Genomic DNA, 64,762 nt, shown 5'->3' on the forward strand with positions numbered 1-64,762 from the left:
AGTCAGGATTGGAACTCGAGACCATCTGACTGCAGAGCCCTTGACCCCACACACAACCCAGCAAGAGCTTCTGGAAGCGTCTCGAAGTGGTCTCGTAGATCTCAGGTCTCAGGACCAGAGCAATCTCTCCCCTGGCTCCCTCTGCCTGCTGCCTTCCTTCACAGCCCCTGTTTGGTGGACATATTTGCCTCTCCCACCAGAAGTCAAGGATTGTGTCTCAAGTTTTTGGTAAAGAAATAGAATTACAGAATTACACTTGTTTGTATTATTATTATTGTTGGAGTATAACTGATGTATAATATTATGTTACAGGTGTACAATATAGTGTTTCACAGAATTTCACTTCTTAAACAATTCTTGCCAATAAACACCACCTGAGTTTCCTTGGAAAACACTGCGGACTCATCCTCAGCCAACTTGGGAGGAAGTTATCAAGGCTTTGACAGCATCTCATAGGCACCCAGTTTGGGCAAAGCAACAGCCCCACACCAAACACTTTCTAGAAGTAATTTGAAACAGAATGAGGAAACCCGGTCTGTCACTCACCTGCTGTTGTGACTTTGGGCAACTCATCTCTTCTTCTGGGGCCTCGGTTTCCCTGTTTGTGAACAGAGATGGGTTGGGATTCCCATAAGATCTCTTCCCTCTTTCTCTAACTATTGACTGAGGGCCCACTGTGTATCAGGGAGAGAGTGCTGGGCTGCAGGCATCTGGCCTTAAACCAGTCTGGTGCAAGAGATGGTCGGATTTTACTGGCCGGAGTTTCTGACACTTGCCAGCCCTCAAACCGCCTGGGTTAACGTTTCTGTGATTGTCTAGACCCCAACCTCCTCCCTCCAGTCACTCTTTAAAGACACACACACACACACCCGCTGCAGCTCACACCTAGCCTGGTGTATTTGTAAGGCCCCTTCTCCCCTTCTGCTCTAGGAGACGTGGCCTGGTGGACCGAGCACCCGGGGTCGGCGGCCAAAACTGGAATCCCAAGAAGGACCCAGGCCCGGGAGAGGCGCGAAGCCACCACAGTGAGGCGCCGCCACGCCAGTGTCCCGAGCCTGGCGCCCCCAAGGCGGCCCCAGAGCCCGGGGACCAAGGGGGCAACTCGGCCCCTCCCCGGGATCACCTGCGCGGGGCGGGGCGAGGTCGAGGGCGGGATCCCCGGCGGGTTGAGCCTGGGCGTCCGCGGTGGCGCCGGCGGGAGGCCGAGCAGGGGGCGGCCGGCGCGCGGGGCTTCTCAGAGCAGGTAGGAGGCTCGGGACACCGGGGATGCCGGGTCTGCGGGGACCACAGGAGGCCCGGCTCAGGCGCGGCGGCTCGCTGTCCACCTGCCGGCCGCGCTCGGAAGAGGCGAGCCCAGGGAGCGGGGGTATGGGGTGCCAGTCACGTCCTCACCTCCGCTGGAGGAAGTGCCTGGGGTCTGAGCGCGAGGGCGGTGGGCAGCGGTCGAGGGTAGTGGGAGGGAGATCGACCATCTCCCGCGGACTCAGGAGATGGGGATGGGGGCATGCGTACTGGTGGCCGGAGGGCAAAGCAAGCTCGACCCAGTGCGCAGAAGCGCCCTGAGCGCCAGCCTGCATTTCGGGGTTGATATTACAGGCATCCAGCTGGCAGGTCGCTTCCTCCTCCCACCGTCATCAAGCCTCCGGCAGGGGGGCCAAGACTTCCCGAAAGCCAGCTAGGTGGTAGAAAGGATTGTGAATCGCTCAGAACTTCTGTTGTCTTCATCTGTGAAATGGGTGTCTTGTTGGGTCGGCTAGTTCGGAGGACCCTTCTGGAGGAAGATCTGCCCTTTAAAGAGATGGAAACCCACAGCAGGAGGAGGAACCCAGGTTTCTAGCTCAGATCAGCAAACTCAGCTGCTCCCAGGTGACTCACTGGACTAGCTGCTCCAGAGGAAAAAAGCAGGGACTCTCCAGTTCTGTGGTCTGGGTACCCTGGCAGGGGAAGGACAAGGGTGTGTCAAATACTAGCGCTGCCTTAGAGGGACCAAGGGAGCCCTGTAGTTTGGGAGAAGGAGCCAGAGTGTTCCTTAGAGGAGATGGGACTGAGTGGGGCTGGGAAAGAAAGCATAGTGCTTAAGAGCTGGTGCTTTGGAATTAACCTGGTCATTGGAATCCCTGCCTTGCTCCTTAGGCAGCTGATAACTTGATCTTGGGCAGGATCCTGCATTTCTCTACTGTTCCATTTGATGTGCTCCTTAAACGAAGCCATTTCTTTTGACAGTGTGTCAGATAGTCCATGTAAAGTGCTTAGTACAAGGTCTGTATATAATAGGCACTCAATAAATATAAGCTGGTAATTTCCACCAGACTGAAGCTTCTTGGAGACAGGGGCCATGTCTATATGGTTCACCACCATAGGATGCCTGGCAAATAGCAGGTCTCACTATGTATTTATTGAATGAATGAATGTTGAATGAGTATGTAGTATAACACTTGGCATGTGGTAAGTAGTCAACAAATAGTGAATTTAGAGATGGCCAGATGCTAACAGATGGATATGCACATAGAAGACAGTGGTCTGAGTGGCTGGAGCGGTATAAACATGAGCCCAGTGGGGAGGGTGTAGCTCAACAGTACTTAGCTAATGCTTAGCGTGCATGAGGTCTTGGGTTCAATCCCTAGTACCTCCGCTAAAAGAGAAAAAAAAAAACCCATAAGCCCAGAGTAGCAGATTCAGGGTACCCCCTCTTATGGAGGGAGGGGAGTAATGTGATAAACTCAGGCAGAGCACAGAGGTGGGGGAGGGCACACAAAATTCTAGAGTCCATAGTCTTAGCAGCCACGTGGGAGTAGATGAAGGAGCTGGAACTCTAGGTAGGTCAAGTAGCTTTCCCAAGTGTCCACCCCAAGTTACAGGGGTGAGGGGAGGGGAGGGCTGGGGGGCCAAGAGACAGCAAAGGACTGTGGGTGCCTGATGGGAATGGAAGATGAAAAGGGAAAGGGGTTCCCATGGTCCCTTTGTCTGGGAAGGACATTCTTCACCTTGTCCTGCTGTCCCCTGGCTGCTAGTGAGGTAGCTGAAGGAGGCAGGGCAGTGCCAGGTGGGCCAGCTCCTGGGAGTGTGGTGAGCCAGGCACATAGTGCATGTGCTGGGTCTCTGGGGGAATCTGCTGTCATCATTTCAAATCAACAGCTTACTTTCATGGTGGGTTCCCGCACCTCTTATAGCCCAGTGCACTGTGGCCCCTCCTGCCTCAGGTGGGGAGGGAGCTGCTCCTTGAGGTGGAGTCGCTCTTAGCAAAGTTAGGGGCCTCCAGCTTGTCTCACCTCCTGGCAGGCAGTTTCATGGGATTCCCATCTCCCTGAGGTGACAAGGACTATGTGAGAAGCAAAGAACAGAAGGGGAGGTGAGAGATTTAGAGGAACACATCAAGAGGAGATGGGAGGCACTGTACCCCTCAAAAGAGCCAAGTTCAAAGCTTCCCCTCGTAACACTTTCCATAATTGCTCATAATTATTTAATATCTGTGTTTTCCATGGACTGTAAACTTTATGAGAAAAGGGAGCAAGCCTGCCTCCTTCCTAGCTGTATCCCCACCCATGACAGTGTCTGGCATGTAGTGGGTGTTCAGTGAATGTCTGTGGAATGCACGAACCCAGGCTGAGGACTGGGGCTCTTGGCTTTGAGAGAGGAGAGCTTTGGTGCCCCTTGGAGAGCATCTCCTGACAGAACTGATGTAAGCACCATGGGTTCTTTTCCCCTGTCCTGTCCCCACCCCACAACTTGAAGGGTGTGACCCTTCTCCCCCATCACATGTATGTGCCTCTGCCCTCTCTCCCACCACCATCAATGTCTTTTCTTGGGAAAAAAAATCCACTTCTAGTAGACATTTGCTGTGCTGCCCTTGATAATCAGACCCCAGGGGATCCCTGGGGCTCCGAGAAGAAGAAAACAATGTCCAAGCTGATCCCCATCCAGTTGCTCCTGGGATGCAGGGTCACAGAGTGTAGGAGCTACAGGGACCCTTAAAGGTAATAGAAGGCTCCCTCCATTTAAAGGTGAGGAGACTGGGGTCCAGAGAGGATGCAATACACTCAGTCAGTGGAGAGTTAGGGGGGACCTAAAGTCTCCTAATCCAAGTGCTTTGTCACTGCAGAGGGCTGTGAAATTCTCTGGGAATTGTAAATGCTGCAACACTTTCCTTTACTTCCAATCTTCTGATTAAATGGAATGGAAGGTTAAAAAAAAAAGAAAGGGAAAGTGGATTTTAAGTTGCCCAATAAACCTTTTTAATTAAAAAAAAAAATCCTTCATACGGGATGAAAATAAAGAACCAGTTGGGGGGGGGGAGTACAGCTCAGTGGTGGAGGGCATGCCTAGCATGCACGAGGTCCTGGGTTCAATTCCCAGTACTTCCGTTAAAACAAACAAACAAACAAACCTAATTACCCTCCAAGATTTTTTTTAAAAAAGAAAATAAAGATCCCAAATTATATAAGTATTCAATTTACTTTTTAAAAGATATATGTTTGATATTGGAGAAAAAAGAATCTGAAACTGGGATCTCTCTAACCTGGCCAGCAGTGCCTGTGCTAAGATGCACCCTGCGCACTGCTGGACGAGGGCTCAGAAAGCAGCTCAGAAGCAGCGGCGCATTCGTTTCTCCTGGACAGCTTCCAGGTGCCAAGCATGCTGCCCCTATCAGCTTCCCCATCTCCATCCGTCCTGCCTCCTGATGCAGTCGTTGGCATCTGGGCGGCTGGCATCCCACTCTTTGCTTTGGGATCTGGCGGGGTGGATCCCTCTTGGTCTTCTCTCAAACGAATTCCTTATCAGAACCATAGATCCTAGGTGGGCAGGAGGAGGCAGGAAGAGAGGAAGGGGTCTGAGCCAAGGCAAGAGCCTGCCAGCGAGTCTCTGCGGATTCCTGAGCTGGGCTGGGTGTAGGTAAAGCTGAGCTGGTAGGGCCAGAGTGTGGAGCGGGACTGGAACCTCTCATGTGGTTTGAAACTCCCAGGGGTGGTGGCTGCAGTTTGGCCTAAGGAAGGAAAGGAGGGTATGCCAATCTCTAAGACAGAGGGGCCTGTTGAGAGGGGCCTCCTGCCCTGGCCGGCACTCCTGAGCTGTTGGGGCCCTCAATGGGGCTGCCAGATCCTCTGGGATTTGCTGGGTGGCTTGAGGAGGTGGAGGGGGTGGTGTGGGAAGCACCTGGCATCTCAGGGTTCCGTGCAGACCCTGGACAGCCTTGCTCAGCCCAGGGCAGCCTTGGGCAGGAGTGCCAGCAGTGAGGATGGGGCCAAGGGCGGGGACCCAGTCCTCTGCTTTTGAGCTGTGAGATCTAGTTCAAGCCACCTCACCTCTCTGAGCCTCAGTTTCCTCATTTATTTAAGAGGACACTATCCACAGCACTCACTTCATAAATACTAGTTTCCCTTCCTCGACGGAGAAACTTGTCTCTTGGGACCTGCTGAGCTAACTTTTGTGAAAAAGAAGCTTCAGGATTTTAAAATTCACTCATCATTCATTCATTCACTCACTCATTCCACACTTTCAAGGCTGACACCGGCCTGCAGTGGAGATTCAGAGACAGCTCTTTCTACTGCTGTTGGTGTGGTTTCTTGCAAACCCCCTGCACACGTGGCCTGGCTTGAAGCTTCCATCTGTTCCTCCACCTGGGGTTATCTCTTTCAGTCTGTTGTGCAATAAAAAGCAATTGTGTAACTTGTTCCCCCACTGCTGTCCCTAATCCCATAACCCTCCTCCAGGTCTGCTAAAGGTTTATTTAGCCTGCAGGTCTCAGAGGAAACCAAACGGTTAACTCCTGTTTGCTGAGAGCTTGCTAGTGCCCACACAGCGCTAAATGCTCCACATGCCTCAGTCCCTGAACACCCACGGCAGCCCAGGAAGTGAGTAGTGATGTTCCCTTGTTCCCTGCTAAGGTTCAGAGACCACTTCCTGGCTGTCACAGAGGTTTGGACTTCCTGGCCCTGGGCAATTTTGCCTTCCCAGGCCCCTTCCTCCACAAAAATGTTAATGGTTATGTTAATGATGACATTGGCATATTAGAACATGTTCCTCAACCTAAAAGTTCCTGTTTTCTTCTGATTTTGAAAGAAATGAGGACAGTTTTGTGAGCCCCTGGAAGTACTGTGGGCCATGAGCACCCTGTCTCCTGGGCCCGGAGGAGACAGAGGCCCTGCAGCTGAGGAGAAACAGGCTGAGATTCCAGCCCACACGAAAGTCCTAGCCTCCTTCCTGTGCTGCTGTTCAGTCATAAACAAACAAACAAACAAACAAAAAGCAAGCAAGAAACTGCAGGAAAGGGACTAGTTACCTGAAAACTTGACGCCTGTGGTGGTATTAATAGTTCTGTGTGGAAAATGTAACTTGGTTTGTTTATCCACCTCCCCGACAACTCCCACTCCGTGCCTTGCTACTTTTTGACCAGATTTTTTCTAAGAGCCAAGCCCACTCTATTCCCTTTTGTGAAAATTCTAGATGTCCCACCTTGGCCTTCTCTCCAGTCTCAGGTCTTAAGGGTAACTGGTTTGCCCTGAGAACTAAGGGGGATTCATTCATCTTCTAGAAGCAGCTCCAAGTCCCTATCTCATCCCCAGTGATAATGTCGTTGGTCATAGTAATAATAACAACAGTAATTAGTATTTCTGAGAGCTCTTAGTGTGCTGGGCATTTGCTAATCACTTGACATGCACTGTCTCCTGAAAGCCTCAGTAACCCTATGGATAGATACTTTTATCATCCCCATTTTGCAGACGGAGAAACTGAGGCTTAGAAAGACTGAGCTGCCTGAGAGGCGGTGCCAGGATAGGGACCTCAGTAGGGAACTAACCTGAGTCTGTTAGTGTGTTGTCAGAGCATGACCTCCGTGAGGCCAAGGACTGTTTCCCACTGACTCCCTGGTGCCCAGCACAAGGCCTTGGTACAGACACACTTTGGGTGTGGAATGAATGAATGCTGGACTGACTTCTTCACTGTCTGCTCTCTAGAGACACTAACTTGCTTCGGGTCCCTGCTCCTTGTCTGGGGAGTGTTACTGACTCCTGCTTCTGTAGTGCAGAAATTGGCAGCTGCCGCCCAGGGAGCCTGGGGCAGCTCAAAGCCCCTCGAGAGTGAGGAATCAATCAAAACTGGCATTCACTCGCCCATCAATGCCCCTCCAACCCCAGTCCCCCAACCCGGCCTGTGGCATCCCCCTGGAGGAGTCTACCTCCTGCCCAGGCTGCCCCTCCCCAGAACTCAAAGGGGAAGCATGACAGACACGCAGGCAGAGTGCCAGCCAGAAAGGGGTGGCCAAGGGAGTCTGTGTGGCTCTCAGCCCCTGGGCTCATCTTTTCCTCTCCTAATGCCTTGCGGCCTTTCCCAGGGCATTTTACGGGACTGAGAGTAAGTACTTCCAGGGGAACTTGAATTCACCCACCAAAATAATTAGACACCTGAGAAGCACAATTACTCTAAAAGAAAGACAATAAATCAAACTGCATACACCTTATTTACGATTGAAGCAGGTGGACCAAGATTCTAAAGTAAAGCATGATAATTATACTGAAAAAGATAAGGGAAGAAATTCATAAAATAATGCAAGAACAGGAAGTCATAGGAGAGAACCAAGTCAGAAGATTAGCTATGAAAGATAAAATATTTAAAATAAAGGAGGACACGTGGTAGATGGCATAAATATCAGGATGGATACAGTTGAATGAACAACTAAGCAGTGAAGAGGAAAATCAAACTGAGAACTGTCCCGAGAGGAAGCAGGAAAAGATAAAGAGATAACAAACGACAATGAAGGCTAAGAGAGATGGAGAGTCGAAGTCAGTGTGCCGAAAGGAGAGAAAAAGGAAAGAGAATTGGGAAACAGTGAAGAAGTAATGGAGATTAAATGTTCCAGGTTAAAGGAAAATGAATGAATTCAGATCGAAAGGACTCATGGAGTAGCCAACAGTAGAACTGAAGAAAAATCCATACACAGATATTGTGGTAAAATTGAGAATATGGAAGACAAAGAGGAAGAGCAGAGAGAAATAACGTCCCTTACAAAGGGGCAAGAATCAAACTGACATTATACGTCTTGATAACAACCCCTCCTTTTTTCTGGTGGGGGGAGGTAATTAGGTTTATTTATTTATTTATTCTTAGAGGAGGTACTGGGGATTGAACCCAGGACCTCATGCATGCTAAGCATGTGCTCTACCACTTGAGCTATGCCCTCCCCACAGCAATCCTTCATAAAGGAAGTCAAAGAGTAATGTTATTAAGAATTGAAAGGAAAGAATCCTTTCCATCCAGAATTTTAAAGCCAGCCAAACTGTCATTCAAATGTGAGGTCATACTGAAAATATTCTTGGGCAAATAAAGCCTCAGAAGATGGAATACACAAAGACCCACATTGAAAATACTTGTGGAGGAAATACTTAAATAATAAAAGAAACAAATGCAGGAGATGCTGCAAGAGCTATGGGAAGTCAGGGTGTTTAAGTCAGGGGTCAGTGCAAGAAACAGAAGCGGAACTCGGCATTTTAGGCAGGAAGGGATTTTATGCACCTAATTCCTTTAAAACATTGGAAAGGCTGGAGACTCATAAGACACTGCACAACTGGCCAGACTGGAGGGCTATGGCACCTGCCATAATCAGGAAAGGGAAGAAACCACAGAGCTGCCCAGAACTGTTGAATTTAAGGGCACATGACCATGGCCATGTGATCCAGGGATCCAGAAGCTAGTACGCTGTAACTACCCAGATTCTGGAACTCAGTCTGGCTACAAATCTGGTTACAACACTTGCTCATCTTTCTAACAGAAGACCAGCCTTGGGCCCAGACACTTTGGGAGGTAACGCTGTCTAGCTAGACTGTAATGACTTTGATCTGTTTTGTTGAATTCATTTTGTTACCTTCTATTGATGGCAAGTGACATTGGCTTCCTCTTTTCAGACATGATAGAACATTTCTGTTTAGAATACACTTTTAAATGTCTTAAAGGAAAATTAGGTCCTGCAAAGCCATTGTGATTGGTGCCAACAATTATGATAAGTAGTCCAAGGTGGTAGAGGTGACCTGGGGAAGAGGTGCAGTTGCATCTCATGACAGAGGAAGGTTTAGATTGGTGTAGAGTTGAGAAGAGAGCACTGGACCCAATCTGCTGATTATTGGTCCCTGTGTAACCAGTGGCTCCAAGGCTTAGTGGCTGCAACAATTTACTGTTTTCTCTTGTGGCTCTATAGTTTGACTGGACTCAGTGGGGAGGTCCTCACTTGGGGCCTCTCATGTGGTTTCTGTCGGATATTCACATCTGAAGGCTCCATTGGCCTGGGTGTCCACAGTGGCTCCCTCATGTGGCTGCCTGGGGCTGTCAACCAGCACATCTAATTGTGGCCTCTGCACGTGCCTTGGGCTTCTCACTGTGTGTCAGCTGGGTTCCAAGAGGGAGGTTCCCAGGAGCAAGCATTCTGAGAGGCAAGAAGCAGAAGCTGCCACTTAAGGGCTATATCCAGACCTGCCAGTGTCACTTCCACCGTGTTCTAGTGGCCCCAGTAGTCACAGGGTCCGCCTCCATTCAAGCGACTAGAGAAACAGACTCTACCTCTTGAGAGGGGAGCATCCAGATCGCTTTGCAGAAGAGCTCGTGGAATGGGAGATATTGTGCGGGGTTTAGGAGACAGGAAGTCACTCATTCCCCGCCTAGGGTGAGGGAGAAAGGGAGGAGAGAAGTGCTGGTAGACAAAACTGGAAAAGGTTCATGGCAGACCTTGGTTGATGAGACAGAGAACAGAGCTTTCTTCTGTAGCCGGCCAGAAGTGATTGATGGTATTGGAATCATGGAGAGACACCGTGCAGAAAGGTCTCAGCAACTCTGTAATTCTAATTCCTGCTTCAACAAGAGGGTCCCCCAGGAAGAAGACTGGTAGCTTCTATTCCTTTTCAGTAGTATATCCCAGCACCATGATAGAGTGAGAAAACAAAACAAAACAGAAAAACACTGACCCAAATCCACAAGCATTTGTTAGACAATTATTGTATGGCTGGTGCATGGCCAGGCCAGGCACTGTGAAAGGAAGTCTACGATTTATAAGCCACTGGACTATCCTGGAAATTCCAGTATTTCTGCATTCATTCTATAGCGTCTAGATCTCCTCATGGATCCAAAATTCTTTGCTAGGACAAGTGTCCTGGTTTTTGACCAAAAAATTATGGTGCAGGTCCAAGTGCAAGCAACAGAAGAGCCCAGAGGAGGGGTGGCTTGCCCCTGGAGTCTGCGTGGAGCTTAGCAAGGGGCTCTGATGGCCATCAGCAGAGTTCAGGGAGCCAGAGCCCAGGGACTGAAGTGCATGTTCAAAGCCAGCCCATCCCAGGGCATCTGCTGAAGCCCATCTGTTCCATGCAGCCTGTATGTGAGCATGGGTTCATTCCCCAAGGAGCTCCGAGAATAGAAGGGAAGACAGAGCTGTCTACTAATTACAACACTCTCATGTGATGAGTGCTGTAACCAGAGTACCTAGGAAATGCTGTGAAGTCTCAGAAGAGACTGGCCTACTTGAGATGGGTGGGTGGGGGAGCTTTGGGCAGGTCTCGGAGAAGGAAACCAGCACTTATTAAATAGTGCCCAGTATGCATCAGGCACTCACTCCACTAGGGATCTGACCTGCATTGCCAAGTGACTTATGCATGCAAAACCCCTACAAGTGCCTGGTTTATACAGTAAGGCTAAGTAATTACCGCTTCTTATTAACAGTTAGTATCCCATTTGATTGTTGCAGCCAGGAAAGAGAGAGACAGGAATCCCAAAGCCCAGTTTACAGATGAGGAAACAGGCTCAGAGAGGTTAAGTCACAAGTCCAAGGACACTCAAGCCAGAATTCAAGTCCATGTCTAACTCTAAAACGCACACCCCTCTCTGCTCTACCACACTGCCATTCCATGGGAAGGCAGGGACATTCCAGGAGAGGGACAAACCCTGTCAAGAAAGGGGGTGGACTCAGTAGGCCCATAGAGCCAAGGTTCAGAGTGTGTGGATGCCAAGATGGGCTGGAGAGGAGGGAGGAGAGAGGTGTGAAGGGCTTTGAATGCCAGGCCAGGATACAGGGAGCACGCTTTGTTCTATCCGCTGGGAGAACTGACCCAGGGTTCCCCGATGCCCCAGCTCACACTGTAATCTCACCTCCCAGGTCACTGTGGTGAAAACTTGTCACTTGCTGTCCATATCCTTCAAGTCAGGGCTGGGCCTGAGACACGGGTCTCCTGACTCCCAGCCTGGAGCTCACTCCTCACCCAGCTTCCTCCTTTCGGGCGGTACTGTTGACTCAGAACCTGAGCCTGGGCAGAGAGCACAGGAATATTTATTTATGTCACTGCCAACCCTGACTGCTGAAGGCCCCCCAGGGATACCTCACCAAGAAGTTCAGTTATATAACCCCAAGCTGACAGGGCCAGAAGGAGAAATGTTTTGTTTTGTTTTGTTTTTGTTTGTATTGTTTGGGGGGGTAATTAGGTTTATTTTTAAATTTATTTTTAATGGAGGTACTGGGGATTGAACTAAGGACCTCATGCATGCTAAGCACACACTCTACCACTGAGCTATACCCTCCCCCTGATAATTATTCTTTTTTCCTCAGTCTTGGACACACTTTGAAACTGTGTAGCTTGACATTTGCCTCTCTTCTTCCTCATTTTATCGACCTGGGGTCTCCAGGGATCTTGGTGGTTATAGGTCAGTCGTTGATTTTAGCCTTGAGTCTGGTGAGGCTGAGGGTTTGGGGAGTTCTTCCTAGAGGCCAGGGAATGGGGAGAAAAGAATAATCTCAAAGAGCTGCTTTATGCCAAACACCCTCCCAGAGGCTTTATATTCACAACCTCATTTTACCCAAACAGCAACCCTATGAAGGAGGTCCCTTTTATTACCTCCATTCTACAAAGAGTGAAGGCACAGAGAGGTTAAGTAACTTCCCAAAGTGCACACAGCAGAGCCAGGTCAGGAGCTCTGACGCTCCTAGTTTTCAGACATCTCATGTGAAATTCATGACATAGGAATTCTGGAGAGAGCAAGGCGTGCTAGCATCTCCCTGGAGAAGAAGTTTCTCCATAGCTGAATCCCCAAACATCTCTCACATCTAATCTCCATTCTGGCCTTCCCTAGACACTCAGCTTCTCTGTGCTGGAACCCTCACTGTCCCATCCCTTTCACCAAATCTTACACTTCCTTTCCCGAATGTGTTCATCCTCACCCCCACCTCCCAGTCTTCACACCCACTGTTCTTCCCAGCTAGAATGTCACTCCTTTTTCACCTTACAAAACCCCAGCAAAATATTATTATTATTATTATTATTATTATTATTATTATTATTATTATTATTATTAATTATTATTTTATAATAACAACAACAGAGCAGAAGCTGTGGAATAGAGTCATTAAAAGAATGAATTCTGGAGTGTTCTGCCTGGTTCCAACTAGGTTCATCACTTTTACTGGCTGTGTGACCTCAGGCTAGTTAGTTAACCTCTCTGGACTTCAGTTTCTTCACCTGTAAGCTGGAAATAATGATACCCAGCTTACCAGTAAGATAGAGATAAGCTTATGGGGTGAAATGAGTTATAAAAATAAAAGTCAAAATGATACAAATAAAAATTTATTTGTAAAGTTTTTAGGAACGTGCTTGGCACATAGTAATTGCTCATTAGGTGCTTATTCTTATCATCAAGTCTTCAAAATGTAGTGCAGACTCTGAAGTCGGAGTCCTTGGGTTCACATCCCACCTCAGTTTGTGACTTAGATAAGTTACTTAACCTCTGTGGGCCTCAGCTTCCTCTAGAAAAAATTTAAACAATAATATGCTTAGGGTGAATGAGACCATCAAAAAGATGCAAAGTACTTAGAGGGCTTGGCACTAAGAAACAGGTAAATATGAGCTATTATTGTATTACTGGGATTCAGACCCAGATCACCCTGATCCCAAAGCCCAAGGGTTTAATGACCACAGGGTACCACTCAAATTTTGGCTTTCTGGGCAGCCTGCCCTCTCCCCCAGCCCCCTGCCCAGCACCCTCTCCCACTCTGAGCTCCAAAGCACTCACAACCTGTCTTGTGTCTTAGTGTCACAGCTGCACTACTGGCGGCCACATGTGGTGGGAAAACACACCCCCAGTGACCCATGCTTGGTCCCTGCTCGATGCTGTGGTTCACCCAGCAGGGCCCCACTGCTCATTCACTTAGTGGGTATTGAGTTCATTCAATTACTATGTGTTCATACCTGCAGTGTGCCAAGCAGTATTCAAGGCACTAGGGATTCAAATGGTGAATAAAAACCGACACATCCCCAGCACTGATAGAGCTCAGAGTCTAATATGGGACACAACCATTTATCAAGTGGAAGATACAAGCTGCATCCAGTGGTGAGAGAGGAACACAGTGCTGAGAGGGTTAAAGCATCAGAAGTGTCAGTAGGTGAGGAAAGAGTGCTCTGGCACATGCAAAGTCCCTGTGGCAACAATGGGACAGAATGACAGGGCTGAGCTCAGACAACAAGGAGACTACAGGGATCTACAGGATCCAGATCTTGTACCGGAGACTTGTTGGCCATAGTAAGTTCTAGTTTTTAAAGATCCTGTGGCTGTATCATGGAGAAGGGTTGCAGAGGTCCAGAGCAGAGTCAGTCGTGGCCTGTTGGGAAGCCATGGCAGCATCCAGGTGAGAGAAGACCTGCCTGGACCTGGGCAAGGATGGGGATGATGAAGGAGATAATGAGACAGTTTGTAAGAAATGAAGATAAATCTGAAAGGGCTTGATGATAGAGGTGACTTTAGGTTTCTGACTTCAGAGGATACATGGATGGTGGTGACATCTGTGATGGGGAAGCTGGTGAAGTACTGGGGCACAACAAAGCACCACCTGGGCCCTCAAGAGGCGGGTAGTCCAGCTGGGAAAGTGGACATGCAGTAACAATGACGATGGTAATAATAATAGCTGATTAAGCGCAGGATTTGAACCCAGTAGTAGTCCAGCGCCAGAGCCGCCGATGTAACACCTGCACCATACAGCCAATGTGCCATCAACTTCATTTTCTAAGTGCCTAATAGGTGCCAAGAACTGTGCTAGGCACTGGGATGTCAGCTTTGAGGGAGAAAGCCAAGTGTCCTGCTCTCACAGGGGAAAGAGATGGGTCACATACAAGACAGTTGCAGCTGGCGGTTGTTTTTTTGAAGAAGGTTAAAGAGAGTAAATGAGACAGTTCCTGGGATTGGGGGAAAGAGATAACCTTAGACAGAGACAGAGTGGTGACGTTTAAACTGACACAGTAATAGAATTGCATAATCACACAGTTAATAGTTCAGAGCCCCAGGAGGTAGTAGGGGGTGGGAGTGAACAAACTTTTTGAGGTGGCTTTTTTTTTTTTTTTTAATCATTGAAACATTTGACATACATTCTAGAAGTGTTTGAAGGTTTGGGTTTTGAAGTATAAGTAGGAGTTCACCAGGCAGACAGAGTTAGGAAGTCATTATAGACAGAAGCATGAATATGAGCAAAGGCAAGCATGCTAGCGAATGTGTGTGTGTAGAACACAAGCTCTTTGATATCTCTAAAGTACAGTTCATAAGCTCCATGTTAGCTGAAATGCCAGGCCTATGCTGTTTCCTTTTTGTCTCCAGTGTTTAGCAGCACCATCTCTAGCACATAGCATATGATTAATGAATATTTACTGAATGAACAAATGCATGAACTAGTGTTGGTAGGAGAGGCAGTAAAGAGAGAAGGACAGAATAAACCAGTATTTTTCGATATAATATGAGCCACGTATGTACTTTTAAATGTTCTAGTAGCCACATTAAAAAAGTAAGAAGAAACATATTAAACTTTATAATATATTTTATTTAATCTAATATTATCAAACATCTAATCAGTATTAAAAATATTACTGAGCTATTTTACACTATTTTATTTTGTGCTAAATCTTTGAGGCCCCGCAGGTATTTTACATGTATAACGCATCTCAATTCAGACCACATTTCAAGGATTCCACAGCCACATGTGGCCAGTGGCTACCATATTGGCAAGCACAGGCCTAAAAGCCACTGGGCAGTAAAAAGATGGATTTTATTTGTCTTAGCTGATGAGAGGCCACTGAAGGTCCAGGCTGAGGTGAGCAAGGTCAGATTTGTTGCTAGAAAGCTGTCTGTGGTGGCTGTGCAGTCAATGGGTTTTGAGAGTGGAAAGGCCCTTTCCATCCTCTGGGGTGGAGAAGTCACACTAAGGACATACCCGACTCTGTCTGGCTGTGGTGTGATTGGGGTGGAGAGAAGTGCCTCGTCCCCAGCTAGGAATCTCCCTCCTTTGGCGAATGTCAGAGCCTGAGGCCCCCAGCCTGCCATCAGCCACATCCTCCTCTGTGTCTCTGAGCTTCTCTTTCCCGGGGCAGTCAGTGCTCCCTGTATAGTGTGACATCTGCTCTGGTTTGTGGGTAAACAGGCATGGCTGTGGGCAGTTCCGTGAGCAAATGAAGTACCTATTAGCGAGCAAATGAAGTACCTATTAGTGTGTTTAGCAGCAGCCCCGCCTGGCCGAGCTCAAGACACATCAGCCTATGGCGGCAAATGCTGGCTCCCAGCCCCAGTGCAGCCCACCACCCCCAGGAGTACCCAGGGGCCCTGGTGCGCTCAGCCCCTGGCACACACCCCTCACACTGCCTTCCTGCTCACTTCTGTATTTCCTTGGACCCCAGCCTCACCCTTGCCTTGCGTGTTCTGCACACCCTAAAAGTCGCTTCCATATCCCCTCTGACTCTTCAAGGAGGCAGGGTGGTATGCTGGGAGGCCCTTGGTTTGGGAAGCAGACCACTGGGTCCCCACCCTGCTCTGGTAGCTCTGTGACTTTGGGGCATTGCTCAGCCTCTCTGAGCCTCTGTTTCCTCAGGTGTAAAGCAGAATGAATGTGATGAGGGTTAAATGAGATAATGAATGTGAAGTCCCAAGCACAGTGTTAGGCACAGAGGAGGTCCCAACAGGAGCAGTGGTGACTGTGAGTGGTAAGTGCTCGCCTCCCCCACCCCAGCTCCTTGAGAGCCAGGCCCAGCTCACACCCCCTGGGTTCTCCCAGTCTCCACAACTGCCATGCTCCTGCAGCCCGTCAGCCTCTGGTGACAGGGTTCACATGGCATTGACACTAAAGGTTTGGCAAAAACGGGACCTGTGGGCTCAGCTCTGTGGTATGGGAAGCATCAATGATCCAGGGAGAGTCTTCATAGAGGACACTGGAAGCCCTTCCCTGGGCAGGTCAGCACTGAGGACCCTGAACCCATACCAGGCTGACTTCCCCACTAGGTACGGCAGACACAAGGCCCATAATACTTTAAGCCCCTCCCTCAATGTTTTAATTGCTTTTAAAATAAGGAGGGAAAAACCCAACTTTTAGGGTAGAAGAAAATATTTCCATTTTTTTTCTCACATCAGAAAAAATAAAATGTTTAGAGCCCATGCAAGTTTATTATGGTGGGAACGGCCCACAAAAGCCACGCTGCGGCCCTGACCAACTCTTCAATCGTCAGACGCGTTTATTGGGCAAGGTACTTCCCATGGGTTCTTATTCCTTCCTTATGATTCTGTGTGGCCGCTCACACATCTTTCTTTCCCTGAGATGAGGAAGCTGAAGCTAGTGGATGGTAAAGAAGTTGCCTACAACTTAACAGAAGTGACAGAAGTGGGATTTGAACCCTGGTCTACCTGAGTCCAAACGCTTTTTTTCTCCACATCATGAGTATTTGCAAGTTTACCGTTTGATTTGATTTGGTCCTCGCAGCTTCAGGGTGGAATAATCAGCCCCATTTTAGAGCTGAGGAAATTGAGGCTGGAGGGGAAGGGAGTACCTGCCTCGCAGTCAAAGAGAGTGGGGAAATGGCCCCTCCTCTGGAACCCCCCCTCCTGCCCCCTCCCCTGTCTAAAACCTTTCCTGTTGGCCCCACCGACACTGTCTCCACCCTCTGCCCTCCCTGTGGTCACTCTCGGTCTGGTCCGGCTACCCTGCACACGTGGCTCCCCTGCCTTTCTTCCTGCCCCCCTTCCTTTGTTGGGTGTCCTGGCCCATAGAGGGGCTGCTCAGGTCTGCACAGCGTCTACATCCCCCCTCCTAACCAAGCTGGGGGCTGGCGCTGCCATCTAGGAGGGAGGGAGAAAAGAGAGAGCAAAGGTGTCGATGAAACCGTGGGCCCCCAGACAAACGCCCCTCTGTATCTCAGGGCCTGTTGTGACTGGCTGCAGGCCAGCTCTCACCGCGGGCAGCGTGAATGGCTGGGATTGTTTCCCCACCTCCTGTCCTGTCTGCAGTCCAGCGCCTGCCAGGCCCGGGCTTGGGCAGGAAAGGGGAGGGGTGTTCCTCCTGGAATGGAAGGTGTGGGAGGCAGGCCAGCCTTGGGGAGGGTGAGGGGCCATGTCCTGAATCAAACTGGGAGGCAGGAGAGTCACAAGATGGAAGGAGCCTGAGAGGGAGGGAGGTCACCAGGTCCCAGCTGTGCACTTTGCAGGAGAGCAAACTGAAGTTCAGACAGATCTAGTGACTTGCCCAAGGTCACACAGCAAGTGAGTAACAGAGGTAAGACTTGAACCCTGGACTCCTAACTTCCGGCCCAGGGTTCTTGTCCCCACATCAGGCCTCACTGTTGGGGTTTTGGTGGTGACCCTGTTAAACAGGTGAGGTAATGAGCACCATAGCCCAGGACGCTGGGACTCAAAAAGAGAGCGTCGCATGATAAGGTTACGCAGCGCTAGGCTTCCCCGAAATCTATAGTAGAGCGCAGATACTCCAGCCGAGGTTACATCCTTAACTCGTCATTACAAACACTTTGAGGTTAGCCAAGCCCTTGGAAAAGGTGGAGGGAGAGGCAGAGAATCAAAAGCAAGACGACTGAAAGGTAGCATTAGGGGTAAACTCAGATTAGTGAGTTTTTAAAGAGGGCACTGGACTTAGTTCTTAAAAATAGTAATAATAAAGGGCTGGCTAGCCAGGAGCACTGGGGGGAAGGGCACCTGGCTCCAAGGAGACTTGGGTTTGGAATTTTCCCTGCACTCCCACCCCCAATTTTTTTTTCCTCCAGAAGTTCACAATGGCCTATGCATGGTTACACAACTCAGTTACATCTCTATGTTCTTGCTTTAATAGGTGGCAGTTAAAAGTAACTCAGAAACGTCAGTTGGTGTGTTTTAGAAACTTAGTGCAGTTACCACAGCAGGGAGTTAGGGGCAAAGCTGAGGGGGAAACGCAGGGCTGGGTGGGAGGTCATCACGCCCTCAGGGGTGGAAACCCCAGCCTGGGTTCCGTCAGGTTCGTTGTGGTTCTTGCTATTGTTGTTACTGGTCTTGTCTGGAATGAATCAGGAAGAAGTTCTGGAAAACACACCAAATGTATCCTCCTGTCTGAGAGTGCTGGGCGCCTCGCCAGCCCTCGGTTTCCCCTTTTGTAAGGAGAGGGCCATGGACTCGGCAGTGTTTAGACTGGCTTCCACCAAAGTCTATGATCCCAGGAGGCAACTCCTGGGACCATCACAGAGGGTGCGAGGAGCGGCAAAAGAGACATTATGTGGGGAGGAGTTTGGTTCCTTAAGGCTTTTGGGGGAGCTTAACTTTCCATCATCAGTTCATCCCCCAAACTCTTCAACAGAAGTGTAGATCTTTCAGTCTGGAAAAACACATCAGAAAACCTACCGGCTTCACTTTTCCTTGGCTGGTGGAATCCCCCTGCGCCTCCCTCCTCCCCACAGTCGGGCTGGCTCCCCAAGGCTGTCGTGGGGTTCCACCCTGGGCGCCCTCTGGCCCCTGGATCCTATGAGCTGCTCCTTCCCTCCTCCACTTTGGTGGCGTGTGCCCTCCGGGAGCATCCTGGCAAAAGGTGCACAGGGTGGGGTGGATTTTTTGTGAAGCTTAGTATGCCCCCAAATGTGGTTCTTCTGCCCTTACGCTCAATATTGAGTTTGGCTTGCGATCCATTTCTAGGCTGGAAATTATTTTCCCTCAGAATTTTGGAGAATTATCTCAGAGCTCCTAATGCCGCCGCTGTCAGATCCACTGCCTTTCTGGTTCCATCTGAGTGTTGATCCTTTATTGGTACTTGACCTTGTTTTTTGTTTTTATTCTATAGATATATGTTGTTTTAATCTATAGATGTGTGTGGGATATTCTTTATGTCCTGTATTCTGAAAGGTCATGATGGTGAACCCCATGTAGGTCTTTTTTATTCATTGTTCTGGGGACCCTGTGGGTCTTCTCATTCTGAGAATTCATGTCCTTCATTTCTGGGAAATTTCCAGGTATTCTTTGGTAATTTCCTCCTCTTGATGTTTTCTGCTAAATCATTTCTGGAATTTTTCTTATTAGAATGTTGGACCTCTTGGAGTAATTTGTTTTTCCCTATTTCTCTCTCAGTCTTTTTTGTTCCACTTTATGGGACATTTTCTCAACTATCTTCTGATGCTTCTATTGAATTTTAAAGTTTCTTTAATCATGTTTTTAATTTCCTAGAACTCTTTCTTGCACTCAGAATATTCTTTTCTTATAGCATCCTGTTCTTGTTTTATAGATGTAGTAGCTCATCTCTTGAGGATGTTGAAGTGTTCTTCTGCCCTTTGTATTGTCTCTGTTTGCTTTATTTTTTCCCATTTTTTTTCAAATTGAAGTATAGTCAGTTTACAATGTCATGTCAATTTCTGATGTACAGCATAATGCTTCAGTCATACATATACATACATATATTCCTTTTCATATTTTTTAAATTATACTACAAGGTTACTACAAGATATTGAATCTAGCTTCTGTTTGCTTTAAATGACTCCCTCTCTTCATTTGTTTGCTGTCTGTTCATCACATTTGACACTTTTACCCTCAGAGGTCTGTTGACCCTTGGCTCTGTTCCTTTTTAAGAATAAGGCATTAGAGCTTAGTCTAAGAACCTAGCACAATGCTTCTCACTAAATGAATATTTGATAGATATTTGTTAAATAAACAGGGAAAGGATAAACAACAAGGTCCTACTGTATAGCACAGGGGACTATATTCAGTATCTTGTAATAACCTATAATGAAAAGGAATATATTTGTGTATAACTGAATCACTATGCTGTACACCAGAAACTAACACAACATTGTAAACCAACTATATTTCAATAAAATAAATAAATAAATAAAAATGGAAAGAAAAAAAAGAATAAGGTATTAGAAAGCTCATTAAAAGGGGGGGTGGTTCATGGGAAGCTCAGAGTAAGGAGGCTAGATTGTTAACTAGTGGCCTCCCCATTGGCTGGTTGGCAGGAACTGGGTCATTTCTTTGGGGATCTGGAGGTTCCTATAACATCAGTCAGTAGCTGTCATTCTGTTCTCTCTAGCTGCTCAGTCTTCCCAGAGCGTCTAATTTTCTGCCTGGAGGTTGAGCCTGGTGCCTGAGGGGGTTAAAGGGACTAGATGCTGGTCCCAGGACCACACTTTGGGTGGTCAGGGTCTAGAGCAGTGCCGTCCGGTAGAGCTCCATGCAGTGGTGGACACGTTGCAGACCTGTACTGATCAACACAGGAGCCACAAGCCTCAATGTGAGATGTGGCTTGTGTGACTGAGGCACTGAACTTTTAATTTTACTTAATTCTCCTTAATTTCATTTAAATTTAGATGGCTACAGGTGGCTGTCATCGTGGACACTGCAGGTTTACCTTCTGATTCACCGCCTGTGGAGGGTGAATTTAGCATATTCTGCAGGCTGATGGGGGCCCACAGCAGGGAGGACAAAGGGAGGGGATGGAGTTGAGCTGCAAACTTCTCTTTCCAGCCCCTTGGCTTTTGGTGGCATCTGTGGAGTCTTCCTGGGGTTTCTTCGGTGCCATCAGCTTTTGTTGGTTTCCCCAGTCTGCTGGTTTGGGCCTCAGCCTTTTCCAGGCTGCTAAGTCACAGTCAGCCATCAGCTTTTCCAGCTTTCAAACTTGGACTGGCCTCTCTCCAGTGTGGTTGTTGTTTCTGGTTTCCCTTTGGCCCTGTGGATTTACACATCTTGATTCCTGTACTGTCATTCATGTCTGGGATGGGTGGATTTTAGGAGGAAGCAGAGATGAATTCTTGTGTTCCGTCTGCTCTGTTTGACCAGAAGTCCCTCCTGAGTTTTTTTAAAAGATAAAGATAGATCCCAAACTTCATTTCTCTCAAGATGAAGCAAACCAGAGTTTGTCCTTCTTACTTGTTATTTTCCTGTGGGCCGAGAGAAACCATCTCTGAGTCACTGCAGAGCCTGAGAGCTGCTGGAAGGGGTCAAAGGCTCTGCCTGTCTTGGGGGAGGGAGAGCCCGGCTGGCCCACTTAGTGTGTTTTCTCCATTCTGTAAAGAGATTGGTGGGCTCATGGAGGGGCCAGGCAGCCGAAAGGCATCCTTGCAAACTAGAGCTGGGCAAGGAGTGGACTTACCAAACTAAAGACGTTCTAAGCCCTGGCAGGGAGGATATTTAGAAAGGAAAAATTGAGAATGGTGACCAGTTAACTGGGCACATCAGTCCCACCAATGGGAACAAATCCTGGCCGGCAGGGCTGGAGTAGGGTGGTCTTTCAGGAAAGGATGAAACCAATGCATTTGTAGTTAGGTTGCAAGTAGGTGCTGAGACGTGAAATCATTTTGTGGGGCAGGGATAGAATCAGGCCTGTCCAGTTGCCTTCTGAGCCCACTCCTCACTCCCCATTCCCCTACCCAGCTGGCCCCGTGTCTCCAGGACTCCTCCTCTGCCCCTCTCACAGCACTTCTCACATGCTCCTTCCGCAGCTGTGCTCAGGCCTGCTCCCTGAACATGTCTGATCAACCCCCACACCCCCACAGCACTGGCCTGTGGGGTACATGTGTTCAGTCAGTGCAGGGCTGGGAGGCAGGTGTACAAACCTTGGGATCCAACAGATAAGAGTCTGAGTCCTATGCCCTAGGCTGAATAATGTCCCCCTCAAAGATATCCACGTCCTAATCCCCCAACCCTGTTTCTATGTTACCTTACATGGCAAAGGGGACTTGGCGGGTGTGATTAAGTTAAGTGAGGCAGGGATCCTGGATTACCTGGGTGGGGCCAATGTGATCACAAAGTCCTTCTAGGAGGGAGGCTGGAGAGTCAGAGAGAGAAAGGCACGATGATGGATACAGAGATCAGAAAGAGTGAGATGGGAAGATGCTACACTGTCAGCTTGAAGGTGAAGGTAGGGGCTGCAGGCCAAGGAATGCAGGTGGCCCACAGAAGTTAGAAGAGGCAAGGAAATGGTCTCCTCTAGAGCCTCCATTGGAGCCATCTTGATTTTAGCCCAGTGAGACTGATTTTAGGCTTCTGACCTCTAAGTTACCAGAAAATAAATTTGGATTATTTTCAGCTGTAATTTGTTACAGCAGCCATAGGAAACTAATGCATCGTAGCTCTGCTTTACATTAACACTGAGACCCTAGGTGAGTTACTTAACCTCTCCGAGCCTCAGGGGTATTTTATCTGGAAAACAGAGATAATGTTAAACAACAAGGTCCTACTGTACAGCACAGGGAGCTATATTCAATACCTTGTAGTGGCCTATAAGGAAAAAGAATATGAAGAGGAGTATATATATATATATATATATATATATATATATATAATTGAACCACTGTGCTGTACACCAGAAACTAACACAACATTGTAAATTGACTGTACTTCAATTTAAAAAAAAGAAAACAGAGATCATGTATGTGAGAAATTAGATATGAAGTACTTGGTAACTGACACAGAGTAAGCACCTGATCCACGGTAGCGGCCCTGTCTGTGGTTCCCATCATCATCATTGTCGTTACTGGTCATCTACCCTGAGATGTAAGTAAAGACTGGATGTTTTCCTGTTTGTCTAGACCTTCCTGGATAGAAAGGATAGAAGAGACAGGCCTATAGCTCTACCCCAGGAGTTCTCAACCAGGGTCGACTTTGCCTCCCAGGAGACATTTGGAAATGACTGGAGACATTTTTGGTTGTCATGAGTGGGGGATGCTACTGGCATCTGGTTGGAAGAGGTCAGGGATGCTGCTGAACATCCGGCAAAGCACAAGATGCCTCCACAACAAAGAACTGTCCCGCCCAAATGTAAACAGGGCCAAGGCTGAGAAACCCTGCTGTGTGCTGAGGTTGCTGAGGTTTTATGATGCCTCCTGGGCTCAAAATATCAACAGGTAGTAAGAAGAGTGAGGAGACTCCTGTACCAGCATGGCTGCTGACCCTCGGAGTGCCCCCAGGAAAATTGCTTACCTCCTAGAAGGCTTGGCAGCCACCACAGTTTGCAGGTAGATCTGAATCTGAATTCAGCACCTCCACTCATTTGCTGTTAAGACTGTGGGCAAGTCCTTAACCTCTCTGAGCCTCCATTCCTTCCCAGCAAAGTGGAGAGAAAAGACTTGCCTTGTTGTATTGATTAAATGAGAAAACATGTGAAAGCACAGTGCTCGGCACTTCTTGGCATCCCTTTGGATGTCAGTTCCCTTTCCTTCCTGACCGGAATGTTGGGGTGGAATGGGTTTCCTCTGACATGTTCATTTAGGGCATAAACTCTTGAACCTTGTGCCTTGTCTCCCTTGGGGACAGCAGGATACCTGGAGATTCATGTAGGAGCTCAGGCCCAGTCTGAGGACACTTGAGGGCTGGGCCCTTGGCCTGGACCCAAAAACCGAGGGGCAAATGGAAGGCACAGGTCATATTTCAGCTCTCGGTCAGTCTCAACCAAGACGCCCACTGGCCTCTTCCTCCCTCCACCACCTGGCACGGCCTGTGCCACCTTTTGGCACTAAGGATAAATCTGCTTCCTGACCACTCTCATCTGAGACTTCTATTTATAACTCTTTGTACATGAAACTTATCAGACTTGCAGGTCTTGGGCTAGAAGCTCCTTGAGTCACCATTCTTTACAATGTGGGCCACAAAAATCAGAAGCAAAGGATATTCAAGCCAGAAATTGATAGGTGAGTAAAGAAGACTTAATAGACGCGGTGGGCCTGGAACCCCAACTCTCAGATCCGCAAGCCACTGCTTTTCCCATAAGGCTGAACTACGATACTTATCAGCCACCTCTCTGTGAGCAAGGCTGGTCTAGGCATGAGCCCCACTAGATATTTACTGAAGGAAAGATTTTTAAGGGAAATAATCCCATTTCTCATCCGCTTTGCCCGAGCTCTAGAGATGTGATCCCAGTGGCCCTTCTTTGAATCAGCTCAGTGCAGTGTACATGGTGGGCTGGTTGAATGAATGACAGGGAAAATGGACAGAAGAACAGGTAGGGCGATGAATGTGGGTGCAGTGGATAGGTGGGTGCATGAGCAGATAGGAGAATGAAACAAGAAATGGACTTCCTAGTTTCTGGGAACCAACTACAAGGAACGTGTATTCGGTCTGTAATTGTGTATGGCCCCCACTTCAGGGAAGCATTATTCCAGTTCAGACCCCACCTCTGGGAGCTGTGACACACTATGGGACAGAGCCAAGCACAGGCAGGGCAGATGGAGTGGGAGAAGGTGATGTGGAACCCAGCAGGAATGGAGAATGTGGGAGGGGCAGACAGACTGGGGTGACTATGTGCTCAACAACACATTTGGAGGTTCCTACGGGTCCCATATGAAATGCTGCTGCCATGTCAAAACCCCTCTATGGAGTTCTCTTTGGTTTGTTCCAGTCTCAACTGCCTTCTAGGAAGGATTCCTGCCTTCCAGCCTGAATTGTACACATTGTCTTCCCACTCCCAATTCCCCCTGAGTCAGTATCTACAAAGAAAGATGAGCTTTTGGAAGACACTGGTTCTTGGGTTCAGCTATGAGTGGCTGTTCCATGGAATAGAACCACAAGTTGGAACGGCCCTTAGAGATCATCTCCACAGTAGGCCATTTTTACAGATGGGAAAACCAAGGTCTAGACAGGAGAGAAGACTTCCCAAAGTTATATGGCAAGTGAGTTGCAAAGGAGACCCAGGCCTCCTGATTCTCACCCCACCTTATGAATTCATTATTGCTCTTCCCCTGCCCACTCAGTGGCCCCCATGCCCTACCGGGCCTGTTAGGATCTTTGCCTCCCTGGGGGTGGTTTCACTATTTCTTCTGTTTCTGTCCTCATTGGAGATGGAGGAAAAGATTGAACCCTCTGGAAGTTCTGGCAGATCCCTTCTCAGATCCCCTCCTTGGGACACTGTGCTGCCTTGTCTGGCTCCCCAACCTCCCTGTCTGTACCTGAGCTTGACCACATGCAGCAAACACTTGATTCAAGTAGAGAATGGGCAGCGTGAGCTCCAAGAAGAGCAGGGAGAACATAGACTGGGGACAGAAGGGAAAGGAGCAGAGGGAATGGGACTGACAGATACCGATCACCCACCATCCACCAGGCACTGTGCTGGGCAGTTATGACATCTCATCTATTCTCACAACCCCACAAGATGGGGAGTGTTATTCCTGTTTCACAAATGAAAACACCAAGGCCTAGAGAAGTGGCTTGGCTTGTAGAGCTGGTGAGCAGGGAGCCCAAGGTTAAAACCCAGGTCTACTGGACCCCAAAGGCCTTGCTGGGTCCTGAGCCCCCAGACGATGTGCTCTGTCACAATGCTGTCAAGAGATCTCAGGAGCCACCCAGCAGGAGTGACAAGGTCAAGGGCTTAATGCAGAGTCCTGCACTTAAATTCAAAAAGACAGCGGCACAAGAGTGCAATGGAGTTCTGGTTACTAGACAGCAGCTCATCATCTTATTGTCCCTGTTCACAATGCGGCTGTTACTGCCTCATATTTCCACAGCACTCAGAGTTTAGAAAGTCCTTTCACTTAATGATCTTAGGGCTTTGACTGACCATAAACAAATATAAAAGTCTGAAAAAGGTTTAGGGGGTATACCAACAGGGTGCGTGCAGAGCAGTGTGCTGGGGCTGCCTGTAAAGCTAATGAGATATTTATTTGCATTAATCCAGTTTAATATCAATAGGTTTTGTGCACAGCCACTGTGCTAGAGGTATCACATGTTTTATCCCATTTAACTCTCATACGACCCTATGGAGTTTGTAATTCCTGTTTTACAGATCAGAAAACTAAGAACTGAAGAAAGTTGACTGAGGTCACACAGCTAGTAAATAACAGAATTCAGGCTCAGGTCTGATAATTATCTAAAAAGAAAAAAGTCATTCTGGACAGTTCAGGCCCCCTCTGGAATCACGTGTCCAGTTTGGGGGTTATATTTAAGGGAGACATTGACACAGAGAGAAAAGAAGAACCCACCCATGAGGGACACGGTCACTCTAAAGATGATTTGAAGGAGCTGAGAATATTTATCCCAGAGAAGAAAATCATCAGAGAACATACAACTGCTGTTTTCAAGGGCAGAAATCTCCTCTGCTTAGAAACATGTTAGGTTCCCACAACACTAACGGACCATTTGCTGGTTAAGTTCAAAGGGACATACTATAGCCACCTGCTATCGCCACCTGCTGGTGGGAGGTAATATTGTTGTGCTGATTGCAGCTCGCATAACTGTTCCACCCATCCAAGTCTGAGTTTAACTTTTCATACACAGAAGAAGTGCTTTTAAACCTGATGGCTGTCATGTGTAAGAGGTAGCAGATTACCTTTAGGGGAAGAGAATTAGGATCAATGGCTAAAAATCAAAAGGGGAGAGATTTTGGTTCCAAAAAGAAGGTTAATTTTCTGATAATTGAAACATCCCAGTAACTCAAGGGACTGCCTGGGAGTAATGAGGTTCTTGTCTGTGGAAGACACCAAGTCATGCTGAGCCTCCCATCTCTGAGATGAATGGGAGAAATTAATCCCAATGTTTTGGTGAGTCTCAGGCTTTCATGGCTTACCTATTCTGAGTTACAGTTGGTCATTTGGGTAGGGGTCTACCAGGGTTGAGAGTATCTTGTTTGTCTTATCCAGGGAGGAACTTAGATTAGGCTAGAAGGAGGGAGGGTACCTGGAGGCAGAGCAAAAGGGGGAGGTATTTTGGACAGGTGGAGTCTGGTAATATATATCCTTCAGATATGGCCCTGACACTTGCCCAAGGAACAGTCAGAGAGGAGTGGCTCAGTGAATAAATGGTCATGACCTTCCATCACTTCCTGAGCTGACCTCCCACACAGGGCCATTCATAAACAACCCAAGGGAACAACAGTTCCTTGTATATTCTGCAAATGTGATGAAGGCTCTGCTGGAGACAGAGGTTCAGAGTGTAGCCAAGGGCAGGGACCAGTCAGGTAGGACCAGTCTGGGGCAGGGCTAGATAGAGGACTCTGGCCTGAGAGTTTTCTCATCAAAGCCCTACGTGGATTTGGGATGCAACCGAGTGAGTTTATGGAACAGGGGCTGTGAAATCAGAGAAACTCAAGCTTGAATCCTAGTGCAGCTACATATTAGCCTTGTGACCTCAGATTGATTTCTTCTCTGAGTCTCAGTCTCCTCATCTGTAAAATGGGCACAGTGACTGCACCCTCGTAACCAGATAGGTATAGAATTAAATGAGACCTCCCACTGAGTGAAGTGCCTGGGGCACATAGTATATCATCATCATCATCATCATCATTATTATTATTATATTAACCTGTCGATGAAAATCAGCCTCACCTTCCTGTACATTCCCCATTTTCAGTGACCATGGACCCTGGTCATGGGCTCATTTAATACTGAAATCCCCCTGCTGGACTGCACTTGGTTAACAAGAATTGCTGGGGCCCCACACATGAAAACACCCACATCCTTGGCCGTCAATGTTCCACCACCCTCCCTCCCACCTTCTCTGATGTGGCAGGAACAGAGATGCAATTGAGAGACCTCAGTTCTTAGATGAGGCAAGATATGTTCCGGGATTACTCCGTGTTCTCTCAGGAAGAAGAGTAGCCGGGCCCATCTGAAAGGGAGTCACACCTGGAACTTGGCACCCAGGCGGTCACCCTGAAGGACCTGCAGAGGAGCCTGTGTCCTGCTGGCCTTAGGCGGCTCCATTACTGGCCAGTATGTGTCTGTGTGTGCATGTGTGAGGTTTCTGTAGTGGCTGGGCATGGACTCCCCCGGATGTGTACCAGGGAGCAGGTGGTGCAGAGGGAGGGAAGGTACAGGCTTTGAAGTTTGCAAAGCTGGGTTTGTACACCAAGCCTGCAGCTTCCAGGCCATATGAGCGTGGAAAGTCTCAGAGTCCTCATTTGAATCAAGGGGAGGAGAGAAACTAGTTTACATGGCATTTGCTAATTAAATCAGAGGGTGGATTAAAACATATCCGGCACAAGGTCTTGGCGTGTGGCAGGCACTCGGATGGTGGCTTCGGTCATTTTTGTGCATGTTGGCTTAACGGGGGATGTGTCCGTGGTCGGGTTTGGTTTATCTAGGGATTATGCCATGTCTCTCTCCTGAAATGACCTTTGATCACTGGCCACCTGTTTGCCTCTCTTTTCTGTTTTTAAAAGGAATTGCGAAAAGGCATTACTGGTGAGTCTTCTCAGCTTGATGTTGGTGAGGACAGAAGCAGTTTAGGCAAATACTTTAAAACTCTTTATGTGCTGAGATGGGGAATGTGGGGGGAGGGGAGGGTCAGGCACCTCTCCTTGGGAGTGGGAGCAGGGTAGGGGAGTGGGGGTTAGGGAAGGCTTTTATTCCATATTCTCATATTAGTCCATATTTATTTTTATGGAAAGAATTTGTTTTCCTTTTTTGAGCTCCAGATCCACCTGTCTCTAATTAGTTCAGCAAATATTTACTAATACCCACAAAAATACTAAGAATTGCCATTTACTGAGCACTTAAAAGCGCTTTCCATACTTAACCTCTAACCCTCAGTTCCCTTGGGAAAAGCTACCTCATTTTACTAACAGCCAACCAAGCTGGGAGAAGTTCAGTTACTCACTCAAGTCCTGCCACCGGCAAAGGTGAGAGGAGCCAGACTTATTATCTAGGGGAGGCAGATGGATGTGAAAAAGAACCAGAAACAGTCACTACCTCAAGGACCTGACAATGAACATGGAAAGTTAACTTCCATACACAGCAACTGAGCAACAGGCTGGGGTGGTGCTTCTTTGCAGAATGCTGCCAGTGGCAAATGGAGGGCAGGATGGCTAATTCTGTCTGGCCGGAAGTCTTCCCGGAGGTGACTGGGCTGAGTCTTGAAGGCTGTGTTCATTTTGGAGGTGGGGGAAGGGTATATAGCTCAGTGGTAAAATGCATGCCTAGCATGCAAAAGGTCCATGAGGTCCTGAGGTCAGTCCCCAGTCCCTCCGTTAAAAATAAATAAATAAACTGAATTACCCCCACCCCTCCCTGAGAAAAACCAAACCAACCAAACAAACAAACAAAACCCATTTTGGAGCTGGAGAGCTGGCAGTGTAGCATGACCGGCCAAGTCAGGCCTGTTTAAGGTGGTCGGGTGACAGGAAGCCCAGCCAGGATGGGAGGTTGGTTGGTGTGGGGAGGTCCGGCAGAGCCACACCTGGAGGGGTCCTTGAGGGAGCCTGAGGATCTGGTCTTTGGGAGGAGGGGACAGACAAAGCTGGGGGTGGGGGGTTTAGGCAGAGTCCCAAGGCTTCAAGGAGGGCAGAGAAAGTAAAGGCAGAGCCATCCTGTGGTTGACAGGGCCTGTCCTGTCCATACCTGGTCATTCTGAGGCTCCTGTTGGGGACTTGGAGGGGTCGGGGGACAGGCCCACAACCACCAGAGCCCCTAGCCTGGTTGCAGATGACCTGACCCCAGTGGAGCAATGCTGACCCCTGTTTCCATAGTGAGCTGGCTGAGCCGAGAGGGCTGCAGCCCAGAGGCGAGGACTCTCAGCAGAGGCCCACTGTGAGGACCGGGGAGGCCAGAGCCTGGGGCAGCAGCCGAGACAGCAAAGACCAGGAATGGCGGGGGAGGATGGAGTGGTCCATTGTCCCAGCAGTTTGGCAGAGGAGCCAAGAGTCTGAAACAGAGGGTGGAAACAGCCAGGGAAGGGCTTTCACTGCCAGACATAGAAGGGTAGGTCCTGGGGAGACGATTGTTTTTTGAGCCCCAGAACGATGTGATTAAGACCACAATCTCTGTCTCTCACCAGAATGTGAGCTTCTGGAGGCCAGGAATTTGTCTTTTATTTCACTAGTATCCCCAGCACCGAGCGCAGCATCAGTCACTGAGTAGATGCTAGACTGTATCTGTTTATTGAATACATTCACCCACAGTATACAATGTTTATGGCTACATACCTATGTAGAAAACATTTTAAAACTGAGGAAAAGAATACACAGTAATGGTCAAGGTAGTGGTTACTTTGGGGAAGGGAGGAAATGGCATTGAAATGCAATAGGAAAGGAAATTCAACTGTTTTTTTTTTTTAAAGCAAACTGAAGAAAATATGATTGCAAACCTTTGTTGAATCTGAGTGGTTCATACATGACCTATTACATTATTATTCATAATTTGAAAATATTTCTTACTTTTAAAAAGGAAACAAATTTATGCACAAATATTTTGTTAAATGTATGGAATATTTCTTCTACAGAAGATGGAATGACTGTGATGAGGCCTTGTGGCTTCTTAGGATTACAAATAGACCTGGATAATCCTTCCCTTGACGGAGATCCTTCGTGGGCTTCTAAATTGTCAGCCATTCTCGAGCAGAGAAGCAAAGCCTGATTTGTTTCCCTTCTTTTCTTGTTGCCTGTGGTTCAGGGTAATTGTTTGTAATATCATTACCTAGAATGTAATTCTTGGAGGAGGCTCTCAACACTCGTTTCTCGTCGTGTGACATCATACCTCCTGACTCACTCCTCAAGTACAAGACGACAGGATTGTGAATTTTGATTCCTCTTGGTGTCAGGGGAAGAAGACACACTGCGCACTCAGACTGTTTGGGTCCAAGCTCCACATCTTCTTAGCTGTGTGACTTTGGTCCATTCACTCAACCACTCTGAACCTCAGTTTCTCAGCCGCAAAATAATGTGATGATTGAGAGGATTAAATGAGGTGGTAGATGTCATGTGTGACGGCACCTATGACAGCCTGGTGTGGGGGAGATGCTCTCTTCCCATTGAGGATTTTGTGCAACCGACCTGTGTTCTCTCTCCTCTTGCTGCACCCCCCACCCCGCCCCAAACCATGCTCATCCTTCAAGCCCTGTTAAAATTTATCTCCTTGAAATATTCTTCACAACCCAATGGCTCATGTCACTGACTGTTTAATAATCATAGTTTTTTCACCTGATTTTTTCTCCCCTCCTTAGATTGTAACGCTTCTGAAAGCAGGAATACCATTTCAGGTGTCATTGTAGGGTGGCCAGAGTCCCACCAGCATGAGACGTAGACACCCGGGGTTCAATTCTAGTAGATAAACTTGGAGCTCCAAGTAGCACCGAGGACTTCAGTTTAACAGTAAAATGTCAACAATAACCTGCCTCATACAGTTTGTAGAAGATCAATTTAGACATTCTGTGCAAAACATAGTTAGGAAGAGTTTAATAAATATTGTTGAGTGAATTGAAACTGCTTTGAAAAATGCAGTTCTTTACAAACGTCAGACCTGATTTTTAATTCCCCATAATGTATAATAAAAAGAACTTGTGTTTACTTGCTGGTAAGAGAAACTGCATACTTAAATCTTTTCTCCAGTCATCCAGATGAAGACCAACAGAGCCACCATACAGGGATAATCAAACTTACTCTGGCTTTAAACAAAATTCCATCTTCCTTCTCACCAGGTCGAGATGACCACAGCCACCCCTTTGGGGGGTACCACCTTCTTCTCATTGAACATGACCACCAGAGGAGAAGACATTCTGTACAAGAGTAAGGTCAACTTGGCTGGGCAGCCAGGGGAGGGAGGGTGGGACAGGTATCCTGGTCAGCAACTGGTGTAGAGGGCAAGAGGTGGGCTCTGGAGACAAGCTGCCTGGGTCTCAGTCTCAGTGATACTGAGTGACCCTGAGCGCATGACTTCACTGCTCTGGGCCTGTTTCCTCATCTGTAAGTTGGGGGTATTAACGCAGCTACCACATAGGTAGGCGTGAGGGGTAGAGGGGATAATCCACGTAAAGAGCTTAGAAGAGCCTCCGTGCATGTGAAGCATACAAGTACCTAATGAGTATTATTATTACTACTACTTCACTATTATTTTCTTTAGAGAGTTTGGGGGTTTAGAGGGCAATGGGGATTCGAATTTCATGTAAAATGTTCCAACATAAGTCACCTTAAAATGCAGCTACGTTTTTTTAAACATCTTTATTGTGGTAGGAGTCCTATACAGTAAACTACACGTATTTCAGATGTACAATTTGATGAATTTTGATAGATGTATACACCAAAATGCAACTACTTTTATATTATTTTGGCAAAGCAAAAACATCCCATTAATTTACAAAGGAGTAAATGAATGTGTGGGAAGATTTAGTCCTGGGGAGACATTTGCCAGGAACAAGGGGTCCCCAGAAGGAAACATTTGAGGACCACTCTTCAGAAAACCAATTGATTGTATTGGGTGAAGTTTGGGTCCATTTCAGTCATCTCAGGTGACTTGGTACATACCTCTGTGAATGCAACAGGCCTCCCGACTCTGTGTTCACTGTGCTGAACAGTGAGAAACAGCTCCAGGCTGTAGTCCTGGCAGGAAGCTGGATTAATGGCAGGACGTGTCTCTTCCACGGAGACCCAGGAAGGGTCGCTCTTGAGACAGGGTCCCACATGTTAGGCCGCTCTTTGCTGGGTGAGGAGCCCTGCCAAAGTACGTCTCAAAACATTTTTGAAGGGAAATGCAGGGTAGAGAGAATCACTGTCAGCAAGAGGAGAATTAATACTGCTTTTATTTAACTAAAAGTAATGGTTCGCAACTAGACAATTTTGCCCCCTAAATAGGGTTGCCAGATTTAACAAATAAAAATACAGGACACCAGTTAAATTTGAATTTAAGGGAAGCAATGAATGGTTTTTTAGTATAAGAATGTACCATGCAATACTTGAGACATACTTAAAAATTATTCATTGTTTGTCAAAACTCAGAATTTAGATGGGTATCCTGTATTTTATCTGGCAACCCTACCACCAGGGGACATTTGGCCATGTCTAGAGACATTTTTGGTTGTCACACCTGGTGGGGAGTGGGAAGAAGTGCTGTTGGTATCTAGTGAGTAGGGGCCAGAGATGCTCTAAACACCCTGCAATGCACAGGACAGCCTCACAACACCGAGTCATCCAGCCAAGGCTGAAAAACCACTGGACTCCCCAGGAAGGAAAGATAAACAAATTACTCCATAATGGATTTCCCACCCCTTCCCTTTTTTCCTCCCAGTCTTTCTTTCTATGAATAATTGCACAGTTTTTTTAAGTAAACCTTTTATGAAAAAACATTACATATATTTGAAAAAGTACACAAATTATAAGTGTACAGCTGGATAATTTTCACAAAGTGCACACAGCTGTGTCACCAGCCCCCAGATTAAGATGCAGGCCACCCTCAGTGTCGCCGAAGTTCTGGTGCCCCTTGCAATCACTATCCCTGACCCCTCACTCCAGGGGACCCATCGTTCAGACTTCTACCACCATAGATTAGTTCTACCTGGTTTTGAACTTTGTATAAATGAAATCATACCATGCACACTCTTTTGTATCTGACTTCTTTTGCTTAATGTTATGTTTGTTTGCACATGTTTTAATGGTTGCAACATAATGTGTATGTGTGTATATAATATATTCTATTTTCCATATTTTATATCTAAAGTGTTCCATATACCATAGTCTTCAAGTCTTTATATCATTATTTAAATTATAGTATAATATTTCTATGGGATAAGTGTGCCATAGCTTACTTAACTATTCCCATATGAAGAATATTAATAATGTAATAAACATTTTCATTCATACAGTTTTTTCTGTATTTGGGATGATTCCTTGTGATCAATTGCCTAGAATCAAACAGATTGGTTTGAAGTATGAATCTTTTTTAAATGATTCTTGAGGTTTTCAGTATCAGTTCTGGCAAGGATACTGATCTTGAACCTAAACCTAAAATGAGAGTTTGACTTTGGGACTGGCAGCTGATATTGAAATTAGAATCTGAGATATTAAGCTACAAGGACATTCATCATAGCCTTGTTTTTAATAGTGTCAAATTAAACACAACATGAATGTCCTCAACAAACAATTGGTAAACAAATTATGGCACATCAAAATGATGGAGTACCATATAGCCTTCAAAAGTCATAAAGAAAAATACATAATTACATAACAAGATGATCAGGATGTTTTGTTATAAAACAGTACATGGAAATGATTCCATCTTTATCAAGTGCATATTTTTCCATATTTGTGAATACTTCCTTAAGATGGATTTTCAGACATAGGATTAATAAGTTATTCAGAAAGATGATAGATATTTAATATGCGTATGTGCAAAAACATGACCACATTTGTGAATGGAGACATGTAGACTATCAGTGGTCCTTGGGGCAATGAGGACTTCATCCTCCCCTTCTTTTTGGCCTGTATTTATGTTTTCAAAATTATCTACAAAAATCACGTATTACTTTAACATGATCAAAAAGAGGGAAGGGTGTTTTGCTGGCCTGTTTCACAAAAAAAGTTTGAAGCTATGTTGGGGCTGATAAGAACAGGACTTGGCCAAAGGCAGACTTTTGGCAGGTAATGTGCTAAGGATGTGGCCCTCCAAGCCCCACGGGGGTAGAGGTGCACTGCAGCTATAGATGTGACTGTCCTGGGGACAGCAGCAAGTGTCCCAGGACATCGCATTTCCTCCTCCCCTTGACCCAGTGAGGATGTGAGGTGCCACGGTACGGGTACCCCTCAGTCTCCGAATCCTTCCCTGCAATTCAGTTGGCACATTTGCCGTCTCTGCTCCTTTCTTCTTGGTAGGTTCTGGAGCCATTGTTGCTGCCATCGTGGTGGTTGTCATCATCATCTTCACCGTGGTTCTGATCTTGCTGAAGATGTACAACAGGTATGGGATGCCCTGGGATTTGGAGCTGTCTGGTCCCTTCAGTAATGTCAGAATGGATGAATGATGTCAGAATGAGTCCATCGTCAAATGCTCTAATCCTCTGTGGGTCCTTTTTTGATGTCTGTTCTGCTAGAAAAACTTGACAGTGACCAAATACTTTTGTACTTGGAGAAATATTTTTGAAAATATCATAATGATAATGACCTTGAGCTCTGTGGTAAACTCTTGTATGTAATTTACAGATAATAGAGGAATGTTTTAATCCTCTTCTTTTGGGGAGCCCTCTGCTAGGTTGTACTGAGTGAACCACATGAGTATTTGAGGTGACAAACCCTGGAATGTACGTACTCACAACTTTACTTTCTGGGGCCAAATAAGAGGAAATAAAATAATAGAAATTGATCACAGAAAGAAGAAATGTTGTGATATCACCTTAAGTGTTATCACCTCTAGTCACAACTTTGCTAGAAGGTTATTCTTTTCGGAGAAGAAATGAAAATTAAAAAACTAAACACAATTGCACCACCGAAGACCTGGAAGCCATTGAAAAAAATGATATCGTAAAAAGGTATTTATTGATGCAGAAAGCTGTTGACAATGTATTGTCAAAATTTACAAAGCAGTATGTACATCGTGATCATACACGTGGGTTACACACATCACCACCCCAGGAAGGCGCAAATGACACACAGCAAGATGTTAACAAGCAGTATGTCTGCATAATGGCATTGCTAGTAGGTTAGTTGGTTGGTTGGTTTTTGCAGGGTCAGAGGTGTGCATCTCCACTCATGCATTGTTTTTGTAATAATATGAATGTTATGTATAAAGGTAGCTAAGAGTTACTGTTCTCCTACTATGTGCTGAGCATGGTTCTAATCTCCTTACGTGTATTAACTCATTTAATCTTCATAATAACCCCACAAGATGGGTACTTCTCTATCCCCAGTTTTATAGACGTGCAAGAGGCACAGGAAGATCAAGTAAGATGCCCAAGTTTACTCAGCCCTAAGTGGCAGATTTGGGATTCAAACCCAGTCCATCTGGTTTCAAAGAAAATACTTCCACCAGTACACCAGTATATTATAATGATGATGATGATAATAATAATAATAATAATAATAATAATAATAATAATAATAATAATATTTCAGACATCATTTTTTAAATCTTTGGGGTATCACAATTTGGGTCTGTTCTAAACCAGGAAGTGGCGTCAGACCCCGATGTCTGCCCTCCATTCCTCTCCATTATTGCTGGAGCTCTGAGCCCCACTTCTAGTTTGTAATTTGAATAGAGACTCCTCCACTCACCCCTCCCTGTTTACAGTGACGCCTGGGCTGGGAACTGAGAGACTGGGGTTCCGTCTTTGGTTTGTCAAAAGCAAGCGAGTCATTTACCCGTTCTGTGCCTCAATTTTGTCATCTTTAAAATAGGAGGATCTCCACGTGTGATCATCATGTCATGGTTACACTGAAGAATGCCCTTGTTCTCAGGAGTGAAGTGGCATGTCTGCAACGAACTCACAGATGGTTCACAATTTTTAAAAACTCTGTGTATGTGTGTGGGTGTGTAAATAGGGAAAGGGAAATAAATCAAGTGTGGCAAATTGTTAACAATTTGTCGACTTCAGAGAAGGGTATGCACGCATTAATTGTACAATTTGTGCAACTTTTCTGAGGATTTGAAATTTTGAAAAAAGACATGATAGGTCAACAAGATGAAATTTCACCTGGACACTAGACTTACTGATTGTTGTTAGCCCCTGAATTTTATGGCACGTGAAATGAAACCTAGGATGTCCCTTGTAAGTATATTCTCTTCTCAGCTATGTGAAAAGTTCTTAAATATTTCCAGCAGCAAACTCAGCAAACATCATGAGGCTGCAAAATGTAACTTACAACTCTGAACAGAAAAAAACATAATATCTTCGTTTGGTCATTAATAGCCACCTATCTGACACTTTACTCATTCATTAATAGGAAAAAATAAAATTAAGTACCTAACCTAAGTTAAACAAAAAACTGAAGGGACAGACTAGCTGGTCTAAGATCTCTTCTAGCTGTAAAATGCTGTGGTTGGCAATTAAGCAACATGATTTAATGACCATCTACATTAATCTCCCCACTGAAGCTATAGTCACAGCCCGTTCCCCAGGACATATGGGGGATGACTTAACCGTGTGTGTGTTTCATTATAGGAAGATGAGGACAAGGCGGGAGCTGGAGCCTAAAGGCCCCAAGCCAGCGTCCCCTTCTGCCCTGGACCCAAACAGCAACAGCAGCCAACACCCTGCAACTGTGACCTTCAGCCCTGTTGAAATCCACGTGGAGACTCGGTGACACCCACCCTGGAGCTGTCTCGGCCACTATCCAAAGAGCCTTCAGTCAAGACCAAGAAGCACATTTCTCCGCCGGCAGCTTCATTCTAAGTTCCTTCCAGTCAGGTCAACAGGGGCATCTCTTATGCGACCCCTGATGCTTCAGGCAACCCCTAACCCCATCCTGCCCTGCCCCACCCCAACTCGGTCCATATCCCTCCTGCCACCCTTCCAAAAAACTGTGGAACATTCTTTCATCATCTGAGGAGGTAGAGCTATGTTGGGAATCCACTGATGTGGGTTTGGTGGTCTCCCCCCAAACACAATAGCTAGACAGACAGACAGACAGGCAGACAGCCCGCCCAGGAGTCTTCTGGTCTGGAGTCAGGGGTCAGGGCATGTTCCTGAGAGAGTCTGCCCTGGGATTATATCAGAATAAGGACCATATCCACAGCTTTGCAGAGCAAAATATTCAAGCCCATAGTCAGGCATTGGGGAACTAACTTGGACTAACTAGCCAGAAAACCAACTTGCTAATTTAGAACTTGTTTTAGTACTAGATGACCGCTAGCACCACATGACAACTGGTCAGCACATTTCCCTCTTTAGGAAAGGTTATGGGAAGAACTGGAGTCTTCTCCAAAGGCATCTACTTCTTTAGCGAATAGTCAGATAGAAGGCATAGGATGACCCTGAGGAAGGAAGAATGGCTTCTAGGTTGAAAGCTTGTTGCAGTGTCCGTGGGCCTGGAATGAGCCTGGCTGCTGGTCAGGGTCCTTCTTCCCCCTCCCCGCCCCCGGGGCTGGATTAACCTTGACTCAGTCTCACTTCTCGCCTTCCTGATATTTGGACTTGAAGTAGTCCTCAGTCTTCAGTTATCGCCTTGCCTCCAAGGTCCAGTGTTTGGAGACTGATTAGATTACAGTTCTATTTGTGTTACCTCTGCCCTTCCTGGTCACCTTGCAAAGATTCAGGACATATTCAAAATACCACATTCACAAACCCTTTCTCTGGACAGAGATCATCTCTTTGACTCCTTAGCCTGGAGAGCAATCTATTAATAGGGGAAAACATTTTGGGATTAGGAAGACTTGCCTTCCAAGCCCCATGGTTGTGTGGCTCGGAAAAGTGCCTTGACCCCTCCGTATGCTGTTTCCTAACCATGAAATGGGAATAGCATCTGCCTCACTGGGTGCCAAGTCAAGGACTTAGTAAAGCAGCTCGGGTGGTGCCTGGCACCCAGCAGATGCTTTAAAAATGGGAGCCAGCATTATTATTACGGATTTCTTCCATTGTTAGACATACGTTTGTTCCCATTTTAATGAATCTGAAATTAGAATATGTCTTAAAATTGATGAGTCCATTCATGAGGTTGTCTTTTTTTTCTCTCTCAAAAAGCTGATTTTTAATCAATTATATGTTTTACAATTGAAGACATCTTGGATACAGGTAATAAATCTGTATTCTGTTAGAGAAAGTGACACCCTCTGACACTCTACTTTAAATTCTAGGAGTCTCTCTTTCTTGGGGTTAGAAGTCCTTTTTGAGGGAAAATTGAGGCTCCAGAAAGTAAGAAGCCTGACTGAAGGTCATACAGTTCATGTCATCCCACTGCAAAAGTGCTCCCTTGACTGTGGAGAAATACTGGCAAATTCTTTCTCCTCAGACATCTTTTCTCCTAACTGTGTTTAAATATCCACCAAGCACCAGATACTTTGCAAAGTGCTTTCCCATAAGTTATCTCATAGGATCTATTTTTCTCAATAACCCTGGAAAGTATTATTTTTTCCATTTGCCAATAAGAATTTCAAACTCAGAGAGATACACTCTCCTAAAGTCACACAGCTAGCAAGTTGCAAAGACAAGACTCAAACCCAGGCCTCTCTGACTCCAAAGTCCATCTTTTGGTGATGTCACACTCTTCCCTAACATCCTGGCTCAAAGAACATGGATTCTTTTGTGAGATGAACAAGAGGAGGACAGGCTTGTCCATGTGTCCGAGTGGAGGTCAGCGGGTCTAGCTTCCACACCCTAAGTGGAGCAAAACCACTTTAGTAGCCTCCTTTGAGCCTCCAGTTGTAGCCACCAGGGGCCCTTTCTGAACCCATTCAGGCTCTTAGGAGTCCTGCATCATTCCTCCTACTACTAAGGCCAACGAGCAAAGGATGAGATGGCCTCGAACCAGGACAAAGCCATTTAATGACTCAAACCCCAGATAGATATGTTTCCCAAATGTATTCTTCTTTAAAAAAAAAAAATTGTTTGGAATGTTCTAGCCCTAAAACCAAACTCTTCTGCCCACAGTGGACTCTTCCTGGAATGACTAGAGGAAGTACCCTCTAGTATACGTTCTTTTGCTAAAGAAAGCTTGGAAATGAAAGAGGGGGAGGTAGAGAGGTTGTCGGGGAGGCAAAGAAAAGGGTGATAGTGTTTTGTTTTTGACTAATGAAGATAACTCAGTCATCATCCTTTAAGGGCTCCTGTGTACCAAGTGAGGTGCTACTAAACACAGTAAGTCGTGGCCCCTGCTCTCACAAAGCCTGCAGCTGGCCTCCTGAGGCAGGGGTTGTGCAACACTGTCATTATCATGTTTCTGACAGGTGCCTTTCCTAACCAAGCAGGTGCTGCCTTATTGGGTCACTGAATCAGTAAATGATATTAAATGCTTAAAGAAAAAATGTCTAAAAATAAAAAGGTTTAAATCAAACATTTGTTTAGTTGATTTCAATTAAGTTCAGAGCTGACAGGTACCTCTTCTAAAAACTTCCTTTCCCTGACAGTATAAATAGGGCGCTGCGGGAAAGCCGGAGCTGTCTCAAACGTTGCGTTCTCCCTTCTAAAGGATGGAGGAAAAGTGGGTTGCCATCAACAGACCTTTCCGTGAGGTAGAAACCTTGCTAACTTGATTAAAGTTTACCAAAGGAATCCTATCACAGCCTGCTGTGACCATCAGGCATGCTGAGATGCCAAGATTTGGGGACTCCCAAGACTGTGGGAGGCATTAGAATGGAACCCAAATTACCAATAATGATGTTTCCCACTAACTAAGCTCCTACTGGGTGCCAGGTATATACTGAGCCCTTTCTACCCACCAGCTCCTTTAACCATTACCATTAGCCATCCTTATTTCTATTTTTTGGATGAAGAAACAGGTGCAGGGAAGTAGCTTGTCTTTCGGTGATGGCAGTGAACATTTGTCCTTCTTTTGGACGTGTTGAGTTCATTTGGCTAGTCTAAGAATTAAATGGACACAAGACAGATTAACGAGAAGGAGAAAATTAATTCATATGCACAGAGGTCTCATAGAAATGGGAAATGGGACCCGTGAAGTGACCAAAGCAGGCTGTTTATGCAAGTATCAGTTTCAGACAAAGGAACAATTATTTGTGAAGGTTTAACAAAGCAAAGGGGCTCATGCTTTGGGTCGCAGACTAATGAAGAAGTAACAATGTTTGTATATACAGCCGTCTTAGCCTTGAATTCCCTAACTCTGTTGATAAAGATGCTTTCTGTCCTCTTGGTACAGGGAAGATACTTTCACATGGGAGGTTTATTTCCCACTATCAGGGAGAACAAGAGGTGCAAGAGAGGTGTTTCTTTTTTTAATATCATTTGTTTCCCACCAGCTATCTCTCAAGTAACTTTAGTTCAAAATAACCAATAAGCCATTGTGGCATATATTGGGGCAGGCTACTCAGAGGTCCAGCAATGACCGTTCCTGTGTTTGGGAAGTCCTCTACTTTAAGATGCAGGACCACCTCCTGCTATAAAAGCTGAAAAGTCCAGACACTCATTTTCTTGGAGTCCCTTGCAGCTAGGGTGAGGTCACATGACCTAGACTCTGCCAATCAGATGCTCCTGCCACGGACTTTGAATCCAGAAGTCGATAACATCAATGGATATAGGAACTGTGCAGAATCTGCTCTGGGGGCAGGGGTGTTGGTACCTCCATCTCAAGAGGTGGCCACATCAGGGCTTTGAGCAGCGGTGGCAGGGCATCCATGAGCCCAGACCCAGTGTCCATGGAGCTGGCTATGTGCCCAACAAGGACAGCCATGAGGTCCACACCAAACTAGTTCTGTAGTGTGATTTGAAGCATCCTCCCTGGCATCACGTGTCTGAGCCTGGTGCTGGCCTTCTAGAAATTCCAGTGACTACCTGATTCCCTTTTCTGCTTAAACCATCAAGGTCACATTCTGCTGCTTGTGGCTCAGCTCTGTATGGCTGCAGGGTACTTACTCATGGCCACCCAACACTCTTGCTCTTTTTATGCAGTTGCTTCTAGGTGAGTGCTCAAAGGACCCCCCCACACACACACACAAAGAGCTGTGAAATCACAGAGGCTGTAGAGTTGCCACCAATTACACGTATGCCAGAGACTTTGTGACTTTGTGAATGATAATGAGGGAGTATCTCCAAAGAACCTGGAAGAATGGGTAGGATTTTTTTAAGTTGTTGCTGGTTTTTGTTTTTTTTTTAATTGGAGTATAACACACATACACACACACACACACAAACTGGGCAAATTGTGTAACCTGCATGAAAACGAAGAAATAAAGAATTACCAGCACCCCGGCAGTCTCCCTTTTCCTCCTCCTCTTCTGCACACCTCCCACAAAGAGCACCCACTACCCTGACTTCTACCACCACAGAATAATAGAAGTAGAATTATAGTGTAAAGTCTTGATTCTGGCTTCTTTTGCACAACATGGTATTTGTAATATCTGTTCCTATGGTCACCTGTAGTTGAAGATCTTTCGTTCTCATTGTGGTAGCATTTCATTGTGTGACTGTAACTACATGTTATTTATCCATTCTACCGTTTGATGTACCTTAAGAGTTGTTTCCAGTTTGGGTCTGTAACATGCAGTACTGCCATAAACATTTCGGTGGTCATCTGTATATTTCTGTTGGGAATATTTCTAGTAGAGTAATTGCTGGGTAATAAGGTATGTGTATATTTAGCCTTTGTCAAGAGTACCAAATCGTTTTCCAAGGATTTGCACTAATTTATAGTAAGGTATGCGAGTTCCAGTTTCTCTACATGTTTCAATAACACTAAGATATTCTCAGGCTCTTTCATTTCACTTATTCTCATGTGTGTCCAGTGGTCTCTCATTATGGTTTAATTTTGTATTTCCCGATAATGAATGGAACTGATCACTTTTTCATATGTTTATTGATCATTTCGATTTCATTAGGTTTCATCTTTTATGAAGGTACCTTTCCATTCATCTGTCCATTCTTTGTATTTGGTTGTTTCCTTTTTTGTTATGGACTTGTATTCTGGATATAATCCTCTGTCATTCTGTGGCTTGCCTTTAAAAAAAAATAACAGCTTTATTGAGATATAAATTACGTGTCATCAGATTCACTCCTTTAAAGTACGCAGTTCAGTGGATTTTAGTATATTCACAAAGTTGTGCAGGCATCTCTACTATCCAGTTCCAGAAAAATGTTCAGGTCACTTGTTCCTTCTCTCTTGCTCACATTCATAAGTGCACACCGGGCACTGCAGATACAATGATGAACAAGACAAATACGGTCCCTCAAACAATTAAACAAACAACTACAATAGAGAACAACTGTTCTTCTGACAGGAGGAAGTTCAGGGCGTAATGTGAGCTTCTTCTTGGGGCACCGAGCTCAATCCCAAGGCTGGTGCGTCGGGAAGCAGGCTCCTTGGAAGAAACAACATCTATAGTAAGAGAGAAAGATTGAGCAGGAGGGAGCAGGAGAGGAGTGGGAGGAGAGGAAGAGAGATAAAGAAGACAGCTCTGCGGGAGAGAGAAGCTTCAGCTGAGCAGATGTTGGAGGAAGCAGTGGGAGATGGGTGAGGAAAAGGGAAGAGAGGCTCCAGGATGAAAGATCTCTAGTGTCTCGCTATTTTAAAGGCAGTGCGGAGCCACAGAAGGTGCTGGAGCACGGGGGTGACAGGATCGGTTCTGTGCCTTAAGGAGATTAATACTGCTAGAAGTGCAGGATGGATTGGTGTGGGAGAGCCCGGAGGCTGGGAGAACAATTTAGAGTCTATTGCAAGAAGTAACAGGAGCATCTGTGAATCCGTTAATTTTAAAATGCCTTTTCTAAATAGCCCTCTAATTGTGAAGTTTTGTTCTTTTTCTTTTTTAAGTAGCTCTTGGTGGGTGTGCAGTAACCCAACAAAAATGTCTCCAGGAATCGACTCGAGCCCACTGGATGGGAGCACACAGCGGGGCATTGTGTGGGTTCTGTAGCCCTTTGTCCCAGGACACCCATTCCCTGCACAGAAAATTTCCTGACAAAAAAAGCAAACTGCTGTGGTTCAGCAGATACTACTGTCCCAGACTGACAGTCAGCCCACATTTGGAAGAAGCAGGTAAAAACAAGAATGATCTTCAGGTCCCCAGTGACATGAAACCCTCTGTCTGATCCCAACACAGGTATTAGCAGAGAGGGACCCTTCCCGGCTCAAACTCAGTCTCTTGAATGAATTTTACCTGGGCCCCGATGCTCTTAAAGTATGCTGCAGTGCCTTCACTGATCTCAGAGAAACACAGCAAAATTTATTCATTTTATGAATGTATGCATATCCAATTTATTCATTCTTTCCAGCCTTCTAGTTCTTGCCTTAGGAGGCTTATGGAGTAAAAGAGATTTAAAAAACATTCATGTCTGAGTATTCATAACCTTGAATGGAAGAACCTGTGAATTGGGCAGTTTGCTCTGCATAATAAAGAACAAGGGTTTGGGGGGTATAGCTCAGCGGTAGAGCACACGCTTAGCATGCTCGAGGTCCTGGGTTCAATCCCCAGTACCTCCACTTAAAAAAATAAAAGATAAAGAACCGGAGGGGAGAAGAGGGTGATGTTGGTTTGGTTTTGTTCTGTGCTTTTGCTTCTCCCTGCCCGACCCCTAGCAAAGATAGTTCTCCCATTCTCTCCAATTCCTGGCGCGCTTTGCCCGTATAGACCCCTCCTTAGTTCATGTTTTCCACTTTACCCTGAATCCCCACTCCTACTTTTCTTCTCCCCTGTGGACACTCCTTTTAATGTATTTAATTTGTCTCATTAAAAACAAACAAGTGAGAACTTTCCATTGACCATACAGGCCCCTTCAGGGACTGGGTCACCTCTGCTTCCTTGCGAGCAAAATTCTTCAAAAGTGCTGTCTGGGGAACAGTCCTGGGAAGAGTCTTGGGGCCAGTGTGGATGGGGACAGAATAGAATGGAGGAGGGACCACAGAAGTGGACAGAGGGCATGAGTGGAATACAGCAGACCCCACATAGGTATAGAGTTAAAGATGGGTGGAGTCACTGTCTCTGTCGCTCTGGTCAGCTCGATGTCCAGGGGCCTGGGGGCCCCCACGGGGTGGCTGTGGGGACTGCAGTACCACCTGAGGGCTGCTCGTGGCCAGACACCAGGGTCATGGAGACCTGCATGAAGACCTACATGAGGACTTCTATGGTCACAGTCACAAGAAGGCGCTCCAAGTGGACTTCCACCAAGGACAGTCATGCCTATGCCCATGGCCACACTCACAGGAGCATCTGGCATGGGCACATCCATGGTCATGACCATGGACATTCACATGAGGATTTGCATCAAGGCCATAGCCATGGCCACTGCCATGACAGCCCCTCCCACAGAGGATGAGGACATGACCATGAGCATAGCCTATGCTCTGGGACCACAGTGCCGATCTCTGCAGCTCCATTTTCCTTCTTCATCCTTAACCCCAAGGAGTCCAGTTCCCCAGCACCGCTCTCCACTTGAGATCTTACTCAGCTGTGCTTCAGGTGGGCTTCTGAGAGCTATCTTCACCCACCTCGTCCCTGCTGCCCAGGAAACTCATTCTTGCCACCCCCTGGAGCACCGTGGGAGGGTCCCATCCTGTCTGTGAAACTGCAAGTCCTCAGTGGAACTGTCACCTCTTTTTGTGAGACATGGCAGGAGGACAAGCAAACGCTCTTGATCACACATGGAAGTCACTGACATGGAAGACAGGAGCATCCTTCAAAGGAAAAGCAGAGCTCAGAAGAAGAGGAAAAGGAAGCCAGGCTGGGGGATGGGGAGTTTCTCAGAAGAGGAGAGAAAGGGGAAGTGCCCAAGGATGGGCCAGGGAGACCTCAGAATTCTGAAAAGGAAAAAAACATGTTCAGACCTGCATGTGTTGGGGGACTTGAATCTGGCTGCTGACTGGCCATGGTACTTCATTTCAAGCGGATAGGGGGCTGGGATCCTGACCACAGTGACTGTCATGCTACAGGAAGTGCCCCATGAAGTTGGGGACTTTGCCTTGTAGGTCCAGTCTGGCAATAGGGGCACTGGTGGGTGCAGCCTGTGCCCTCCTAACTCACGGAGGGGCTGTGGGCAGTGAAGTGCAGGTGGGCGGGTCCTGGCTGGAACACTTGCTGCTTTCCCTATGGCCCAGTGATGTTCCATGTCCTTGTTGCCTGAGTTGTTGAGAGAGACTTCACCATTGCAGTCACTCTGGAGGGGCTGAGGCTGCTGGGGCCAGTTGTCATGATGGTACTGATCGTTCCCCTCATGTGAGAGGTAGGATACATTTCCCCCACCCCCAACCCAAACTTCTAACCTCTAATTCCTCCAGGTCAGGGGTCTATGGAGGCTGGGGGCCCTGGCCAGGGACCGCTGCCCAAGGCAGGGGTTGTATCCTAGGGAAGTGGTTGCTTTGGATGAGACCATCAAGGTTTTGCAGTCTTACAGGGGCTGTCGAGGTGAAATTGAGAGGCCAGAGGGGTGGTGCTGTTGGGCACGGTCTGGCCATGTTGTTGGGTTTGGAGGGCTAAATGGGGCCATGAAGAGAGGTGATGCACCCCCCACCATGCCCCCAACCTGTTCTCGGAGGACCAAGCTGCCTTCCTTCTCCCATGTGATGGTAGAGGTTTCAGGGAAGACCAGAGCCTGGACAGAAGGAGAAGCAGGAGTAGAGGATAAACATCAATTAAACTTCAATCATGCGTCCTCATTTGGAAGTTATGGGGGAGGGTAGGTGTCAGCTGCTAATCTCATGGCCTGATTTGTGGGTGTGTTTCTACTCTTTTTATATCACTGTCTGACTGGAGAGCAGGGGTGGTGACCGGAAATAAAGTCCTTGGATCTTCTGCCACAAAATTTAAAAAAAAAAAGTACTGTCTCTACTTGCTTTACCCACTTCTTTCCCTGGTCTCTCTAGAGCCGTCTCAAGTGAGGCTTCCAACCCACCACTGCACTAAATTCTCCTTGCTAAAACTGTTTGGTCCTCCCTCATTTAATCAGCTTATCAGTAGAATTGGACATAGCCTATTTCTCCTTCCTTTTGGAAATATTTTCTCCCTTGGTGTCCAGGACCCCACCTTCTCTCAGTTCTCTTCCAACCTCAGTGGCCATTCCTTTTCAGCCTCCTTTGCTGGCTCCCCACTACCTCCTCTCCTTGTAAATAACAGCGCCTCGGGGCTTGGTCTCAGGCTTTTTTTTTTTTTTTTTTTTTTTTTTTTGCTATTGTGCTCATCCCTTGGTGACTTCATCTAATCCCACGATTTCAATACCTTCTATCTACTGCAACTCCCAAAAGTGTACCCTCAGACCTCTCCCCTGCATTCTGGACATAAATGGCCAGCAGACCCCTTGCGATCTCCACTTGAAGGTCTAACAGGCATCCCAGACTTAGCCCAAATCAAACTCACTTTTTCCACCTAAAGTATTCCTTCCGCCACAGTCTTTCCCTCCCCGTGAAATCAACTCCAGTCTTCAGTTTGCTCAGGCCAACGTCCCAGCAACATCCGTGGTTCCTCTAGTCCCCACACACCCACGCATTAGTAAATTGTCTGCTTTGTTTTAAAATTCTCTATCTTCTCCCAATTTGCAACTTGTCTTTTTACTCTTGGTGGGATCTTTTGATGAACAAATGTTTTTAATTTAATGTTGTCAAATTCATTTCTTTTTTGGTTAACACTTCCGAAAATACCTTGTTTAAAGTATTGCCTATCCTTAGTCCTTAAAGATAGTCTTTTGAAGCTTTTCTTTTTCTCTTTAAAGATTTGCCTTTCCCATCTCTCCTGCCACCCTATTCGAAACGACCATCACTCCTGTCCTGGATCACTGCAATCCCTCCTAACTGCTCTCCCAGCTTCTAGTCTTGCCTCTGCACATAAAACCATGGAGATGCTGTAAAAACAAACCAGATCATTTCACTCCTCTGCCAAAAAGCCTCTAATGGATTGTCATTTTGTTCCAAGCAAAATCCTAAGCGCTTACCACAGCCTGCGAGGCCCTGTGTGACCTCGCCCACCACAATGTCTCTCATTTCCTGTAACTCCCTCTCTCACTCTACTCCAGCCACACATTGGCCTCCTTAATGTTTCTAAAACATGCCAAGCACACTCCCACCTCAGGACCTTTGCACATACTGTTCTCTTTGCCTGGAGTTCTCTCCTCCCACATATCCAGTTTTATTTCTCCTCTTAAAGCAGGCCTCTGTTCCCAGGTCACCTTATCAAAGAGGACTTCCATGGCAGCCCTGCATAAAATAGCACATTTCCCCCCTCAACCATCATCTCCATCCTGTGTTCCTTACTTATTTTTCCTTATCATCTATCTTCTTCTAGCAGAATATAAGTTCCATAAAAATCAGAATTTTGCTTTGTTTGCTGCTATGTTTGCTCCCAAAGTCAAGAGTGGTGCCTGACACATAGTATTTAAAAAAATACTACTGAATACATGATTGAGTGAATGAATGTGTCTTGGAAAATATACAGTGCTCTTTTCAGAATAAATGTTTTGAATTTACATAAATTTACATAAATGTGATATGTATTCTGCTTCTTACTTTCTTACTGAACACATCTAAGATTTAACCATATTGCTGAATGTAAATGCAGTTCATTATTTCTGCCCACTGCATAGTGTTCCATCAAATGCCACATTTTTCTCATCCATCTCCTTAAAGAGGGATGCACAGTTTGCCTCCAGCTCCAACTACAGACACAATGTGAAATGAATTTCCTGAAACATATACCCTATGGATCTGTGTGAGAGGTCTTTTTGGCATTTTGGGGATGGGGAGTGGAGGGAGTGGGGTGGTATATATACCCAGGAGGAGAATTGGTGAGTCATAGGACAAACATAGATATATTTAATGTGAGTCAGTGCAGCCAAAAGCCCTGCTGGGGAGAAAGCACACATAATTTCTACCTTCCCCCATCAGCAATTTGTGGAAAATCCTGCTTCCTCCATATCCTTACTGGTCCTTTGAATTACCTTGAGTTTCTAATTTTTGGCATTAAGTTGGATATAAAGTATTATCTAATTGTTGTTTTCATTTGGATTTCTCTGACTATCAGGTAAGAGCACATAGAGTTTTAATTCTGCAGTTTGCAACTTTTTTGGGGGGGGAAGGGGAGAGAAGGGGAGAAATCACAATTTACTTAGATACTAATAAAATGTATTAAGTCATTTACTCTCCTTTACTTCCCATATCTTACTGCTTTCTCCTGGATTCAGTTCTCTTCTTCCTTTATGCTTACTTTAGGAGGGATTTCAAAGATGATCTTTATGTGGCAAAATTTCTGAGGCTTTGAATAAATATTTATTTCACTCAAGTATTTAAAGGACAGTATAGCTAGAGATAAAATTCCAGTTTCAAAGTTCTTTTCCTTCAGCAGTTTGAAAGTATTATTCTATTGTCTTTTTGCATCCTAGCTATTAAGGAGTTCTTGATCTAATCAAAATGCCAGGAGTTTTTCTCCCCCATGTTGTGTTGTATTTGCAAAACATCAAATAAAATATGTAACATTTTTTAAAAAGTGGCTCTGAACACACCCCAACTCAACTCAGGGATTGGAGCATTACCAGTACTGTTTCCTCATCTACACTTGTGCCCTTTCCCCACCTTAGCCTCTCTTCTGCCCCCTAGAGGGAGCCACTTTCCTGAATGATCCTCACTTTAAAAATAATTTTCACGGCAGCACTACTTACTTGCACCCCAATGTTCATAGCAACACTATTTACAACAGCCAAGACATGGAAGCAACCTAAATGTCCATCGACAGATGACTGGATAAAGAAGTTGTGATATATTTATACAATGGAATACTATTCAGCCATAAGAAATAATAAAATAATGCCATTTGCAACAACATGGATGCACCTGGAGATTGTCATTCTAAGTGAAATAAGCCAGAAAGTGAAAGAAAAATACCATATGATATCACTTATATGTGGAATCTAAAAAAAAAACAGACTCACAGACATAGAAAACAAACTTACGGTTCCTGGTGGGGAAGGAGGTGGGAAGGAATAAATTGGGAGTTTGAGATTTGCAGATACTAACTAATACATATATAAAATAGATTAACAACAAATTCATACTGTAGAGCAGTATCTTTTAGTAGCTTATGGTGAAAAAGAATATGAAAACGAATATATGTGTGTTCATGTATGACTGAAGCATTATTCTGTACATCAGAAATTCACACATTGTAAACTGACTATAGTTCAATAAATAAACAAATAAATAAATAAATAAATTTCAGGTACACATACAGATAAAATAGATAAACAACAAGAACCTACTGTACAGCACAGGGAACTATATTCAATTTCTTGTAATGAGCCTTAATGGAAAAGAAACTGAAAAAAGTATGTATGTATATGTATAACTGAATTGCTTTACTGTACACCTGAAGTTAGCATTGTAAATTGACTATACTTCAATAAAAAAGAAGGATGAAGAATGAAGAATGAAGAAGGAGGAGAAGAAGTAAGGCTACATGAACAAGGAAAAAAAATTAAGAATAAAATGCTTTGCTGAAACCCTTAAAAAACAATTTTGTCATAAATGTGTGATGTGGCTCCCTAAAATCATACATTGTGTAGTTCTGCTAGTTTTTTCCCAGCTTTTAATAAATGAGCTCATATTGTGCATAGTCTTCTGCAACTTGTTTCTTTCCCCTTAACTGTATATTTCTGTTTCATCTATTTTGTTGCATGTAGCTGTACTTAATTCTGTTTCCTTCTGCATGACGTTCCACTTCTGAAATATATTACAATCTATTTATCCATTATCCTGATGACATTTAGGTTTATGTCCAAGTTTTTGCCAGTAGAAAGAATATTGCTATGAATACTTTATCCATGTCTCTTGGTACATGCATGTATTTGTTTGGAGTGGAGAGGCTGGGTCATAAGGTTTGCATATCTTTAATTTTATTCAATAATGCCAGATTGTTGTCTGAAGTGTTTATGCGAATTTAGTCTTCCACCAGCAATATATGGGAATTCTGTTTAATCCACATCTTCAACAACACTTTATATTACCAGACTTCCTAATTTTGAATAGTCTAGTAGATGTAAATTGGTATCTTGTGATCTTAATTTGCATTTCCTAGATTCTTAGATTAAGCATCTTGTCGTACATTGATAAGTTCTTCTGTGAAATCTCCATTCAAGTCTTTGCCCATCTTTCCATTGGGTTGTGTGTCTTTTTTCTTATTTGTTTATTATAGTTTGTAATAGTATCTATTCGAGATATTAATCTTTTCCCAGTTACAATAATATTGTTGCAAGCATCTTTTCCCAGTTTACAACTTAGCTTTTTGACTCTCTTTTTGGTATCTTTCTTTTTTTTACTTTTTTCTCTTTATGGTATCTTTTGATGAACATTTTTTTATTTAATGTAATCAAAAATTTCCTTTTTTTTCTTTTATAGTTAGCACTTTTTTAATAGCTTGTTTAAGGAAATCTTTCCTATCCCTAGGCTTTAAAGATATTCGCTTGAAGCTTTATTTTTGGTTTTTCATATGAAACTCTTTAATCATTAGGAATTGACTTTTGTGTATAGTGTGAAGAATAGATTCAGTTTCATTTTTTTCTACACGCACAACCAGTTGTCTCAGTGCCACTCATCCTTTCCCAAGTATCTATTTTGTCTTACATCAAGTTTTCATATACACGTGGGGTTTTTTACTATGCTATTGTTTTTCTTTGGTGAATCTGTCAATCCCTGCATAGATATCGCACTTTCTTAATTAATACAGTAGATCAAGGTCTCGCACCTTAAATTTCTCTTCAGCGGTGGCTATTTTTGGATATTTGTCTTTATAAAAGTTATGGAATCAGCTTGTAAGTTCCTCAAAAATTCTGTTTGGATTTTTATTGGACAGTGAGTGATAAAAATAAATCAGTTTGGAGAAAATGGACATCTTTACAGTGGTGTGTTTCCACTTACACCCCTACTGTCCTTGTGCCATTGTTGGCACATATTTTACATCTACATATGTTAAAAAAGAATCCCAACTTACATTTTTATTAGTTTTGCTTTAAAGTCAATTGACATTTAATAAATTTAAGAACAAAAAGTTGTCTTTTTAAATATTCACCCACTTACTTCCATCCCCAATGTTTTTCCTTTCCATAGATCTAAATTTCCAACTGCTGTCAATTTCTTTCAGCCTATTTAATTTCCTTTAGAATTTCTTGTGGTGAGGGTCTGCTGGTGATAAATCATTCAGCTTTGATTTATTAGAAAAAAATCCTGATTTCACCTTCATTTTTGAAAGAAATTTTCACTGGATATAGAATTCTTGGCTGACTTTTAATTTTTTCCTTCATTTCTTAGAATATGTATTACCATCATCTGCTAGCCTCCAATCAGATAAGAAATCCATTGTCACTCTTATCATTGTTCCCCTGTTTGTAATGCATCTACTTTCTCTGGCTACTTTAAATATCTTTTTTTTTTTTTAATTGAAGTATAGTCAGTTACAGTGTGTTGATTTCTGGTCAGCCTAGGTATGGCTTTCTTTGTTTTATCCTCCGTAAGTTTGGTTGAGCTTCCTGGATCTTTGGGTGCTATTTTTTAAATCAAATTTTTGGCTAGTATTTCTTCAAAAACATTTCCCCCCTATTCTTTCTCTCTCTTTCTGAGATCCCAGTTCCTGAAATGTATCTGCCCTTACATGGGCAAAGTGACCTGCCAGTAATTTAATTGCCTGCTAGAATAAAACAACATTCTTCTGAGAAAGATAACAGGATCCAGTTTCTATGACCTATCATCCACAATATCCAGTATATAATAAAATTGTTAGACTTTCAACAAAACAGGAAGCTGATCTGTAATAAAGAGAAAAATGAGTCAATATAAAGACACCCACAAATGACCCACACTGGAATTAGCAGACAAAGAATATGAGATAACATTGATAAATTTGTTAAAAAGTCTATGGAAGAAGAGCTACATAGTGGGCAAAGAGAGACTGGAGGGAAGGGGGCAAGGGCAGAGCCATTCAAGGAATGACAACAATTTAACACCAAAATAGTGGAAGATTCAACTCCCAATTGGCCTTGAGGATTAAGCTGGCGGAGGTTTGAGTTTAGTAGACCTTGGGCTTCATTATATGCTCATTGTAACAGAATGATAAATAACATGCCCGCAGGCACCATGGCAGTCCCAAGGCCAACCACAAAAGGCCAAAGAATGGGCAGTGGCCCAATTCCTGGGAATCCCAGCCTCTTCCCCAGGGCAGCTGGAATGGTCCCACCTGTACACCTGTACGTGTGTGAAGCTACTAAGCCCATAAAAACTGGCAACACCATGCCTGGTGGCCCTTTTTCACTCCCTTCTTTTCAGAGACAGCCTGCACTCTGTCTATAGAGTGTGTACCTACTCTTAATTTAATCTGAGCACCCAACTCCCACACCTCTTTCCTTGCCTTTTCTTGCCTTACACTCTATGCAGTATGTATCTGTCTAAGTAAATCTACCTTTACTCAACGGTGGCTCGCACTTGAATTCTCTCCTGCGCAAAGCCAAGGACCCACACTTGGCAGGGCATGTCCCAGGGGCTCAACCGAGACATGGGACATGGCCCTTCTCACGCTCCACATCCATTTTTCCTGCATCAATGGGAAATTTTAGGAGAGATTTGGAAACTCTCAAAGGAAAAACCAAATAAAAATCCCAAAACTGAAAATACAGTACCTACAATCGAAAGTGCTTTGGATATGATTAACACTAGGTTGGATACAACAACCAAGGAAATGATCAGTGAATTTAAAAACAGATCAATAGATAACATCTCAGCAGAGAGAATAAAAGACTGAAAATCAGAAGAAAAAAAAAGGGAGGGAAACCAATTAATGTCTGAAAGGCAATAAAAGGATCATCTCTGGGATTATCTTCCCTATGGGTGAAATATTTTTATATTGATACTGGATAAAAATCATTTGCATTGCTCTCTGTTTTCTATTAGTTAATATCTAAACTTATAGAGTTTCAAAGTGTTTTAATAAACAGTACATGAAATAAAATACATCCGTCTAAAGAATTGGATAATCACTGATAGGGCCTGCCCCAAATTACTGAAGGGAAATGCAATAATTCCTTTTAGCTTATTTTCAAATTTTGAGTAATTTTGCTTAACAAGAGTTAACAAGAGTAAAGACTTAAAAAAGAGAGAAATGTGGATTCTAAGAACTTTCTCTTTTTTCCTTTCTCCTCTTTCTCTCTCAACATCTCTTCTCTCTCTCTCTCAAAGACTTCTATAGATTTGTATATACAAAGCACTATGCTAAATATTTTACAGTTAAAATGTATTTAATCCTGGTAAAAGGTAAATTGTCCTAAACTTGTTCTAGAGCAAAATGCTTTCGTGGGGTCTAATTCTCAGCTTCCCTCCAGGAAAAACAAAACCAGAAACAACTTGTCTGAGAAAATGCTTAGGCAATTTTCTGATGAATTTTAATGGGATTAGACCTATTCTGGAAACTAGCTACTCACCTACCCAACAGACTTTTATCTGAAGGTCTGAGAGTCTTCTATCAAAGGTCTAGAAATACTTTTTTCTTTCTTCATCTGATCTAACAATGATTATCTATCCATTTTTTTCCATAGAAAAAAAATTTTATTTGGCTTACTGAAAGCCTTTTGGTTGTGGGACACACTGTGGCTGGTGTTGAGGGCAGTAAGAGAATTTGTCAAATGCAAAGGATGAGAATATAAAAGTTTATTAGGGTACGCTGCCATAGACACAGCTGAGAGACGCCTGTGTGAGCACTGAGGGTTGATTGTTGGGGCCTTTTATAAGGTAGGGTCACAAGATTGGCTTGTGCACAAGTCTCTGATTGGTTGTGGGTGAGGTAAGAAGTTTAGGGTCCGTGAAGGGGCAGTGGGGTTTTTGACTCTGATAAGGTGGATTGAAATAAGCCAGCCTGAGCTATTGTGAGATTAGGCATTACCTAGGGCTATTAGTTTGTTAGGGCAAACATGCCCAGTAAAGAATGTAATTTTTTCCATTGAGGGATCGTAGGCAGACATCTGAGAGCCCAGGAATGGGGGTTGTTGGACTTTGAAGGATGTCAGCTGGCCCCACACTTTTCCCTTGCGGAAGATTATAATAAAACTTTGGCATATGCTATTAACTAAATTATCTATAAAATCCAGTTTTCTTTAACAATCCTTATAACAACCCACAAGATCTAAATGATTCCACCCTCCTTTCACACTCAATTTTTCTGGATCAAAACTCTAAACACTTCTCTTTCCCATGAAGATGGTTTCACAGGTCAGAAGTTTATGGCAGACACGATACACATACTTGGATTCACAAGTGTCTGTCAAGGGAAAAAAAAGTGATCTGCCTTCAGTTCAGACCAGAGTGATCACAGAAGACCATCTACCCAGGTGTCAGTATATGCTTAGAGATTCAGATATACTGGAATCACATTGGTGTAAGAGGTATTTATAATCGAGGAGAAATCGCTTTGGACTTCAAGGCAGACTCAAATGCTTAACCTCCTCTCCACCACCAAAAAGGTACTTCTGTTGATGAAACCACTAAGGGCTGAGGCGTAAAGAGAGGCTGTCTTGGCTCTTTCCAGAAACAAGACTGTCAAACAGAGCTTGGACCTGAAATGCCAGGGCTTGGAGAGCTGGAACTGATGCTCAAACTTTTAGAACAGATTTTGATAAATGAGGTCCTGAAGAATGATCAGGTAATCCTCCTTATCTGGAAAACCCAGAGGCAGCTTGGGCTTGCGGTGGGGCAAATTGGGGACCACTTTATTCATTCTGTCCCTCATTTCTTGCATTTGCCATAGGTAGCAATGGTCCTTATTAGGGATCAACAGCAGATTTCCCAAAACTTTGAGGGGTTGTGGCTGTGCAAGCAGATAGGATGGGGGTCCCCGGAGAAAGAGAACCAGGCATGACTTTCTTGACATAAGAGAAGCCACTTATTGCCTAAGCCATTTTGTAATCTAAACAAGACCACAATCCTAGCCCTTGAACAGGTCTCAGTAATTAATAATCTTAAAGGAACAAAAGAATGCAGAAACATTTCCAATTATCAGGCAAGAGAAGAAACAATAGCAAAGGTAATATATCAGTTCTCTTTCGATGGTAAAAGTTAGCCTGAAGCCCTGAACGACCACATCAACTGGAATTTAAGAACTGTTGATATTGACCTTTTCTGATCCTCATGACTTCAGTCAACTGAAGCTTGGCTTCTGTGGGATTCTGTCTACACACAGCACAAGCCCCTTCATGAATATGCATATACCCTTACTTAAAACTTCCCCAGTTTCACTGTTCTGAGAGGCACTGCTTTGGGGAAGATCCCTGGTGGTCTCCTTACTCGCTGCAAGTAACAAATCCTTCCTTCTCCTGACCTTTGGCTTGGTTGTGTCTTTTGGCTCGACACCCACCAAGATGTGAACCCAGTTTTTGGCTACTAGCTGAAGAGGGGGCATTTAGAGGTAGTCTGTAACAGTTAGGGTCCCATTTTCTGGGGTCAGAGTTCCCCAGTTCTTCTCTGAGGTTTGAGAGAGGGGCCTTTGATGGCTCAGCTTGGCAGTCCCTCCAGAGCCACCCTGGAGAAATTGTGTTTACTCCACAAGAAGAGAAAGTTAGGGGTTGGACTATATGTAGAAGGAGCCTCTGGAGGACATAGTAAATATTGGCTTCCATTGTGGAGGTCTGCAGAGATTTACCAGGGGAAAGCTAGTTACGGGACATAAACTATCCTGAGAGTCTAAAGCAGAGGATTCTGGCTTTAGGAATCAGCTCTCAGGGTCTTAGTAAAAAATCAAAAATGTTTCTCAAAGTGAGGTTCCTTATCAGAATTTCCTGGGACTGTTTATTTAAAATACAGATTCCTGCCTTCCACACAGATCACAACTCTGGCAGTGAGATCCAAGAATCTACATTTTAAAAAATCACCAGCTTGAGGAGCTTGGGGTGATGCAAGAAAGACTATCCAGATGTGTCTCTTAAATGTTCAAGGCAAATGAAAATTCAGCCTCCAGGAAAGAACACCACCTTCTGGGTGTGAAAGCCATAGAGTGTCTAAGATGTGCGGTAAATTGTTTTGTATTCATTTAACTGGCTTTATATAAGAAATAGAAACAGACCAGAGGTAGCCTTTTAAAAATTTTGTATTTTTTATTGTAATTTTTCAATTTAAAATGTTTACTTATTCTAGATTAACATTTCTATTAATGCACATTACATTTACACATACTTCTTTGGAGTAGGGTTAAAAGCCACAGCATCTTACCCTCTGGATGGGTGCCTATGATAGCCCATGCAGGTAGGGAAACTCCTCACTCTTTTTCTAGGTGCTGCCTGGGCCCTAAAAGAATGGAGGGCTGATGACACTCCTACTGTGGAAGCAGGTGTCTAGATATAGATTAGGGCACATGCTGGCAGTACTACCCCCACATGTCTTGTTGTAGGTTGACGTGTGAGTTAGACAACCCCAATTTGTTGATAAGATGTGGTGACCCTCCTTGGGATGTAAGCAATGGGTCAAGTCATAATTCACACACTCTATACCTGGCCTAAATGTCTTTATCCATTGCCAATGGGTCACTGGACCACAACCTTTCAGGAATTCGACAAGGTCCGAAGGGAAGTTGTGTCATCCAAATTCATATTTGCTCACTTGTATCCTTGTGTCTGGTCTCTAGCCAGCCTTATATGTATAAGACAATGTGATAAGGACCTGGTCCAGCTAGGGAATTTGGGTGTGGGAGACAAAGAGAAAAGAGAAAGACTGCTTAGAGTAACAGGAGTTGTTGCTGATTTTAAATGAAGTCAAGAATGATTTAAATCACAGACTGCTTATGGCCACCACTGTCAGAAAAGTCTGGAACTGAAGGTGAAGACAATTGACCCAGGCCTCTCTGGCTTTCCCTTCCTCTCATCTGGGTGACACTGACCAGATTAAGAAGGCTCGTTCCTTACTGACCAGTAGGATAAAGTCAGTCTACATTCCCTCCTCCAGCCATTTTGCATAACACCTACATGAATGTCAAGCCATTGTAATGTTGTGGTCTCAACCCTCAGCAGACAGACAAAATCCTAACTTGAGTTCTAACCCTAAACTTGGGTTCTGTTGTATGCTGGCCGTGTGATTTTAGGCAACTAACGTCTCCTTCCTGGATCTCACTTAACTCATCTCTAGAATGGGGATAATATCTATGTATTAGCTTGTGAGAGTTGCTCTAACAAAGTAACACAATCTGGGTGATTTATTTATTTATTTTGGTGGGTTAGGTTTATTTATTTTTAATGGAAGTACAGGGATTGAACCCAGGACCTCATGCATGCTAAGTATACACTCTACCGCTAAGATATACTCTACCCGCAACCTGGGTGATTTAAACAACAGAAATGTATTTTCTCGCAATTCTGGAGGCTAGAGGTCTGAGAACAAGGTGTTGGCAGGGTTGGGCTGGTTTCTTCTGAAACCTCTCTCCTTGGCTTGTGGATGGCTACCTTCTCCATCCATCTGCACCTGGTCTTCTGTCTGTATGCATGTTTGCGTCTTAATTTCCTCTTGTAAATACACCAAATCATATTGGATTAAGGCCCACCTAATGACTTAATTTTAACTTAATTACCTCTTTAAAGAGCCCTGATTCCAAACACAGTCACAAAGAGGTACCAGGGGTTAAGCCTTCAACATTGAATCTTGGGGGGGGGGGTACACAATTCAGCCCATAGCAACCTACTACACATTATTGTGAGGACTGGATTATCTAAAGCTTTTAAAGCGTTAATGTGAAGTCTGACATAGTCTGCCTGCAAAATGGTCAATGCTACTGAGACAGGAGGGAAGAGGGCAGGGCACAGCCACTCAAGGAATGATAGCAGTTTAACACCAAAATGGTGGAAGATTCACCAAAATGGTGGAAGATTCAACTCCCAGTTGGCCTTAAGGATTAAGAGGTTTAACTTCTAGTAGACTTTGAGCTTCATTATATGCTCATTGTAACAGAGTGATAAATAACCTGCCCGCAGGCGCCATGACAGTCCCAGGGCTAACAGCAAAAGGCCAAAGAATGGGCGGTGGCCCAATTCCTGGGAATCTCAGCCCCTTCCCCAGGGCAGCTGGAATGGTCCCACCTGTACGTGTGTAAAGCTACTAAGCCCATAAAAACTGGCAAAACCACGCCTAGTGTCCTTTTTTCACTCTCTCCCCTTTGGAGACGGCCCGCACACTGTCTATGGAGTGTGTACCTACTCTTAATTTAACCTGAGCACCCGATTCCCATACCTCTTTCTTTGCCTTTTTCTTGCCTTACACTCTATGCAGTATGTATCTGTCTAAATAAATCTACCTTTACTCAATGGTGGCTCGCAATTGAATTCTTTCCTGCGCCAAGCCAAGGACCCACACTTGGCAGGGCACATCCCAGAGGCTCAACTGAGACCTGGGACACAGTCCTCCTCACGTCCCACATCCATAGTCCTGCATCACTATTACTAGAGGCCCTACATAAAAGAAAGATACTGTCATTTAAACAGAAGAGAACACAGATGGGAAAAGGGAATTCTCCCGACTGTGGCTCGTCATTCCCCATCGATGGACATTTCTGTTGTTCTTCAAGCCTTTTTATAAAAAAAAAATATGCTGACAGAATGCCTGAATACAACATCTGTGGGGGGCTTTCTATGGAACTGAAAGCAAAGCAGACAGTTACACTATTCCTTTATGCTTGTTGCTGTTACCTTTCTGGCTTTATTATAAGCTCGCTCAGGACTGTCTTAAACTTCCTTTGTACCTTTGACTACATCTAAGAACACCATGCTGAGCATACAGGAAAGGCTCAGTAAAAAGCAACCAATCAAACCACATGTCTTTGTGATAATTTATTTCTAGTAACAAGTCCTGGCCAATCAAGTAGGCATGCTATCCCAAGAGGGTAGAACGCCATCTAGTGCCTCATTATTAGACTAGGAAAGTGTTGCAGAAAATCCCAGACTGCTACTTCCATGTCCTATATATTGGATATTTATATATGCAAAAACAGCTAGAAATCTTTTTATAGTTTGACAGCCTGATCTATTAATGGTAAATTCAACTAAGCTTTTATTTCTCTTTATCTTTTGCCAAGAGATTTCTGACCTTCATCAATCTCAAACGAAACACTAGTTTCCAAACAAGCTAGAGACTAAAATAACCTCATCATTGAGATAAAAATGACTAATGGATAAAAGCAAATGCATTTTGCTCTGGAAAGCATCTTTGGGCACATCTGTGAATTATTTTTGGTAGGAGTCATTCTTAAGGATGGAGGCAATAGGTGAGATGCCTATAGCATCAACAGCAATCAACAAGCAATGAGGAAGAGTGGTTGATGAATTGGAGCCTGTGCCTAGAGAATCAGCACTGCAGTTGGATGCCTTTTAGCTTTTTGAGGTTCAGAGTTTTATCTGGGGACTTTAAGACCTTGCCTAGCAAAGAGCCCCTGGGGATGGCTTCTTATGTTTAAGGCCCATTTTGATCTGCACTGCATCAGAGTTTACATGAGACAGTGTCCACAAATAACTTTGCTGCCAAGTGCTTCTCCACCCCACCTCTAGGGAGGAGACTCTCTGCCTCAGCAGATTTTCAATGTGGACTCTTCCTTATAGGATCAAGTTACCATTCCAAGACCAGACTCACTCATCGGTAGAAATGCCTTTGGTGACTGAGCCTTAGACTCTACTCATACGTTCCTTCAACAAAATTTGAGTTCCAAGTGTGCTAGATACTGTTCTAGACACTAAGGCTTTTTTGGTGAACAAGATGGGAAGATTCTTGCCCGTGTGGTGATTTTTTGTTTGTTTTAATGGGACAAAGACAGTAACTATGTAAACAAAATAGGTAACAATGTCAGGTACTAAGAAAAAAAATTAAGCAAAGTAGGACTTGGTTGGGTGAGGGTTCTGCTATTTTCAGAAGGCTGATTAGAGAAGGCTTGTCTCAGGAGGTGACATTTGAGTTTTGGCTTACCAACATACAGACAGAAAACTGACTTTCGAAACCTAACCTGTTCAGTGTCGGTAGTTCAGTGTGGCTGAGTTTAGAGGTGAGGGATGGGGAGTAGTTTAGCCCAGGAGATGAGTCTGGAGAAGGGAGCAGTAAACAAATCATAAAGGGCTTTGTAACTAGTTCGGGCTTTATCTGGAGGACAACGAGAAGCCACTGATGGGTTTTAAACCAGGGAGTGAAAAAGATCAAGACTATTATCTTAGAAAATCACTCTGGAAATGGGATAGAGACATTAACAATGAAGGCAGGGAAAATGGTTAACAGGTCAGTGCGATGATTCAGACAATAATCCAAATTGCCTGAATTAAAGAGGCAATGGGGCTGGAAGGAAATTGACCGAGGTGAAAAGGCAAGATTTGACTGCTGTAGAGTGTGAAGAGAGAAGAATGATAACAGGGAGAAAGGTGTGCTCATTCACTGAGAATGGGAAGACAGACGGTGAGACAAGTGGAGAACATGAATTCAGTTTGGGACATGTTGAGTTTGAGGTGCCTAAAGACATCCAAGGGAATGTCGCAGGAAGTTGAAAATATAGGTCTGGGGCAGACCTGTGCCAGAGATATTCAGGTTTGGAGACAAAAAGTTAACTGAAACCACGAGAGGACAGTTAGGTCATCTTTGCTAAGGGAAACAAGGAAAGAGTCAATGACAGAACCACAAGAAAAACCAGCATTTAAAGGATTGGCTGCAGAAGAGCAGAGACAGTGAAGGGAGGATCAAGCAGAATGACTGATCAGAATCAGACAATAGTAAGATGTGGGGCACTGTGATTTCATCATTCCATCTGGTTACCTGGCTTGTTCTGTGAAAGTCAGTCGCTTTCCCATCTTTGACCCTCTGATAAACCTTGTCTTCATTGAACAAATTTTATTGAGTCTAAAGTATGTGCCAGACACTGTTCTAGGTGCTAAGGCCACATCAATGAACAAAAAAGACAAATGCTCTGACTTCAAGGAGCTTATGTTCTAGTGTGGGGAATAGACAATAAACACACTGAAATATTAGGAGGTGATAAATGCTATGTGGAGCAACAGCGTAGATTAAGAGGCATCAGGGGTGTAGAGAGAGTATGTGAGTATTTCCAATGGGGCAGTCAGAGTAGTCTCACTGAGTAGGTGATACTTGAGTTAAACTTTGAAATTTGCAAGTAGATACCTGGGGGAAGAGCAGTCTAGGCAGAAGTTAACAACCAGTGCAAAGATCTTGACGTAGGAGCTAGCTTAAGAAGTTCAAGCCATGAGCAGTGTTAGGGTATAGGAGAGATCAAAGAAGATCATAGGTATGTATGAGATCAAAGAAGAAATAAGGGGGCATCAGGTCGGATTCCACTTTTATTCTGAGAAAAATGAGGGGCTATTGGAAGGTTTTGAGCTTAAGAGTGACATGCCTAAGGTTTTCTAATGGGATCACTCTGACTGTTGCATTTAGATTAGATGCTGAGTGGCAAAGGCAAAAGCAGGGAGACCATTTGGGGGCCAGGACAGTTCAAGCCAACGATGTTGGTGCTTTGAACCAGGATGATAGGAGAACGGTTTTCTTGATGGTTTGGAAGTGACATGTAAGAGGAAGAGTCGTCATGAACACCACCAAGCCCTGTGTCTTAAAGAAAAAAAAAGACATTGCCATCAACAAAGGCAGGAAGACTTTGGGAGGAGCAGGTGGGTTTGGGGCGGGGTGGAGGGTGTTAAGGAGAGAAGGGAGGGGACACCAAGAGCTCAGATCCCTTCATGTTAAGTGTGGGATGTCTACCCAAGTGGAAATGTTAATGTTGCCAAAACATGTTAGAATTTCGGGAGAGAAGTCTGAGCTGGAAATCTATGAAGTTGTTACCAGGGAGTTGATATTTAAAGCCACAAGAGTGAATACGTATTTTCAAGTGTGATAAGTGCAGTGAACAAAAAGCAGGAAAGGGAAATTAGTGTTTGTGTGCAGTGGGGGCGGGGGGGGGGTTCTTCACAAAAGATGGCCAGACAAGGGTCACATGCTTCCTCTCAGAAGAAGGAGCGATTAGTGGAAATCTTGCAGAAGGGATCCGATGCCGGAGGCCCTCGCAGAGCAGGCGCTGAGGAAGCAGAGCTGGGCCAGCGAGGCAGAGGCCTGGGGGCCGGCAGCTTCTGCATCATTCCCTGCCTGGGGGCCACGGCTGTCATCAGCTTCCTGCCGGTTAGCATGGGGACCCGGCAGCCAAAACCGAAACTCATCTAGTGGACGGTTCCACTTTCTCCCCAGAGCGAGGGAGTCGGGAGGACATAAGAGGGAAGCCGAGGAAGCGGGGCCAGAATGCAGATTTCATTCATACTACATAGCTTATATTTCAAACCCGATCTCAGTAACTGGTAAACTCGTAACACCAACACAATCACAACTTTTTTTTTTAACGGCAGGGGAGGCCGCAGGCTTCTCCTTTTCGCACGGGCAGCATTAAGAGCGTCACTCTGAGGTAACAGCCTTTCTCTTCAATCGCTCCACGGAACCCCCCAGGGCGGGAGGCCTCCCCCCCACTACAGGTTGAAGGATGGGTCAATTCACGGTGCGCGAATCACGCTGGTTCAGCGCCACAAAAGGATTCGCAGGGCGGGGTGACCCAACGATTCTCTGTCTCTCGCTACCATTGGCTGCGCTCGCGAGGCTCTCCTTCCGGGCTGGCTACTGGGGAGGCTCGGAGCACGGAAGCAGCCCGCCTTCCCCAATGCGCGTGCGCACTCGTGGTGCGCGCTAGCCACACCGCGCAGGCGCGGCCTCGTGTCGGCTGGAGGGGCGGGCTGAGTGGCGCGCGCTGCGTCCCGGCGCTCGGCTTTCCTTGTCGGTCCCGCCCACCGTCGCGGCGGCGCGGTGCACCTTGGGATAGGGAGCGATCTCCGAGCGAGGCAGCAAGATGGACGCGGGATTCTTCCGCGTAAGTAGAAGCGCGGGGATCTGGGGTGAGCCGAGGGTCTTATCGGTAAGGCCCGGCAGAATGCCTATACTCGGGACGGGGTGGCTAGCGAGCGGAGTTTTCGAAGATCCTGGGGATACTTGGTGCTAGCGGGAGCTCCCCCCTGCCTTGCGGCGAAGACCGGTGCGCCCCTGCGCAGTCTCCTCCTCCGGGATCGTCCCCCTACGCGGCGGCGACGGTCGCCGGAAAATGGCGGCGGGAATGGGCCGGAGCGGTACCTCGCCGCCCGCCTACCTGGCGGGGCCTGCTGGCCGACTCGCGCGCCCCATCGGGGCCTGGGGCCTAGCGGACCCTCGAGGAGGAAGTCCCTAGGGGGAGGCCACAGGGAAACCTTGAGGTGACTGGCGGCGGGAGGGTCCCGGGGAGGACGGGTTTGGAGGTGCCGCCCCAGGAGAGCGTGTTACGGGAGGACCGGAAACAGCGTTGAGCGGATTCTCTTGAGAAAGCGAGCGCCGACACCCCCCCCACTACCCCCTCCCCCCACCCGCTGGTTTAAGCCTTCGCGAAGGCTCCGGGTCAGAGTTCGCGGGAGCTCCCGCCCAATTTGATATCCCTTCAGGGAGGGGAACTTAGATAATTTGTAGTTGGAACGTTTGAGTCTGAGACTCAGGGCAGAGGGTGCAACAAAAAGTATGCGCGTGTATGGAAGTCGGGGCGTGGGGTGGATCATCATCTCTCCTTCCCGCTCACTGCTCCCGTACCCACCCCCGTTTGTTTTTACTCGTTTGAAAGTCCACCGGAGAAAGGGTGCCTCTTGTTTCTCCCATCACCCGCAGACGGGGACGTTACCTCGTCGTAGTTGGCCCTCAGGGGCCGTACTTTATCGGGCGCATGCTGGAGCCTGTTTGTCCCCTTTTTCACTCTTGCAGGAAATGAGCACCCAGTCGAGATCTAGAAGGGTGCGAAGTGACACTAATAGGACTAGAGTTTGAAAATCCTTTGAATGCAGAACGGACCGTATAGAGACTAGTTGGTCTAAGTCAGAATCTGTATACTTATATGTAGGTTGGCTCTTTCCACTCCCTGGAGCATATAATATGCAGTTTGTATGTACGCTTTTAAAGGAAAAGTTAGAAGAGGGGAAGACCGAGACTTTAGTAAAGATACCTCTTGATACTCCAAAGCTAGCATTAAAATTCCTTTTCACTTAAATTTAAATTTGCCAACTAGTTTTTCATTAAAGGCCAAAGTTTTGTTCCAAGCATTTGACTTAACTCAGCCGATCATTTGTTCTTAGGTTATGCAAACAATACTATGATTATTTATGCAGTGACACTTTAAAATGAGAGTTAATTGAATTTTCACGCTGAAATGAAGTCTCCATTTCATAATTTCCATCAAAG

At 45.4% G+C, this 64,762-nt stretch overlaps 2 protein-coding genes and 1 pseudogene across 17 annotated transcripts in view; all 3 read left to right on the top strand.

The window, feature by feature from the left end:
- Positions 1-1,148: 1,148 nt before the first annotated feature.
- On the top strand, positions 1,149-39,887 carry NCMAP (non-compact myelin associated protein). 2 transcript variants are annotated; one of them, XM_032495496.1, is made up of 4 exons: positions 1,149-1,243; positions 31,621-31,708; positions 34,784-34,868; positions 37,066-39,887. In XM_032495496.1, exons 2-4 carry the CDS (start codon positions 31,627-31,629, stop codon positions 37,205-37,207), a joined length of 309 nt encoding a protein of 102 aa, XP_032351387.1. In that variant the 5' UTR covers positions 1,149-1,243; positions 31,621-31,626; the 3' UTR covers positions 37,208-39,887. The 2 variants fall into 2 exon arrangements, with proteins under 2 accessions (XP_032351387.1, XP_032351388.1); XM_032495497.1 differs by lacking the exon at positions 1,149-1,243 and adding an exon at positions 27,784-27,920.
- A 3,127-nt stretch (positions 39,888-43,014) lies between these two features.
- Positions 43,015-45,720, top strand: LOC116668193 (annotated as a pseudogene).
- A 17,519-nt stretch (positions 45,721-63,239) lies between these two features.
- SRRM1 (serine and arginine repetitive matrix 1) overlaps positions 63,240-64,762 on the top strand; it is a 29,265-nt gene continuing 27,742 nt past the window's right edge. For 8 of the 15 annotated variants that reach the window (XM_032495499.1, XM_032495500.1, XM_032495501.1 and 5 more), the window contains exon 1: positions 63,240-63,380. In XM_032495499.1, coding sequence (XP_032351390.1) covers positions 63,360-63,380 — 21 coding nt within the window. In that variant the 5' untranslated portion in view covers positions 63,240-63,359. Of the gene's footprint in view, positions 63,381-63,614; positions 63,757-64,762 lie in introns of those variants that run through there. The other 7 variants (XM_032495498.1, XM_032495502.1, XM_032495503.1 and 4 more) reach the window with 3 other exon arrangements.

Source organism: Camelus ferus, chromosome 13 (genome assembly GCF_009834535.1).
Source record: "Camelus ferus isolate YT-003-E chromosome 13, BCGSAC_Cfer_1.0, whole genome shotgun sequence".
Classification (NCBI taxonomy): Eukaryota; Metazoa; Chordata; class Mammalia; order Artiodactyla; family Camelidae; genus Camelus; species Camelus ferus.

Bases quoted from the DNA above. Each gene is read 5' to 3' on its own strand.
- NCMAP (XM_032495496.1), top strand. From the start codon at position 31,627: ATGACCACAGCCACCCCTTTGGGGGGTACCACCTTCTTCTCATTGAAC. The intron at 31,709-34,783 runs GTAAGGTCAACT...TCTTCTTGGTAG, and splicing joins AGAAGACATTCTGTACAAGA to GTTCTGGAGCCATTGTTGCT. The intron at 34,869-37,065 runs GTATGGGATGCC...GTTTCATTATAG, and splicing joins TTGCTGAAGATGTACAACAG to GAAGATGAGGACAAGGCGGG.